General features: G+C 38.9%; 2 protein-coding genes across 2 annotated transcripts; both read left to right on the top strand.

Annotated features, from left to right (window-relative positions):
* The first annotated feature begins 45,706 nt into the window (after positions 1–45,706).
* On the top strand, positions 45,707–46,144 carry LOC141608460 (uncharacterized). The gene has a single exon (XM_074427811.1). The coding sequence runs from the start codon at positions 45,707–45,709 to the stop codon at positions 46,142–46,144; it is 438 nt and encodes a 145-aa protein (XP_074283912.1).
* A 170-nt stretch (positions 46,145–46,314) lies between these two features.
* Positions 46,315–56,736, top strand: LOC141608461 (wall-associated receptor kinase 2-like). The gene is made up of 6 exons (XM_074427813.1): positions 46,315–46,867; positions 47,377–47,700; positions 48,479–49,190; positions 54,191–54,333; positions 54,649–54,819; positions 55,550–56,736. The coding sequence occupies exons 1-6, from the start codon at positions 46,315–46,317 to the stop codon at positions 56,734–56,736; spliced, it is 3,090 nt and encodes a 1,029-aa protein (XP_074283914.1).
* The last annotated feature ends 4,212 nt before the right edge of the window (positions 56,737–60,948 follow it).

Consider the following 60,948-nt stretch of genomic DNA (forward strand, 5'->3'; position numbering starts at 1 on the left):
TCCAACACACACCCAAATATATGAGAACCTTCCCAAAAGAACACAAATTATCCTTTTTTTGTTTTTTGAGGACCTCCTCTACAAATGGTAGAGCCTCTAATTAAGAGGAAGTGTGTGCAATAATGAGGTTCCCTATTTGAAGAGAGAGAGGACATATGGGGATTGGGGAGGCACATCCTCACCTTTGCGGATGCTCTTAGTGTCGATCTGAATCAGCCGGATTACTATCCCAGGCTTGGGCTTGGGAATGGCCCAAAAATACCTATGGCTCGATCAAAATAGGCCACAATATAGATTATCTTTGGGTATGGGCCTATCTTGTTGCCAAACCAAACTTTTGGCCTGAACTGAAAAAGAAATATATAATGTGCATTGATTTTGTCACTCAACAATTACTCAATTTATGTTAGTATATATTATTAGTGTAGCTCCCGTATTTTTTTGTACGATATTTTTTAGATTTATTTTATAAAGAGACATTTTTGATTATATTATTTACTTAAATGAGCTGTAATTTTAATTAAATGTTATAATCTACTAAATATAATATTAATAAGAGCTAGAAAAAAAATTTACTACCATTAAAAGGCATGTTAAGTAAGTTAGTTTATTACTATTAAAAATAATGCTATATCATAACATGCAACTAGTTTATGACATTAGTAATACAATTAAGTCAATTGTATAATCTAATTAAAACACGTATTGACCTTACAACGAAAATCGATAAAAACAGTGTACTAATTCAAAAATGCGGGCTATTAATAGCTTTTACATTGACAGGTAGGATATTAAAAAGGTGGTCTACTTATAGGGTCCACAAGTTATAATTCATCTAATATTGTGGTGTCACTATTCAGAAAAATAGGCCCAGGCGAGTAGAAGTTATTTAAGTAGGAAAACTAAGAGAATTTTTATTTTCTTAGTAGTAGGGGGTATTAATAGAGCTGACAAGTCTGATCCGATCTGAGTGACCGACCCGTCATCGAGAAAATCCAGCCAAACAATACTCGATTATTGCAACTGATATCGACTCGAACAACCTGATGATGAGTCGTAACACGACAAAACTCGATTAAGGCCGACCTAAACCGAACCAAGCCCGGACGGTCAGAACCACGATAACCCGTAACTCGAATCAACCTGATATAGACTTTGACCTGTCAGCTGACCTGACCCAAAATATAACCTAAAATTGACACGTGATACGGCAACATCCAGTTAAATATAGGACATGAGACACGTTTTTTAAAATTAATAAAATATATGTTTTATAGTTATAAAACTACAGATTTATTTATAAAAAACATATTTATATTAAATTTAAAACAAAAAAAAATTATATACATAGTATAGGATATACTAATTAATTAAAACATAAATGTTAGATTAAAAATAATTCATATTCCATCATGAACAGAAGATACTAGGGATGGTAATTATGACCCAAACCGAACCGAATCCGAATCGAACCGAAGGAAAAAATTCAATCCAAACGCACTCTTTGAAAACTCATTCCCGATCCACTATTTAAACCCATATCCATATCCACTATTGGAAAACCCGATCCATTCATACCCAAACCCGATCCAAGTGGATATTATTGAAAATTTAGGCTTTATTAACCTTGAAATTTAAATTTTCTTATATAAGATTAAATATTTATGTAGTCAAATCAAGTTTTCGTATTGGGTTTTGGATTATGTAGTGGATCGGGTATGGATTTGGAACGGGTATGGGTTTGAAAAAAGTATAATAGATCGGGTATGAATTTTAAAATTTGGATATGGATCGTGTATGGATATGGATCTGTGATCCAATAAGTAAGTGGATCGGGTTTGGATCTTGCAAAACCCGATCCAACCCGACCCATTGCCATCCCTAGAAGATACGTCCAGTATGCAAAAGATACGCATGATTTAATCATAAATGTCTTTAAATTAGATCATATGGTATTTATATTATGTTGAATTAAAGTGTCGTCGAGTGTCTGTGTTAGGGTGCAAACCCTTGTCCCACATCGGTAAAGTAAAGATGAAAACTCATCTTTATAAGTGTCTGCAAAATATAATAGTAAGAGGCCTTTTGGGAAAATATATTAATTTCCAAAGAATTTATTTCCTAATTAGTTTAGATCTCTTATTTAGGGTGGAATAAATTTATATATAAAGACCCTTGTATTAGTCTAGGTTAATTAAGGAGAGGGAGATAGTGTTTGCGAGGGCAATCTTATGAGAGTCGATTTGTGAGGTCCCTCCGGAGAGAAAGCTTCAGTTTGTTCCGGGCTCACGTAGATTGGCGTTCTTCTGTCTTTGGAGATCGAAGGAGTTTGTTCGGATCTTGGTGGCCTCAAGATCGTTTGTCCTTCATCTCGTTTGGGTAGTCTCTATTGTTCCTTTGAGATTACTATTCTGTTGGTAGAATAAGGTATACTTTTGGCTCATATTGAGCGCGTGTATACTGGTCTACTTTTGTACTATTATCTCCACAATATTGAATTTGTTCTCCTTCAGGGTGGACGTAGCCAGTTATTTTACTGGTGAACCACGTATATCTGTGTGTCATCTTTATTTGTTATTTGCTATTATTTGTTCTTATCACCCTAATCAACTAACTATTGGGTAACGGGACGCCTCCGTTACAACAATTGAGCTTGGCCCAAAGCGGACAATATCGTACTGTTATGGACAGTGGACACTGGGGAAGCAGAGACCCAACACAAGGTATTCACGCTTCCGCACAACAAGTGGTATTAGAGCCCAAGGTTCGACTTGGGCTAGACACAAGGATGCATCAGTAGGCCCAAGACTTGAAGTTGTACACTGTAAGGCATGGAACTCCTAGCTTGGGGTGAGTCCTTGAGCAAGCCCGGTCCAGGGTTAAATGGATGAAAGGCGTCATAGGTTTTGTGGGACAAAGATCTTTTGTGTACTAGAACGGTTTATCAGGTGGACCCTTATCAGATTGGGTGCCACAGGTCTGGTGGGTCCTTTTAAGGTGGAATGCCAGAGACCGTTTGTGTTCTTGAACTTCTGAAGTGGCGGACTCGGTCCAGGGTATATTGGATGCAGAGGATATTCGATATGCATGTGTAGCAAATTCCCAAGAAGAGCACAAGGACATGCTAGTTCAGGAGCATGGCTCGTGGTAGCATGGTGTGTCGGCTAAGGGGAGGTTATCAAGACTTGTGATGTTTCGAGTGTTTAGAGTGGGGGTTGTAGAATGTGGGAGTCCTCCATAGAGGTCAAGGTCCGATTCAAGATGATGGTCCTTGGTTTGAGGGGAGGATTTTTAAGGTACAAGCCCTTGTCCCACATCGATAGAATAAAGATGAAAACTCATCTTTATAAGTGTCTACAAAATATAATAGTACGAGACCTTTTGAGAAGGAGCCCAAGAGTAAATCCGTGAGGACTTGGCCCAAAGCGGACAATATCGTACTATTATGGGTTGTGGACACAGATACAACAGAGGCCCAACACGCGATATTCATGCTTCACAACAGTCTGGGAAGTGTGTAAAATTTTAAAATATTAATAAAAAAACTTGTCACGGTTTATCGACTGTATGACACGTATTTTGTAGTGTACGTCGTGGGGGTGTTGGTGTCCAACACGGAGTTAGACACTGACAAGCTAGATAGTAGAAGTGCTCATGCTATTGAAGTGTTTACGAATGGATGATGACTTGCATCTCAACTACCGGGTTTTCCTTGCAAATTAATGGTGTTTGTTTAGACATAGGAACTGACAAATTTTCCTGTTGGAAAGAAGGCTATTGGACATAAATGGGTATATAAGGTAGGTAGTTTGTTATCAACTAACTCAACAGTAGTTATCTTGTAACTAACCTAGTTAATTACCCAATTCCTATATAATTAACTAGAGTAGGATTAGGGAGCTTATGAACCGATATGCTACTACTATAAATAGCACGATTTCTCATACTTGTAATTCACTTTTTCTATATTGCATTTATGCATTCTACAGGAATTGGAAGACATTAACAAGAAGTGATGTGAGTTTGAGAGAATTTTGATGATGTATTAAATATATTGAATGAATTGTTTTACAAGCAACGCTGAAGGGTATATAAACATGTGCAACTAAAGCAACTGGACAATACATTGAGAATAAACCACTGACACAGATAAAAGAGAGAACCTAGTACAACTAGCTGACTCTATATGTTTGATGCTTTGCTGTTGCCAGTTGCTTTTTCCTCTTCTTTAGATTATAAGATGTCCTTTGTTGTACTATAGCTTTGTTATTTGAGTAATAGCATTTATCTTTGTTGGTGACTTTTACACTTCCCCTCAAGATGAGAGTGGGGTGGAAATGAAACTCCCATCTTGGATAATAAGTACTTATGTTGAGCAATAAGACAACATTTAGTGAGTATATCTGCCACTTTCTCTTTCGTGTTGACATAGGAAGTGGTCATAAGGCCTTGTTAGATTTTTTTCTCTGATGAAGTGGCAATCCACTTCTATGTGTTTGGTCCTTTCATGATAACAAAGAGTATCCCCTGACTTGGACTGAATTTGAGATATTTCAGCACCCTTCTAGCAGCTTGCATGTGATCAAATGTGGGAGTTTGAAGAAATTGACTTAACAATTGTACAGGGAAGGCAATATCAGGTCTGGATATAGTGAGATAAATGAGTTTGCCAACCCGTTGTTTGTAAATATTTGGATGTGGTAGAGGAGTTCCCTTCCCTGGTTCAAGCTTGATAACAGGATTCATAGGGAGTTGAACAACCCTTGACTTATCCACCCCAAATGTTTTGAGGAGGTCTAGAGTGTACTTCTTTTGAGAGACAAATATACCAGCTTCACTCCTCTCAACTTCCAATCCTAAGTATGAGAGTTCACCAAGATTTTTCATAGGAACGGATGAGTTGAGATGTTGCTTGAGGGCTTGAATTTCATAGGGAGTCTCCTGCAATTACCATATCATCAACATAAATGAGGACTACAGTGGTGTGACCATCATTTTGCTTGATGAAAAGAGAATGGTCAACATGTGATTGTCTATATCCATAGTCAAGAAGTGCATTGGACAGTTTGGAAAACAATTGCCTTGGGGTCTGTTTGAGACCATATAGAGACTTCAACAGCTTGCATATTTTTCCTTCAGCAACTTGAAGTCTACACTCCCCTTGTCCTGGAACAGTGAGAGTGTCATCACAATATCCTTGTGGCATCTTCATATAAACATCTTCTGTAAGGTCCCCATGTAGGAAAACATTTGCAACATCTATTTGATAAGTATCCCAGTTGTTGATTATTATGACAACAAGAAGAGCTCTCACTGTTGACATCTTAGCCACTGGGTAAATGTTTCCTCACAATCAATACCATACATTTGCCTGAACCCTTGGACCACCAATCTAGCCTTATGCCTTTCTATGGATCCATCTGGATTGTACTTGGTTTTGTTATCCAATTGCATCCTATGGCTTTTCTATTCTTAGGCAAGTCAGTAAGTGGCCAAGTGTTATTGTCATGGAGTGCTTTCAATTCAAGATTCATGGCCTGAATCCACTTTGTATCTTGGATAGCTTCCTGATAAGTAAGGGGATCAACAGTAGTGGTGTTGAGACTAGCATGACCAACAAAAGATTTATGGATGTGCAGTTGCACAACATTGGCTACTGTTGTGGGTGCCATGACAGGATTATTAACAATGTAGTCCTTAAACAACTTTGGTGCCCTTCTGTTCTTGCTTGGTTTGGTGGGTTGTTCAGGTGATGTAGTGGTTGCTGCCTGCTCTTGGGGTTGTTCCGGTTCTGCTCAACAAGGAATTTGATGAACTTTCTCAAGGAGAGAAGATTGTCAATGAAAACTTCACTGAACTCAAGATTCTATGGCAGAATCTTGAGATCATGAGTGATTGGCCACCAATCACACAAGTCACTCCTAAAGTAAATGCTTGGTTGGATGCTCAACTGAAGGAACAAGATGAGAGAAAATTGTTCTAGTTCCTTAATGGCTTGAATCACTACAAGAAACAGGGCATTTACCGACCGGAAACATACGACCGCAACTAAAATCGGTCGGTAAAGTTACTTAACGACCGACTTCGGTTGGTAATTAACAATTGGTCGTGTTGGAGCTTGTGTCCTCCACAAATTAGTGTGATAACATTTATAAATCTCTTATAGGTTCACAAGGGTATACTTCTTATTTTATCAGTTGATTAACGATTACCTAATAACGGTTGGCTTGCTAGAAAGTTTGACGTTATTATCATACTGATGACGGTGATCAACTGGTCCCTAAAGGTCACACCTAAAGGATGTGTTTGAGAGATGTGGTTATGGAAATGTAATCACATTGATGCCTTATATGACTAAACAGTTAGTCAATGTGTTGATGAGACAATTATTTAATGCCGATTAAATAATATTAGTTGAGACGAATTCAATTCGTAAATTGAATATAATAAGTTATATTTAATTAATGTATATAATGTTAGCTTGGACGAATTAATATGTTAATTCGTAATTAAATGTAATCAGTTATATTTAATCAGCAAATGATAATTATACGATATTGTCATTATATTATTATTGACCCGTATTAATAAATCAACCGCAAGCTGTTGTGTGTAGATTTGTTAATGCGGAATAATATAAATGACAATTTATATTTAATACATTTAATACATTTTTGTATACTACCAAAATAAGAAGATTTAATCTCCTTATTTTTGGGTAGGTAGAAAAAACCGAAAAAAGAGAGAAAATTATTCTCTTAATTTCGGATTTGGGCCGAAATTTTGGAGAAAAATATCTCCCTCATTTAACTCTTATTTCGGTTAACATAAGAGTAGAGGGGAGATCATTTTTCTACCCTAATTTTTCCTAACCTAATTCTTGCCTCTCGTCTCAACACAAAAACCGAAAACCCTAATTAATTTACAGAAATTGAGGGATCGATTCTAGCAACAAGTTAAGGGCATATCTCATATCGTCTTGGGTGCAACTGATAGGCGAATATCAACTTTGATATTGTTCTTAGGCCGTTTTTGCTAGGACCGAAGATTATTTCTTAATCCTTTACGATTTTGTTTATGCAATTTATTTTATGACTAGTTTCATCATTATAAATTTCGTTATAATCCTTAAAATTAAGGGGATGCATACAGATAAATCCCGCAAGTGGTATCAGAGCCAAGGCCACGAATTTTATTTTGATGATTTTCATAAAATTGGATGAAAACAATTTTGGGGTTTCGAAAAAAAATTTAGGGCTTCGGTTTTAAAAAAAAAAATTTGTTTGCCGATTTGATTTTTTTTCTGCCGAGATTTTGCTCTTGTTTTTCGATTTTTGTTTATCTGTATGCATCAACTAAACAATATTAAAATTAAGGGGATGCATACAGATAAACAAAAGTTGATGCATTTTTTATTTAGTTGAATGAATCGTTTGAATGGTTTAATTTACGTATTTTTGCAATCGGTTGTAATTTGTAATACTTAGTGTGGCCTTAGTCAAATTATGTTTTCGTAATGATGGGAACATAATTTTTAATGTAATTTGAGATCTTGAATCTCCTTTATTTTTCTTTAGTTTTTGGGTTTTGAAATTAGAATGTAATAAATAGGTTTATTATGTAAATTTATTTATTGTAATTTTCAAAAAAGACTAAAGATGGAGATTGGAGCTCACTCCCGCTACATGGATCAAGATGGAACATCAAGACAAGCTTCTCGGGTCCATGGATGGATTCCAAAGTTGTATTTATGTTCATTTTGATAGGATAGGCCACACTAGGACTTTATTTTGTTTTACGTTTTACCGTTCTTATTGCTTTTCATTCACATGCTAGTTAATGCATCATATTCCGCCTAAAACCAAACCACCTACTAAAATGCATGAAAATTGACACATATAGGTTGTATGTTAGTTTTCATAGACATACAGATGTCACATGTTTATTAAGCCATCATCTTAGTTTATTCATTCACGCATGCTAGATATTAGTTCACTTAAAATGAATTAAAATAAAGTTGATGTGATCTTCCTCTAAAACCGGAAATTGGGACTAGTCTTTATAAGGGCAAACAACTATGAATCCCTTCTTCGTCGGTAGGCATAATATGACCCCTTCTACGTTGGGTAAGTAATTTGTGTTGACTTAATTTATCTCAACATTATAGTCCGAAGAGTTTCTCGTGATTATGATGGACTAAAGATAGAATTTACAGAAATTTATCGACCAAGAATTCTAACAGTAGAATTAGCCAAAAGGTTGGCTTATCAATTTACAGATAATTGAGTCTTGGGATCATTTATATAATTCTTGAGGAAGGTCAATTGTATAAATGCATGAGTCTTCGCGTTATAACAGTATTACATTAGACTTAAATTAAAATCGATGCACATGCTTATTATTTATTCTTCTTTTCGCAGTGTAGAACACGTTTATTTTAATGTTATAACAAATGGCTGGAAATAACGAAATCTCAATGCCTAGTGCCACACTTGGACGCGAGTCCTGGCTGAAAGTTTTTATGGACAACATGAATCAGTACACGCGACTGAAAAATGATGGGTCCAACTTTGCGGACCGGGAGGCGACTACGGAATGCTTGCCATTGCTGACGGTATGCTCAAGTACTTAACTGAGCCAATACCGGTCAAACCAGCCCCCAATGCGGGAGTTAACGAGTCACTTGCTTATAGTGATTTCGTTATGGAAGCGGGTGCGATAAAGAACGTACTCATCTTTGCAATGGAAACCAATTTGCAGAGACGTTTCATTACCCAAGGTGCAAACAAGATTTTCACCACGCTCACTAACGAGTTCTCAAAAGCACCGAGGATCGTTACTTATGAGCATACCTGTCGCTTCTTTGATGCGAAACTCCAAAAGGGCCAACCGGTTAGCCCACACATTCTTAACATGATTGAGAATGTCGAGAAGTTGGAGGCACTTGATTGCAAAATCAGTGAGAGCATTGTCATTGACCGAATGCTTCATTCTCTTCACGATGGTTTTGCCCTTTTCAGGGCGAACTACTACATGAATGACTTGAAAAAGAGTCCTCATGAGCTACACTCCCTTCTCGTACAAACCGAGAAGGATATGAAATTGAGTGGGAGCATGAAGCAGGATGTTCTCACGATTTCCAACAAGAGTAAAGGTAAGGGCAAAGCTTCAGGCGACCTAACTGTAAGTAAGCCAAAATTCAAAAAGCCAGGAAACGGTAAGAGTGGGCCCGGTGAGACTAGTGGCTCACAGAGCAAGGCAAAGAGCAAGGGCGGTGACATTGAGTGCCACCATTGTCACAAGATTGGACATTGGAGGAGGAACTGTCTCGTCTACCGTGAGGACATAACAGCAGGCCGCGTCGTTTCTGTTGGTATGTCATCTTATATTCATATGATTGAGATTAACCATGAAAGTTTCGGAACTTGGGTACTTGACACTGGTTGTGGTTCTCATCTGTATAATCATTTGCAGGGCCTAAGAAACATCACACCTCTCGAAAAGGGTGATGTGGACCTGCGAGTCGGGAATGGAGCTAGAGTTGCTGCTGTCTCGAAGGGAACATATGTAATCCAACTCCCTAGTGGTTTTGAGTTATTTTTAAATAAATGTTACTATGTACCCAGTTTGTCTAAGAACATTATTTCAGTTTCCGTACTTGATAAAGACGGATTTTCATTTTTAATAAAGGATAATAGCTGTATTTCCTCTTTCAATGAAATGATTTCTGGAAAAGCGGTTTCCATGAATGGAATTTACATCTTAGATCAAACCACGGAAGTATTACACATGAATAATAAGAAATTAAAGGTTGGTGACAAAGATCAAACCTATCTATGGCATTGTCGAATGGGACACATAAATGAGAAACGCGTAAAGAAACTCGTCGATAATGGGACTATTCTCGCATTCGAATTTTCTACATATGGCACGTGTGAATCATGTCTCATTGGCAAAATGACTCGAATTTTCTTCAAAGGTGTTGGAATGCGCGCTAGTGACCTATTAGGACTCATACATACTGATGTTTGTGGACCTATATCAATTACCGCTAGAGATGGCAATAGATATTTTATCACTTTCACGGACGATTTGAGTAGATACGGATATGTCTACTTAATGAAGTATAAAAGTGAGTCCTTTGAGAAATTCAAGGAATAACAGAACAGGGTTGAAAACCAACTGGGTAGAAAGGTTAAAGCACTCCGTTCAGAACGGGGTGGCGAATATCTTTCAAATGAGTTTGATCAACACCTTAAAGAATGTGGAATCGTTTTGCAGTTAACTCCACCCAGAACACCTCAATTAAATGGTGTGTCCGAATGGAGAAATCGAACCTTACTTGATATGGTTCGATCCATGATGAGTCACACGATAGTGCCTGATTCATTATGGTGTTTTGCTCTTTTGTCAGCTGCTCTTATACTTAACCGAAGTCCGACTAAAGCTGTCAACAAGACTCCATATGAAATATGGAAGGGAACGGTCCCTAACTTGTCCTTTATTCGGGTTTGGGGTTGCGAGGCTTATGTCAAGTGGAGACACGAAGATAAGTTCGGCCCGCGATCGGTCAAGACATATTTTATAGGTTATCCAAAAGGAACATTTGGTCATTACTTCTATTCGCCTACCGAACATCGAGTTTTTGTTGCGGCTAGTACGACGTTCTTAGAGAAAGAATTTCTCGAGAACAAGACGAGTAATAGAACCTTCGAGCTGTCGGAGATTCCAGAACCAACAACCGAGGAACGGATGGAGGAAGTTTTTCCTCCAACTGATGACACGGTTAATATTCCCGAGGAACCTAAGAGGCCGGGTAGAGTCTCTCATCCTCCGGACAGATACATTGGTATGGTCGAGGAGAATGACGTTTTACTCCTAGAGAGTAATGAACCCGCTACCTATAAAGGTGCTATGGCCTGTTCTGACTCAAAGCTATGGCTCGAAGCCATGCAATCCGAGATGGACTTTATGTATGAGAATGACGTATGAGATCTTGTTGATTTACCTAATAAGGTAAAACCTCTACAGTGCAAATGGTTTTACAAAATAAAGCGTTCTGTAGACGCGCAACCAGATACCTATAAGGCACGACTAGTGGCAAAAGGTTTCACTCAAGTGCATGGATTGCATTATGATGAGATTTTTGCACCTGTAGTCATGCTACGTTCAATTCGGATAATCTTAGCGATTGCCGCATTTCATGACTATGAAATTTGGCAAATGGATGTGAAAACCGCCTTCTTAAATGGTTATTTGGAGGAAGAGTTGTACATGGTGCAACCGGAAGGTTTCGTAGATCCTGAACATCCTAAGAAAGTATGCAAGCTTAAGCGTTCCATTTATGGACTTAAGCAAACTTCTCGGAGTTGGAATCATCGTTTCGACCAGGTGATAAAAGAGTATGGTTTCACTCGATCGGTCGAGGAACCATGCTTATATATCAAGTCGAGTGGGAGCAAGATTGTATTCTTGATATTGTATGTCGATGACATACTCTTGATTGGGAATGACATTCCTCTCCTATCTTCGGTTAAAGAATGGTTGAAGAACCATTTCCAGATGAAAGATCTGGGTGAGGCACAACGCATTTTGGGAATCCGTATCTACCGAGATAGATCACGACGGACGTTATCACTTAGTCAGGAGTCTTATTTGGATAAGATTCTTGAGAAGTTCAGCATGACCAACTCCAAGAAGGGGAACCTTCCAACGACGTCCGGGATGCGATTGAGCAAGTCTCGACCCACGACGCCTGAAGGGATTGAGCGCATGAGTCGTGTTCCTTATGCATCTGCAATAGGATCAATCATGTATGCCATGATATGCACACGTCCAGACGTGGCATATGGTAGATACCTCATTTCTGCACCTCTCGCAAACCACCCGGTGATGATTGGGCCGCATGTTTGGTACGCGGAACGATTTGTGACAGTTCGTAAGTTTATCGTCAAGTGATTGCTCAAACACTGATGTCTACCTCTTAGTTGTCATCTACGTGCCGATACGGTCGTTTTGACAGTAATTAGAGTACATTTGGAGTCCGGGCCTAAAACCGTCATCATTTTCTGATAACCGTTAAATCCCGAGTCAGAATGTTCTGGAATGTTCCGGATATTTTTATTCCATATTTTATAAATATTTCACAATCTTTAATCTTTGGTAAACAATTTCCCGTAATATTCATACAAAATATTAAGGAAAACCAAATTATCCCTTTATTCTATAATTTAAACACGGAAATCTTTCTTCCGCAGGAAGAAACCACCTGGGAACAGACGCAGCAGGTGCTGCGCCTCTTCCAAGAGACGCAGTGACTGCTGTGCCTCTTCCCAGGTCCTTTTCTGCGTATTTCTCGTATCTTTTTCATATCTTTCCGAGATGCACTTCCAAAGTTTCTCCGAAACCCTAATTCCTCACGTGATTAGTATAAATAGGAGCCTTCGCTCCTCATATTTCTCACGCGAGTGTCCGCCCTTCTCTTCTCCCTTTGCATTCTAGACCTTTGTTCTTACTTTTTGGCGTCTACGTGCTTGAACATTCGACCACGTAAGCTCGGATCCTTCTGAGTACCAGCCTCATTTGCATGACCGACCAATTTGACCAACTCCACCGTAATCAACTTTAATCAATCTTAGTCTTTTTCCTCTTACGAGGGCACTTTCGTTACATTCGAGTCGAGCATCACTAATCGTAAACTTAGTTCATCTTGTTTCGCAAACATGTAAGTCTGAGGGTGTAAATCTCTCTTTTATTTATTGTTCTTTTATTTTTGTATCATCAATTATAAGGTTTATGTCGAAAACACCTTGTTAAAACCGATTTCTAAAACCGTACTTCAAAACCCTTTTTACAGATTTCCAGAAGATAGACCGTCGGGAAAGGACGCAGTAACTGCTACGCCTTTTCGAAGGAGCGCAGTTCCTGGTGCGCCTCTTCGTGAGGCTGCCGCAGTTCCTGCTTCCTTTCTTCTTCCTTCGTCCTCTGTAATTCGTTATTTGTTTGTTTTCGTTTGTTTTCTCTAATTCTTTGTTACAATAGCACAATAATTTCATATGTATATTAATCATCATCATTAACACATGTAATTTGTCATTGAAACCCGACTTAAATCCCTTATAATCTCATATTTGCGGGTTTTCGTCATTAAATTCAATCCGGGTTGTAGAAATTCGATTCTTTCATATCGGGTTTCTGGAATTCGACCGTTGATATATTTTCATCTGTCTATTATGTTATTCGTCATTAATTTGTCATTAATTCGTCATGTTTAACCTATTTTATTCACCCATGTCACTAATCAATCATTCATCCATGTAACTAATTCATCTTAATTCCGTCTCATCCATGTTTATTGCTTTTATGACCTTAATCACATGTAAATAATCTGTTAATCACTTCCATCCGAGTCGAATATCCTAATCAATCCTTAAATTCACCAACGAACATTAACGATTTGCAGTTCCGGCTTCACAGCCAGAACTCACCCTTGGAACAGACGCAGCAACTGTTGCGCCTCTCCCAAAGGGCGCAGTCCTGCTGCGCCTGTTCCAGGATGAGTTCTGTCTCTGAACTCCGTTCTTGCTTGACCTAGTTTAATTAGCTTACGTATAATTGACTATTAACCGTATTATCGCCTGCTGATCTATTCGTTAATTCTTTCTTTTATTTCCTTTCTCAAATTATCCGTTATAAAGGTATTTTTGACATAAATCGCTAAACCCAATGTAATTATTGTAATTTTCTTTATTGTAATTTTATTTTATTGTCTTTATCAAATTTCTTGTATCATTTGTATGTCTTCGCATGTAATTGAGCATTAAATCCTACTTTGACATTAATTGTATGATTAAATTACGTGTCCACCGACTTCGTATTAATTCTCACATGTTAGGATTAATCTAATGGATGTTGCATTGCATGCATATAATCGACGATATATCGAGTATAAATGATGTCCCTAATCATTAGTAGAGGCCGCTATCGAGGCGGGCGGGATTAGGTGTTCGATCAAAAGAGCTTCCTAATACGTACCCTCACCCCTTACTCCAGATCTCTGTGAACACCCGTGTTCATTGGCATCCACGAGAGTCATTCTAGACATAGAATGCTAAGGGTAACGATTGCTTGGTGTTCATGTCTCTACTTTGTGTCTTGACATGGCACGAGGTATTCGAACGGTTCCAATTTCCCATAAAAATTGGTGGCGACTCCACAAAATGCAAACGCTTGTTCTCTCTCCCAAGCGCCCCGTGGGCCCCATTGTCCACAGTTTGGCGACTCCACTGGGGATAATACACTTACGTGTAGCCAAGGGTGGAACTTGAACAAGGTTAGGGAATAGTTTGTACACGACAATTGTCGGTTTTCATAACTCGGTCTTCCTAGATCGTTTCATTCGGCCTTCCTAGGCCCAACCCAACCCATTCGACCAATCGTCCCGTCTAAACGGTCCTAATTATTATTTGGGCCTAAGGATGGATAGCGATTGACGTCATCCATACCATGATGCTTACTCTTGTTTGTATCAAGGGCCTTCACTACTTGAGGAAATGGACTAGGAATCGGCCTTACTCTTGTTTGGTACGAGCCTCTCCACAGACTTCGGGTTTGATGGTTCGGTATGGCAACCCACCCTTTAAACCAAAACCTTTTTAATGCACTCAACATCCCATTATAATGCTTGTATAAATGTTTGTACCTTACGTGATCACCATTTCTAAACGAAACCATGACGATTTTTGTAAAAATAAAAATCCTTTTTAAAATGAAAAATTTCGAAAGAGGCCATTGATTAGCGCAAAACCCAGTCAAAACTCTGTCCGTTTGTCGAGTCAAATTTCGGACCCAAGCCCATTTCAAAACCTCACTTCGAGTCCACTCCTACAACTACACTATAGTTGATTAGGACACACATTTTCAAACCTTGTCTTTTCTTCAAAAGCTCACTCAACACAAGTGGCACACACCCACTTCACGAGTCAAAACATTTCTTCTCTTGGCAAGTGTGTTAGAATGGTCGATCGTGTTTTGATTCTTCATCGATCTCTTATTCAGTTTCCAAGATGCCTGAAAGCGACGTGAACTTCAACCAACTTCAAGATGGTAATGATCGAATCCTAGCCGCGTTAGCTCAAATCCAAGTTACCCAAGATCAAGTGTATGACCGCCTTGAGACCATCGAGAGCCGGATTTACGCCGTAGAGGGGAGGTTGCCTCCTCAAGAAAGTGAAATAGTAGGTGACTTCGCGGATGAATCCAAGGACGAAAATCCTCCCATGGGAATGACTGTAGCCGAGAAAAGACTCCAATACTTAGAGAAGCAATTGATGTATCTTAAAGGGGATGACATTTATAGGGAAAATAATCACAAGTGTGAGGCCGTCAACTCCAAATTGCCAACCAACTTCAATATGACGGATATCCCTAAATTCAAGGGGCACGAAAACCCTTTGAACCACATTCGTGCCTTCAAGGATTACATGTCTATCAAAGGCATCAAACCCGAGATGTTCTTAAGGATCTTTCCTTCATCTCTTGACACCATCCCCAAGCAATGGTTCTACTCTTTAGAACACAAGAAGATCGCTACTTGGGAAGATGCCGCGATCGAGTTTGCTAAGCAATATGCGGATAATGCCGAGATCCAAGTTAACATGCGCAATCTAGAGGTTCTTACCCAAAATGACAAAGAAGGATTCACCGACTTCCTAAGTAGGTGGAGAATGACTAGTACCCAACTAGTTGAACGCCCGGACGAGGCTACCCTTGTGGAGAAGTTCGTGGATAATCTCAAACCCATCTATGCCAATCATTTGAGATACCAAAACATCAAGACTTTCAAGGACTTAACCGTACTAGGAACAAGGATTTAAGATGACATCCGTAAAGGGCTCTTGTCCAAAATGGTAGGTCGAGGATATCAAGGCTCAACAAGTCGTTCATACGGCTCCACTAGCAAGACCGATGAAGTTAACCTTCTCGAGCCATCCAAGAAAAGTACCCTACCAAGGAAATTCACAAATCTTGGGGATACTTACTCCAACGCTCTAAAAAGGTTAATGAAACAAGGCAAACTCCAACCCATAAGACCTACTCCCGAACCCGAAAAGAAATCCAAGTTCTGGGACGAGAACTCGTACTGTGAATACCATAGGGGCAAGGGGCATGACACAGAAAAATGCTACAAATTGAAAAATGTGCTTCAAGACATGATTGAAGATGGTCGACTACCAATACCGCCGGGAGGTAAACCCAACAATACTCAGAACCCTCTTGGGATTCTAGTGATCACAAGTGAAGAATCTACCTTAGATTGTTCACACCTCATTTCTCCAATTGAAGATGAAATCCACGCAATCGAGAATGAAGGGAACTACTCTGCCTTTTCTCCAATCATCACCACGAGCCTATTGTTTGGAGGGGATCGATTTGTTAGAACCGCGCAGGATGAGATCATTACCATGATACTTCAAGACAATCGCTTCAACCCTACCGCGTTAATCACAGAAACAAACGCGAGTCAGCAGAAAGGATGGAGAAAATCAATCAAGTGGACCAACAATCAAGGAAGACTCTTCAACCTCACCACTAGAGAAGGAGAGATGTTCAAAGGTGAACCAGATGACGATGAATTCGAGTCAGAGTCGGAGTCGAAGTCAGAGTCGGAGTCTAGAGAAGTCACTAAGGAGTCTTCCCCTGTCGTCATCCCCATTCCCTTTGTTTCTCCTAGCTTAGCCTCAAGTAGTAACAGTAGTTCGGGAAATGTCCCAACCACTGTCCCTTTACCGCCACTGACCACAGATCAGATGGCTTCTTTGTTTCAACTTTTCTCAAACTTTAATGTGAATAAATCAGGTTCTGCTTACTCTTTGTGTTATCCTGAGTGCAATTCTATTTGCGATGATACTGAGGATGACCAAGACCCAGACTGAATTGAAATACCTCCCTACGTAGCCAAAGAAATACTACAGGAAAGGGAAGGGGGACCAGTAATAGAGAACACCAAACCCATCAATATAGGAACCGAACTAGAACCCCAAGAACTTAGGATAGGGACTACCCTGAGCTCTACCGAAAGGGCCGACTTCATAGATCTCCTACACGAATTCAAAGACGTTTTCGCGTGGTCCTACAAAGACATGTCAGGGATCGACAGGGATATCGCCGAACATAGAATCCCAATTAAGCCAGGTTTCAAGCCTGTAAAACAGAAGCTTCGTCGAATGAGGACGGAATAGGCTCTCAAGATCAAGGAAGAAGTCGATAAGCAATTCAAAGCCGGGTTCATCAAAGTTTCCGAGTATTCTGACTGGGTAGCCAACATAGTACCTGTACCCAAAAAGGATGGGAGAATCCGTGTTTGTGTTGATTTTAGGGACTTAAACAAAGCAAGTCCTAAAGATGACTTCCCTCTACCACACATCGACATATTGGTGGACAATACCGCTGACCACGCATTACTATCCTTCATGGATGGGTATGCGGGTTATAACCAAATTAATATGACCATAGAAGACATGCATAAGACCGCCTTTGTCACTCATTGGGGAACCTATTGCTATACGGTAATACCGTTTGGGCTGATCAACGCCGAAGCTACATATTAACGCACCGCAACTACACTCTTACATGACATGATGCACAAAGAAGTTGAGGTATACGTAGACGACATGATTGTCAAGTCCAAGGATAGAGAGGGGCATATTGCGAACCTTCGCAAATGTTTCGCGAGGCTACGAAAGTACAACATGAGGCTCAACTCTCAGAAGTGCGCATGCGGAGTAACATCTGGTAAACTCCTGGGATACGTCATTAGTCAACGAGGTATATAAATAGACCCTTCCAAGATCAAGGCTCTGATCGAAATGCCACAACCTCAAACAGAAAAAGAAGTCAGAGGATTCCTGGGAAAAGTGCAATATATAAGTCGATTCATATCGAAACTCACCGTGATTTGCGAGCCTATCTTCAAGAAGCTCAAGAAAACGGACCACACCATGTGGAATGATGATTGTCAAAAGGCATTTGACCGAATCAAGGAGATATTGGCTAAACCACCAGTGCTCATGCCACCTCAACGAGATCAACCTCTTGGTTTGTATCTCACAGTAACCGAAACCGCTATGGGTGCCATGCTAGCTCAAACCGTAGGAAGTGAAGAAAGGGCTATCTACTACCTTAGTAAGAAGTTCTTGGAGTACGAGTGCAAATACTCACAACTCGAAAAGACATGCCTCGCTCTTGTGTGGGCGACGAAGAAGCTACGCCATTACATACTTAGCTACTCCGTCAAAATATACTCCAAAATGGATCCAGTCAAATACCTCTTCGAGAAACCCGTCCTCAACGGACGCCTAGCAAGGTGGACTTTGATGCTCTCAGAGTTCGACCTCAAATACGTGCCCCTGAAAGTTATAAAAGGGCGCGCCGTTGCCGAATTCTTTGCAGAAAGTCCCATTAACGATGCACAAACGATAGACACTTGGTCATTTCCAGACGAGGATATACTCCAAACTGATATAGACTCGTGGGACCTTTACTTTGATGGAGCATCAAACTTAAGAGGATTTGGAATAGGGGTGTTGCTCATTTCTCCTGAAGGTGAGCATACACCAATCTCTGTCAAACTCGACTTCGAGGTGACAAATAACGCTGCAGAATACGAAGCTTGTCTCATTGGACTACAAGCGGCAGTGAGCTTAGCCATTAAAAACCTCCGAGTACATGGGGATTCATCACTGATCATCAATCAAGTTACGGGATCTTGGAAAATCCGATGCGAAAGCTTAGCACCTTATCAAGCTAGAATAGACCAAGTGGCCCAATTCTTTGATCACGTGACATACCTACACCTACCTCGGGAAGAAAATCAATTTGCAGATGCTCTTGCAAAACTTGTATCTTTGGTTAATATGCCAGATGACATGGTGGAAATGCCTTTATGTATCGAGCGACGGTCAGAGCCAGCTTATGTCCACCAAATCACCGACGAAGAGGAAATCGCATAGGAACCCTGGTTCCAAGCAATCCTAAACTTTAAGCTCAACGGTACCTATCCACCCGATATAGACAAAAGGGGACAACGTGCTATACGCCTACTAGCTTCCCAATACGTTCTCATGCAAGGAGAATTGTATAAAAGAACACCTCTTGGTGTAATCCTACGTTGCCTTGATCATTCACAGGCACGGAAAGTGATGGAAGAAGTCCACGATGGAGAATGCGGTCCTCACATGAGTGGGCCCATGATGGCAAAGAAGATCACACATTTGGGGTACTATTGGACCACAATGGAATCTGATTGCATCAAATACGTAAGACATTGCCACAATTTCCAAATCTTCGGGAACGTACATGTCCCACCTTCATTGCTCTATACGATGACATCTCCTTGGCCATTTTCTGCCTGAGAAATCGATATAATCCGGAAGATAACCCCAGCCGGAATAGGAGGTCACTGTTTCATCCTAGTAGCAATCGACTATTTCACCAAATGGGTAGAAGCGGCTTCCTACACTAGTCTCACGGCCAAAAACGTGGCAAAGTTCATACAAAACAACATCATCTGTCGATACGGTTGCCCACATGAGATCATTAGTGATAATGGATCACATTTCCAAGCTGAGACTGAGCAATTTCTAGCCAAGTACAAAATTAGGCATCACCACTCTTCGCCCGATAGACCTCAGACTAATGGTGCGGTAGAGGCGGCAAACAATAACGTTGTCACAATTCTCAAGAAAATGATTGACAACTATCGAGATTGGCCAAACAAGATACCCTTTGTTTTGTGGGGATATCGTACATCTGTTAGGATGCCCACTGGGGCCACTCCTTTCTATTTGACCTACGGCATGGAAGCTGTACAACCAGTCGAGCTAGAGATACCATCCTTACGTATTTTACTCGAAAGTCAAATCCCGGAAGCCGATTGGAAGAGGGATAGATATGAAGAACTCATCCTCCTGGATGAACGTAGGCTACGCGCCTTGCATAATGTCCAAACATATCAAGCACGAATCAAACGAGCCTTCAACAAAAGGGTTAGGCCAAGAAACATCAAGGAAGGAGACTTAGTACTCAAGTCGGTTAGAGCTCTTTTACCTGTCGACCCACGAGGAAAATTTAAGCCTAATTGGGCCGGACCATTTCTAGTCAAATCCATACTTCCAGGAGGTGCGGTTAGAATCACAGACCTAGATGGGAATGAATTTTCCAACCCGACAAACCTCGACCAACTAAAACGGTATTATGCCTAGAATAGGAACAAAAACGCGCCTCGTGTAACCTCACGTGTCGCTCTTGTGGCACTAAATAAACGGCCCCTGGCCAAGCTGAAATAAGCTAATGTCACTCTGCTCTTGCATTTTGACAAAGTTGTCATCCTCATATCATCGAATAAACTAAACTGCACCTTCAGATTAAGCAAAAAGCTCATGCTTATTTTCTAAGTTCATTACAAGCTCTTGCTTAGAACAATTATTCTTTTACATTTATTCGAACTACGCGCAAGGGTTTGATTTCATTTTTCTAAATGAATACGTAGGCAATCCTTCACAGGATACAACCCATTATTTTTAAAATGTAAATAGAAGGACATTTGCATTGCATTTGGAATTCGACAAGAATAATAAATAGAAAAACACGACGGTTTCATAACCATTTAACCTTTTTTATTTCATTCACTTTTTAATAGTAATAATACGCTACATAATAATAAAATAAAAATAGGCTAGGATTCTAAAAACCCCACCTTTTTATTACAATAATAATAATAATAATAAATAATAATAAAGACTTGGGCTATTCCTCCATTTTTCCTTTGCCCTTGTCATTCTTGTCATACTTCTCGTCACGACCTCGAGCCGGACGCTCTTGCGCCACTTCAGAACTAATCACCAACGGTCTTTCTCGAGGCCTAGACTTCCCATTCTTGTCAATCACTTTATCCACGACAGGAGAGGTCTTCGGTTTCTTCGAAGGATGAACAACTCGAAACCCGGCTTCTTCCTCTCCCTCAGTCAGATGCTTCTCTTTCTCTTTCTCCACCTCGCGCACCTTGTAGTCAACGGGCTCGCGCTTCCTCAACCTCTCGCGCTCTTCCGGAGTAGTAGCTTTCCTCCACCGCAGATAGGAATCCGACACCCATAAGGCATTAGCAGAAGAGTTCAAGAACCATACGTTTCTTTGGGCCCATTTAATGGCCCATTCCCTTCGGCTCTCTGTAGTAAGCGCCACGGCAGTCTGCGAGACGGTATCAAGCTTCGGGATCGTCTGCTTTAGCCCAACCTGTCTCATCAGCCTTTCCGGGAAGATGCACACCATGAATTCCAAGCCATGAATGCGCACAGATCGAGTAGGATCCAAAGAAGACACTCCAGTGACAGATTTGAGGTGCCACCATGGTATAATCCACCTAATCAAGGGGCCATCATCACTCTTCAGTTTGTTCTCCCAATAATTGCAGACTCGGGTGAAGTCCACCATGTAAAGCCTGGTCCGCATTGCAATCGAACGAGCATGATAAGAAGGAACATGAACTGGGGGCTCGATCAATCGAAGACGCTCCATAAGCCAAACCTACCAAAAGCAGGTATTAGACATCAAAAAAAAAAAAGACAAAAAAAAACAAAAAAAAAAAGAAGACGAAAAAAAAGACAAAAAAAAAACAAAAAAAAAAAAGAAGACGAAAAAAAAAAGAAAAAAAAAAGGAAAAAAAGAAGAAAAAAAGTTCTTTTACCTGCAAAATGACGGGACTTCTCAAGTACGGTAGGTCACGATTGGCTTTCCTATTATCCAAGCCCAACAGGATCTCTCCTAGACATAAACAAGCCGGGCTCCTACGCAGCTCCATTTGCTCAACAAGGCCCAAGAGACGAGGATCACCTCTCAAGTCTTCATCAACATGCCCTTGAAGGACATACACATGCAACAAGCAAAATCCGAATGCCCTTCGCCTCGCAACATAAGAAATGGTGGGGTCGGCCTTGTTAATGAATCGGTCAATGAAATCCAACATTCGCACTCCCTTCGAGGTCACTAAGCGGTCCACCTCAAGTCTTGTTAATCCAAGCAAGTCTCTAAATTTGCTCTTATACCCTTGCGAAGTAGAAGGAATGGCAGACAAGTGTTCAGGATCCCACCCACCAATCGCAGCAATTTCTTCAGGAAATGGGCAAATGTCGCCCCCAGGGAAAGCAAAAACTTGATAATTCGGGTCCCAGTAATCAAGACAAGCATCTAAGAACGGTTTGACAACCTTGATATGCTTCAAACTCAACAAAGACCCAAGGTTGTAGGCGCCCATGTCGTATTTCTCCATGTTGGAAAATTCGTTGGTCCATTCTTTTAGGCGAATCTCCAAAGTATTCATGATGAGTGCTTGTATTAAGAATTTTATGTAATAAGACGAAGAAGAGACGGGAGAATTGTGTGAATAAAAGCTCTATAGACGTCTCTATTTATACTAAATTCTGTTTCCTAAAACCTGCCAGAGCAGACACACCTGGGAACAGGCGCAACACTTGCTGCGCCTCTTCAAAGGGACGCAGCTCATGCTGCGCCTCTTCCTCAGCTAGGTTTCTGAGGTTTTCCGCGTTGGATCTTTCCTAAATTCCTTGACGAATAATTTCCTATTCCTACAGGTTATTATTTTGGTAAAAACGTGGAAATTACCATATTTCGTGTTTCCTAATTCCGCGGGCACGCGTTTCGAGACGATATCAACAATTTCGTCATTTTACCACACTTGTATAATTCATTTTAGGAAATAATTTTTATTTTAATGTAATTCATTTCATTTTTTTAGGGGGAAACAATTTTCATTATAATTTAATTCATTTCAAAATTCATATATTTATTTCATTTATGTATTTCTTTCATTTCTTTTTTCATTTCATTTCTAACTTATAGGTTTCTATTTTTTTCTTCTTTTAGGGGTAACCCTCCCTACCGTCCGGTCATTTCCGGCAAAATTTTTGCATTTTTGCATTTTCTCTTGCATTTTTTGCATTTTTTTTAGTCATTCGTTTTGCGCTAATACAGGCCATGTGTATATACAAATGTGTGTTCTACGTGATTTCTATGTAAATTTCGGCAGCATGACGGCATAAACCGTCATCTACCAAACCTGTTCAAAGCTAACCTGCAGATACAAGTAATGCAACCCAGCAGCAAAGGCACTCGGGCCATCATATATACAGCCAAAAAGGGAAATGTACAACAAACTGGGGGCTCGAGCCCCAAACAAAGTCCAAAATGTTCAAAATGAAGGTCCAAAATGTACAAATGTGCAAGATACAAACAAAAAACAAAACAAAACTACTGCCGGTCGCCCTCCAGCTCCGGAACTCTTGCCGCGAGAGCAGCAACCTCGGTGTCGCGAACCTCGAGCTCCCTCAACAAGCGAGCTGTCTCCTCCCGAGACTGAGCCAACTCTCGCTCCAGCTCACGGTCCCCCTATAAACAACAGAATTGGCTCATGTCAATCATTTCAAGCAATTACAAGAGAAGTCGGAAAATCAAAATTCAAAAAATAAAACAGGCACAAGGTTCATACCTGACGACCTCGACCGCCGACAAGTGCCTCGACGGCAGTAGCTCACAGCCCGTTGGCCACCCTCCATAACGCCACGAACCGAGACGGCGCAACCTGCATTTTCAAAAAGAAGTTCTCAATAATTGAATAAGTTCAACCAAATGTGTTCTTACACAAAAATTATGCAAATTAGAGGCTCACCCTCCGAATCAGATGCTGCCAATCGTCCAGGCCAACATCCGTCAAAAACCAAAATTCCGAGATGGTAGGAAGTTTACCCATCATCCATGTAATACTCCGTATTTATGAGTCTTGGGGTACTCTATCGAGTAGGCCTTACTCTGTCGAGTAGGCCTTACTCTGTCGAGTAAGGGAGTTTTGCGAAATAAAATAGTTTCTGACCTGTTGGGTACTCGATCGAGTAACTAGGGTACTCGATCGAGTAAGGGGGTACTCGATCGAGTAGCCTTGGGTACTCGATCGAGTAGCCGGTTCTGAGGAGTTTTTCTCGGGTTTTGTTAATTATGCGATTAAGATATATAACCTTCCGTCATTGTTTCTAAATCACTTTTGCAAAACCTAATTTACTGTTTAAGAGAGAAGGCAAGTATGTTCTTAATCCTAATCGCATTGTTGGCAAATCCCGGAGCTTGAGAGGTCGGATTCCATCGTTCTTTATACCTTTGTGATCCTTGCGTCGAGGGTAAGATCTGCATACCAATTTTATAGTATTTCGTCAAGTTTCGTTAAACCCTAATTTTGGGATTGGGGGTTTTTATGATTTGTTAAGGTTAGATTGTGATTATGTGATTATGTGATAGGAGAAGGATTTGTAAAGGAGAGGTTTTAAGACAAATTTGCTAGATCGTCGATGATTGTGTTGCTTTCCGGGTAGGATTTCTACTCGGTATTAGTCCCATAATGGGATATTGGTTGATGTATTGTAATTGGATGTTTGATATAATAATTGTATTGTGATTGTGGTTGTGATTGTTGTTGATTGGTTCTCGAGATGCGTTCTCGGTGAGTGGGGTCACTTGCGGGAGTGACTTCACGCCCTAGTTTCGCCCTTCGTGGAACCCGCCACGGAAGGGGATGTGCACATTAATGGACGGGGTTATCGCTCACTATGTGGAGCGGGGATTTGGTGGGTACGGCTGCGGTCCCCCATCGGCAGCGGGTGGTCCAAAGGACGATCGGTGATTGAGATGATTGGAGTTGGTTGGTTGTGTATGTGTGACGTTAAGTCATTCTTTTTATCTTATTGTATATATATATGGTGAATTGTGTGATTAGTACTCGACCCCGTTTAAATGTTTTAAAAACTCGTGTGGTGATCCATTCGGGGTGGTGAGCAAAGTGCTTGGCGGTATATCTTGGATACGCGTGGGATCTAGTCGGGGATGGAGTCATCACGTATCGTAGTCTTTAGTCTTCCGCTGTGTTTGTTAGGACAGTTCCTTTCAGTTGGTTTATAGTTTGAGAGCAGTTGTATTTTGCTTACAGTGGGTTTTGTTATGTAATCACTTAACTTGTTTAATAAAGTATGTTTCTTCATTGTCTTATGATTATCATGCCTCGGGTAACCGAGATGGTAGCATCCTTATACCTGAGTGGTCCTGGTAAGGCACTTGGAGTATGGGGTGTTACAAATGGTATCGAGCGACGATCCCGAAACCTCGTAACCAATGAATCTAATGAATCTAGGGAGTCAATTAAAATGAACCCGGGGTAAAGGTTGTAGGAGCTAATGCAAAGACTTGGGAGACGTCCTAAAGTCGCGAACTCGCCCTACAATTTTGAACCGGTCACCATGGGATATGTGTCGGGATCGTTATGTGCTTATTGTGTCTTTGTGTGTATCTATGTAGTAGTATGTTGTATGAATTGATGGATGAAAGATGATAATGACGTGAATTGTATGTTGGTTGATTGTAAAGCATGAAAGTATAATTATTGATACATGTAATTTGACATGTTATAATTATGTAAGGAAAAGTGTTTTGTCTATATATATATATATATATATATATATATATATATATAAAGCGATGTGTAAGTATACATGTTGTTGTTGTCGTGTTGAGTAAAAGTACAGAAGGTTGGGAGTGTGAATTGAACATGTGCTGGGTGAATATGTTGAACGAATATGGTGAATAAATATGTGGTATGATGGATGAATTAGTGGAAAAAGATGAATCATCGTGGTATGGTAACATGGTTCCGATTAAGCATGTTATATAATGAAAGTTATTTTATAATGTTGTTATGCTAGTAACATGTGAATAGGGGACTTGATGTCATGTATTTGTGATTTTGTTTACGGAAAAGTGATAGAATAAAAACATGTGGGTAAGTCATAATTGGCAAGTTAGATAAATTATGTGCATGATGAATGTTGTTGCTTGGCTTTTGAAAATAGTAACATATGATTATGAATACTGGTTTTATGAGTTTTGGACTGGTTTTATTTGCTTGATTGTTGTTTAAGCTATTTGGAAGTAAAAATCAAATAGTTATGTCGTCTGATTACAGCAAAGTTGTCTTTAAACTGTTATAACTTGAGATGCATACATGATTTTGATGTGATTCCAATTGGAGGTGATAGCTTGTCCTTTTACGATTCTAACGATAGGTCACACGCCCAAAACGACCAAGTAATGAGTGAGTTATGACTGTTTTACGAAAACTGGACAGTGTTGAGAAATGCGTAGGTACTCGATCGAGTAGCTTTGGTACTCGATCGAGTAGGGGGGTACTCGATCGAGTACGTCAGTTACTCGATCGAGTGTCCCTGGTAATTTGTTTTACGAGCTTCTGATCTTCACCTACTCGATCGAGTAAGTCCCTTACTCGATCGAGTGGCCTGTACTCGATCTAGTGACCCCTGTTTTGGGTCATATGCTTATCTTTTGACATTTGTTACATATTATGTTTAATTCAAAGGTAATATTTTGCTTCTTTATGCACCGTTTTATATGTATATTGATCCTGATGCGTAAGTTACCCAATCTTATGGTGTAGTGAGTGGCACCTGTGGTGAGTAGGAGTTCGGTGGGAGGACATGAGTTCTATGTGTTGTGATAGATAGTGGAAAAAAAGAAAAGGGAGATTGGTATGGCTTAATTGAGGCATAGAGCATGTTTTGTGAGACGGGATGAGTGATATGATTGTGTGTTGAGTACTGTAAGAATAAGTGAATGTGGGCAAAGAGTGATGCAAGTTTAAGGAACGTGAGAATGAAAAGATTGAAAGAAAGGATGTGGATAGTAGCAACCGGAGATGTATAACGAATTATGGAGGGAGATGGTTAGAAATAGAGTTGAGTAAGAATATATGTAATGAAAGGTCGTTTTAGAGGAATTGAGAAGAGTGGTATATAGCGAACTTAATGGAGGCATGTCGCGACGTAGATTTGCAGATAGTGAGTGAGTTTGGGAGATTTGGTTCATTAAGAAACGAAACTAATGTGTGACTTCCTTGAGCAAGTAAGTCATGAGAGATCAGGGTGAGTAATAGCATGAGGTGGTCCGGGTGATTTATGTTAAGTGTGAGTAAGAGCAGGATAAGAAAAGATTGATGGTAAGAAAGAGTGAGATGGTATTAATATGAAATGAGGGAAATTGAGTTTTGGAGCAACAAAAAAAAAAAAAAAAAAAAAAAAAAGGGTAAATCGGTTTACTAAAGAGTTAGGTAGAAGGAATAAGGAGTTGAACTATTAATTGGTATTATTGAGTGTAAAGAGAAAGGAAGGATAAAAGTAAGCTGAGGAAAATGTTCACCGGAGTTATGTGACATAAAAGTAAGCAATCATCGAAATGGGTGATAGTATCACGAGGATGTTAGCTAATGGTTATATAGGAGTTTCAGGACAACATGATTGATAATGAGTTTCGAGGAACTAAGGGAGTAAGAAGTTGGTGGAGTATTGGAACGATACGAGATATTTGGTGGAGAGTTGGATGACAATACAAATAAGATAGTATTGGGAATAATGTTGAGGTAATTTTGTTGATGGGTTTGATGTTCGTTGTTTGGGATGTTAACCAAAGATAGGAAAGAAATCGTGATGTTTAGAGATGAGTGAAGAGGTTTGATGTCCTGGACAAAGTGGTAGTGTTATGGTTTATGACTAGTGGTTAAGGGTGACGGTATGTTAGAGAGATGGTAATTCTAAAGAGGCTGATTTTGGTAGAGACTGCATTGATAAGTATGGTTGTGAGGAAGTATAAGACATAGTCTTGGGAGGCTGTTTCTCATAATGAGTGTTAGCTGTATGGTTATGTATGGCAGAAGGTGTTGGGTATGCGAATGGAAGAATGTGATGAGGGGCATGCGAGTTAAGCTCGGGTGACAGGTAACCTTTGTTGAGTGGTAACTTACGTGATCAGGATTGATTGGTTGGATGTGATTATGGGTCTATGTTATATATAAATGTTTGTGTGAGGTTCTGACCTCACAAGAAGTGGTATGGTGTGATAGTTATAATGTTGTTATCTGAATGTTCTGCAATATATGTTGAACACGGTAATTTAATTGAATGATATTCAAAAGGGTAATAATTTGATTGATCCGCATGACCGGTTATACTTGTATGTATTCATGATATATGTTGATTCCGTGATGCGGTAAGGGGATGATATTCATGAGGTTATTATCTGTTTAATTCATATAATATGTTGCTTTGTGATTTAGCAAAGTGGATTTGAGTAAGTTTTTCTTGTTCAAGAAGTTATGTTGAGTCAGTACTTATGGGATTGTGTATGTTGTGATGTCTATCGATGCGGTTGTGGTGCCTCGGGTGGTGATCCGGGCACGATATTTAGTGTTGTGATGCGGGTATTTTCGCACTGCGGTGTGGCTGTTGGTGGCGGTGTTGTGATGCCGTCACCGGTTGTGATGGAGTAGGCGAGATGATTATGATTCGAGTTTCGAAAGTACATACCAATTATACATAGATTGTTGTTTCGTTTGTTGTTGTTTCCTGTGAGTTTCAGTTTGGACAGATAGACAGTCGTCTTGATCATTGGTGTTTTCTTTATCAGGTTAAGTTTGAGAATGAGGGTAGAGTATGATATGGAATAGAGTTGTATATGTCTTCGTTGTTGTCATGGTATAGTGATATTATGTTAATGGAACACGGTTGTGAGAGGTTGTTACAGTAATTTTGATCTTGTTCTAAATAAGGCTTTAGTGGACATGATAATGGCAAGTGATTCGTAGAACATGTGTGGTAATGATCTGATATATGCAGGTGGTTCATAATCCTTTGTTGAGACAGTGAGTGTAGGGTGTTGAATAATAAGTGTCGTGTTAAGTTATGTATGAGTCTTGCGGTAATGAATGAAAGAACTTGAGGATCTAGTGTGAGTGTACGTAACGAGTGGGGATCGTGAGTTATGCGTTAGGGAGGTAGGTGCTTTACATAGAGAGGTATGTTGTTTTGCAGTAATAATGGAGAGTTAGTATGGTGATTTTGCTACGAGTTTATGGTATAGGTTAGGTGCTATGCCGAATGAGTTGAGGAATGAGAAATGTTTATGTATGGGAGCCTTGAATATAAGAATGGTGAGTGTTTGGTTTATAAACGGTTATCTTGCACATGTGGTGGTAAAGAGGGTAATGAGATGTATCTAGGATTTAGTATTAGTGAGTTACGAGGACGTAACATTTATCTTAAGAGGAGTAGGATGTGATAAAAGAGATTTTGATGGGTGTGCATATGGTAATATATTTGGAAGTTTGAGTCTTGATGTCGAATAAAAGGTTGATTCGTGTTGTGGTTAATTTTGTTAAAGGTCATGACCGTACTGGTAGTAGTTCGATGTTTAGGAGTGTGAGAATATTTGGATAGTGTTGACAGTTGGATGATGATGGTTATGAGTTCGATAGTCTTGGCAGTTGGATGAGGATGTTTATGAGTGTGAGTAAACTTCGAGGACGAAGTTCCTTTTAAGGGTGGTAGAATGTAACATTCCGTTTGATGTTATGAGTATTTTGGTAGGGTATGGAGTTAGTGTTGAGAGAGATATAATGGAGTTGATACGATATCGTGAGCCATGTTGTGGAGGTAGGAATAGTTAGTGGAGTTGGTGTTACGAGTTCATGTTTGGGTTGGAGTTTTGTTTTGAGTTCTTAGTCACGTTGTTGTGTCTTGATCGAGTTAGTATGTTTGTTTTTATGTATGGGTTGAACTTCGGGGACGAAGTTCTTTTTAAGGAGGGAAGACTGTAATACTCCGTATTTATGAGTCTTGGGGTACTCTATCGAGTAGGCCTAACTCTGTCGAGTAAGGGAGTTTTGCGAAATAAAATAGTTTCGACTGTTGGGTACTCGATCGAGTAACTAGGGTACTCGATCGAGTAAGGGGGTACTCGATCGAGTAGCCTTGGGTACTCGATCGAGTAGCCGGTTTACGGGGAGTTTTTCTCGGGTTTTGTTAATTATGCGATTAAGATATATAACCTTCCGTCATTGTTTCTAAATCACTTTTGCAAAACCTAATTTACTGTTTAAGAGAGAAGGCAAGTACGTTCTTAATCCTAATCGCATTGTTGACAAATCCCGGAGCTTGAGAGGTCGGATTCCATCGTTCTTTATACCTTTGTGATCCTTGCGTCGAGGGTAAGATCTGCATACCAATTTTATAGTATTTCGTCAAGTTTCGTTAAACCCTAATTTTGGGATTGGGGGTTTTTATGATTTGTTAAGGTTAGATTGTGATTATGTGATTATGTGATAGGAGAAGGATTTGTAAAGGAGAGGTTTTAAGACAGCTGCTAGATCGTCTGATGATTGTGTTGCTTTCCAGGTAGGATTTCCTACTCAGTATTAGTCCCATAATGGGATATTGGTTGATGTATTGTAATTGGATGTTTGATATAATAATTGTATTGTGATTGTGGTTGTGATTGTTGTTGATTGGTTCTCGAGATGCGTTCTCGGCTGAGTGGGGTCACTTGCGGGAGTGACTTCACGCCCTAGTTTCGCCCTTCGTGGAACCCGCCACGGAAGGGGATGTGCACATTAATGGACAGGGTTATCGCTCACTATGTGGAGCGGGGATTTGGTGGGTACGGCTGCGGTCCCCCACTGGCAGGGCTGGTCCAGTGGACAGTCAGTGATTGAGATGATTGGAGTTGGTTGGTTGTGTATGTGTGACGGTTAAGCTGTCTGTTTATCTTATTGTATATATATATGGTGAATTGTGTGATTAGTACTGACCCCGTTTAAATGTTTTAAAAACTGTGGTGATCCATTCGGGGGTGGTGAGCGATTAAGCTTGCGGTATATCTTGGATACGCGTGGGATCTAGCTGGGGATGGAGTCATCACATATCAGAGTCTTTAGTCTTCCGCTGTGTTTGTTAGGACAGTTCCTTTCAGTTGGTTTATAGTTTGAGAGCAGTTGTATTTTGCTTACAGTGGGTTTTGTTATGTAATCACTTAACTTGTTTAATAAAGTATGTTTCTTCATTGTCTTATGATTATCATGCCTCGGGTAACCGAGATGGTAGCATCCTTATACCTGAGTGGTCCTGGTAAGGCACTTGGAGTATGGGGGTGTTACAATCCAAGGATCCCAAATATCAAGTTTCATCGCAAATGGGCAATCCTAAGGCTATTTTCGAAGCAATTTACGATCTAGCTGTGAAACCGTCTCAAATTCACTCAAATGCTCAAAACTCAACGAAAATTCGAAACAAATACATGGTTATGTTCCTTATATTACCAATTATCCGTTTCTAGTACCAATTTTACAAGACAAATCCATTTGGGGGAAAAGCCCCAAATTTTCGAATTAATTGGGTTGAAAACCCTAATTTTTTCGATCCAAATTGAGCAAATATAGAAGATTAATGCAAGAATGATATACATACCTCGATTAGTCATGATGAATGCAAGCTTTTGGATCGAATCTTGGCGGAAATGGTTAAGATTTGAGAGAGAAAGGGATGATTTGTGTTTCGAATAAATGAATTGCAAACCCTCTGTTTATCGCGTTTTTACGCAGAAAAGACACACTCAGGAACAGATGCAGCAGGCGTTGCGCCTCTTCCAAGAGACGCAGCTCTTACTGCGCCTCTTCTTGGTATTCCCTCCATACGAGTTTTCAAAAATTCGTTATGAGTTCGTTATTAGTGGGCCCATCTTTGGTGCGCCTCTTCCTAACTGTCATTTTTATCTTTTTGGTCCGTTTGACGATTATCTTTCGTTCCGGCCCGCATTTCAAAGCCAACAGCAGACTATTACACGTTATTTATCGCTTCCAAGACCTTGCTTGTCACAACGAGCAGATATTTCTTCACAGGTGTTTCGACACGCCTTCATCATATTTCCCCAGCGAGAGTAAGCGGATAGACTTTCCCTCTCGAGACATGGAGATTAGTTCCCGATTATGTTCCCCAACGAGAGTTCACGACCGACAGTCACTTCCTCTCGAGACATGGAGATCAACATCAGCCCCTATTTCTTCCGAAGTTTGTTTGAAGCTGAACACGAACAGATTTCTCCCAGAGGTTCCAGACTGTGTCCTGCTGTCTTTCCTCAGAATCATCGTTTCCTTATGATCCTTCAGATACCCCTTTTCAGGATAAACCTCTTCATATCTTCAGACACCAAGTTATATTCAGACCCAAAGAGTTTCGCCGAAGCGTCTTCAGTCCCGTTTCGTCCAGAAGTCTCAGGTATGATCTCTTCTTATGGCTGGCGAGCTTCCTTACGTAGTCTAATGGACTTTAAACGACCCTTCCCGATAGTCGACAGACTCTAAAATGTTCCCGACGACAGGTCCTTGGCTCAGACTCTTTGAGCCGCCTCGCGTCGCCATAGTCGTCAGGTTGTAATCTTCGATTGACCTGATGGCTATACTTTGACTTTCGCCTTGTCCAAGCCTCAGTCAAAGTGGGGGCTCTGTAGATACCTCATTTCTGCACCTCTCGCAAACCACCCGGTGATGATTGGGCCGCATGTTTGGTACGCGGAACGATATGTGATAGTTCGTAAGTTTATCGTCAAGTGATTGCTCAAACACTGATGTCTACCTCTTAGTTGTCATCTACGTGCCGATACGGTCGTTTTGACAGTAATTAGAGTACATTTGGAGTCCGGGCCTAAAACCGTCTTCATTTTCTGATAACCGTTAAATCCCGAGTCAGAATGTTCTGGAATGTTCCGGATATTTCTATTCCATATTTTATAAATATTTCACAATCTTTAATCTTTGGTAAACAATTTCCCGTAATATTCATACAAAATATTAAGGAAAACCAAATTATCCCTTTATTCTATAATTTAAACACGGAAATCTTTCTTCCGTAGGAGGAAACCACCTGGGAACAGACGCAGCAGATGCTGCGCCTCTTCCAAGAAACGCAGTGACTGCCGCGCCTCTTCCCAGGTCCTTTTCTGCGTATTTCTCGTATCTTTTTCATATCTTTCCGAGATTCACTTCCAAAGTTTCTCTAAAACCCTAATTCCTCCACGTGATTAGTATAAATAGGAGCCTTCACTCCTCATATTTCTCACGCGAGTGTCCGCCCTTCTCTTCTCCCTTTGCATTCTAGACCTTTGTTCTTACTTTTTGGCGTCTACGTGCTTGAACATTCGACCACGTAAGCTCGGATCCTTCTGAGTACCAGCCTCGTTTGCATGACCGACCAATTTGACCAACTCCACCATAATCAACTTTAATCAATCTTAGTCTTTTTCCTCTTACGAGGGCACTTTCGTTACATTCGAGTCGAGCATCACTAATCGTAAACTTAGTTCATCTCGTTTCGTCAAACATGTAGGTCTGAGGGTGTAAATCTCTCTTTTATTTATTGTTCGTATATTTTTGTATCAATTGTATGGTTTATGTCGAAAACACCTTGTTAAAACCGATTTCTAAAACCGTACTTCAAAACCCTTTTTACGGATTTCCAGAAGATAGACCGTCGAGAAAGGACGCAGCAACTGCTGCGCCTCTTCGAAGGAGCGCAGTTCCTGCTGCGCCTCTTCATGAGGCTGCCGCAGTTCCTGCTTCCTTTCTTCTTCTTTCGTCCTCTGTAATTCGTTCTTTGTTTGTTTTCGTTTGTTTTCTCTAATTCTTTGTTACAATAGCACAATAATTTCATATGTATATTAATCATCATCATTAACCCATGTAATTTGTCATTGAAACTCGACTTAAATCCCTTATAATCTCATATTTGCGGGTTTTCGTCATTAAATTCAATCGGGTTGTAGAAATTCGATTCTTTCATATCGGGTTTCTGGAATTCGACCGTTGATATATTTTCATCTGTCTATTATGTTATTCGTCATTAATTTGTCATTAATTCGTCATATTTAACCTATTTTGTTCACCCATGTCACTAATCAATCATTCATCCATGTAACTAATTCATCTTAATTCCGTCTCATCCATGTTTATTGCTTTATGACCTTAATCACATGTAAATAATCTGTTAATCACTTCCATCCGAGTCAAATATCCTAATCAATCCTTAAATTCACCAACGAACATTAACGATTTGCAGTTCCGGCTTCACAGTCAGAACTCACCCTTGGAACAGACGCAGCAACTGCTGCGCCTCTTCCAAAGGGCGCAGTCCTGCTGCGCCTGTTCCAGGATGAGTTCTGTCTCTGAACTTCGTTCTTGCTTGACCTAGTTTAATTAGCTTACGTATAATTGACTATTAACCGTATTATCGCCTGCTGATCTATTCGTTAATTCTTTCTTTTATTTCCTTTCTCAAATTATCCGTTTTAAAGGTATTTTCGACATAAATCGCTAAACCCAATGTAATTATTGTAATTTTCTTTATTGTAATTTTATTTTATTGTCTTTATCATATTTCTTGTATTATTTGTATGCCTTCGCATGTAATTGAGCATTAAATCCTACTTTGACATTAATTGTATGATTAAATTACGTGTCCACCGACTTAGTATTAATTCTCACATGTTAGGATTAATCTAATGGATGTTGCATTGCATGCATATAATCGACGATATATCGAGTATAGATGATGTCCCTAATCATTAGTAGAGGCCGCTATCGATGCGGGCGGGATTAGGTGTTCGATCCAAAGAGCTTCCTAATACGTACCATCACCCCTTACTCCAGATCTCTGTGAACACTTGTGTTCATTGGCATCCACGAGAGTCATTCTAGACATAGAATGCTAAGGGTAACGATTGCTTGGTGTTCATGTCTCTACTTTGTGTCTTGACATGGCACGAGGTATTCGAACGGTTCCAATTTCCCATAAAAATTGGTGGCGACTCCACAAAATGCAAACGTTTGCTCTCTCTCCCAAGCGCCCCCGTGGGCCCCATTGTCCACACATATGCATTGAGTATGACGAGTCGGTACCAAAAGAATCCAGGTGAAACACACTGGATAGCTGTTAAAAATATCCTCAAGTACCTACGGAGGACTAAGGATAGGGTATTGACTTATGGAGGCGATACTAAGCTATGCGCAATCGGTTACGCAGATGCTAGCTTCCAAACGGATCGAGATGATTCAAAATCTCAGTCCGGATTCGTCTTCACTCTTAATGGTGCTGCGGTCAGCTGGAAGAGTTCCAAACAGAGTGTTGTAGCAGATTCTACCACTGAATCCGAGTACTATGCCGCTTCGAAGCAAACTAAGGAAGCGATATGGATGCGTCAATTCTTACAAGGACTTACGATAGTTCCTAGTTCGAATGACCCGATCACCATCTATTGTGACAATAGAGGTGCCATCTTCCAGGCTAAGGAGCCAAAGTCTAGCAACAAATTTAGACATGTACATCGGAAAGCTCACCTGATCCGTGATTATGTGGAGCAAGAAGAGATAGTGATTGACAAGATTGCGACGGATGATAACATCGCGGACCCTCTCACTAAACCGTTGAATTTTGATAAGCATGAAGGGCACGTTATTTCCATGGGAATTAAACGTGTTCCTGAGTTGTAGTAGTTGATTATGAATTTGATACATTATCTTTTTCATATACTATTTATAACTTCATCGTTTTATTATAATATTTTGTTTTTCATGTGGATTGTACTGACAACATTGAACACTACAAAGTGAACTGAATTACATTATATTTTGTTTGGTCCGTAATCGCCTTAATGAGCTGATAACTCTGGCTATTATATTGTGCAGTCGATTGATGGTGGGTTCAACGAGCCATAAGTCAAACTGTTGACTGATCGATCACAAATACGAGATTATAATGATACCTCGTAGGACAAATTTTTGTGACAACGTAATGGAGTCCTAAATGTTTAAAAACATTCGGTGCCAGGTCGTGGATAGGACATCCATTGTGTTCCTAGAGTCGATTCTTTTGACTATCGACTGTCTCTTGAGATTAAGATAGTTTTTGGGTTATTTTGGTTTCTTTCTCACGGTCTGCCGTAACTGGAGGCTAAGTAGATTTTATCTGAGTCATTTCATACTGTGCTTACATCTGCAGGTTTCGAGTTGAGGAAAATATCCAACCTTTATCAGGTATAGTTATTTCTCAGGGCCACTCGAGGAGTTGTAACTGAAATGCATGGCCATGCTCGAATGATGATTCGTTTATCAGTTAAGTTACTCTCTAGTCGGGAAAACCACTCTTGATAATGATCGCTTGTAAAATACGACCTTTGTGAATACGGATTTGCAAATTGTTTTACATTGAGTGGGAGAAATTTTAGGATATGAGAATCGGTTATCGCACATACACTTGTGAGGACAAGTGGGAGTTTGTTGGAGCTTGTGTCCTCCACAAATTAGTGTGATAACATTTATAAATCTCTTATAGGTTCACAAAGGTATACTTCGTATTTTATCAGTTGATTAACGATTACCTAATAACGGTTGACTTGCTAGAAAGTTTGACGTTATTATCATACTGATGGCGGTGATCAACTGGTCCTTAAAGGTCACACCTAAAGGATGTGTTTGAGAGATGTGGTTATGGGAATGTAATCACATTGATGCCTTATATGACTAAACAGTTAGTCAATGTGTTGATGAGACAATTATTTAATGCCGATTAAATAATATTAGTTGAGACGAATTAACTGTCAATTCGTAAATTGAATATAATAAGTTATATTTAATTAATGTATATAATGTTAGCTTGGACGAATTAATATGTTAATTCGTAATTAAATGTAATCAGTTATATTTAATCAGCAAATGATAATTATACGATATTGTCATTATATTATTATTGACCCGTATTAATAAATCAACCGCAAGCTGTTGTGTGTAGATTTGTTAATGCGGAATAATATAAATGACAATTTATATTTAATACATTTATACATTTTTGTATACTACCAAAATAAGAAGATTTAATCTCCTTATTTTTGGGTAGGTAGAAAAAACCGAAAAAAGAGAGAAAATTATTCTCTTAATTTCGGATTTGGGCCGAAATTTTGGAGAAAAATATCTCCCTCATTTAACTCTTATTTCGGTTAACATAAGAGTAGAGGGGAGACCATTTTTCTACCCTAATTTTTCCTAACCTAATTCTTGCCTCTCTTCTCAACACAAAAACCGAAAACCCTAATTAATTTACAGAAATTGAGGGATCGATTCTAGCAACAAGTTAAGGGCATATCTCATATCGTCTTGGGTGCAACTGATAGGCGAATATCAACTTTGATATTGTTCTTAGGCCGTTTTTGCTAGGACCGAAGGTTATTTCTTAATCCTTTACGATTTTGTTTATGCAATTTATTTTATGACTAGTTTCATCATTATAAATTTCGTTATAATCCTTAAAATTAAGGGGATGCATACAGATAAATCCCACAGGTCGGTAATTTTACCAACCGACCGTAAATCGGTCGCAAATGTAAAAAATGCGGTTGGTATAATAAAAATTTACCAACCGATTTGTACTATCGGTCGCCAAATTCAAGATTCGGTGGGTAATGGTCAATTTATCTAAATTAAACCCGACCATTTTTCCTTCCTTATTCATTTAGAAAATTAAAAACTTAACACACACTCCCTCACCACACTCTCTCCCTTTGGCGGCTTAACCTTCACCACGATCATCTCCCCTCGCCGCCACCACGCTGCCACAACGCTAATGAGCCGCCCACCACGCTGATGATCCGCACACCACGCTGACCCGCCGCTGCAATTTCACTTTCTCTCCAGTACTTCTATTTCCTAAGTTGATTTAGGTAAGTTTTTTCCCTAATTAATTCATCTTATGCCACCATGAGAAGCCATGTGCTTATGATGTCTCCACTGCCAATTGTGGAAGAAGCAGCTGCAATCTTTCAACATGAAGAAGGTAAGAGAAAGAACTATAAAGGTAGTGAATAATGTGAAGTTGAAACCGCAACATTCTATGCTGGCCAGAGTCAGAAGGAACCCGATGCTCCTTCTGATCAGTTACCCCCTGTACCAACCTGTCCTCTGTGCAAGAGGAAGGGTCACACTATGAACAAATGTTGGAAGGTGATAGGATATCCATCTAATCACCCTGTTTCCAAGAGATTTCCAGAGAAATCTCAGGCATACAAGCAGAGAGGTGGTCATCAAAGCTTAGGATCCAGAGGATTCAGGTCTGGAATGCACAAGGAACAGTACAACTCTGATGTTCAACATGGGAAGAGGTCAGCTAATGCTGATATGAGAGCTGATCAGGGAAATGCTAGTGGTGACATAATTACTCTAACAACACAGCCATTTGAACAACTCATGAACAAAGGAAAGGGCACTGGTTACCCTGACTCAGATGATTAAATGGAGGTGAACTTTGCAAGTATGGTTTCACTAAACTGTAATTATGCTTCCCACTCTTCACATGAATGGATCATAGACTTTGGAGCTTCAGATCACATGGTGTCTGATCTGAGAATATTGGACAAAGTGGTTGAATTAAAACACAAACCAAAAATCAACCTACCTAATGGGAAAACAACTACTGTTTCTCATATTGGTACATATAAATTCACTAATGGTATCACTTTGAAGTCAGTATTATTTGTTCCTGACTTTAAACATAATCTTATGTCTGTTTAAAAACTAACAAGAGAAGAACAATGCTTTGTTGTGTTTTATGCAAACCTATGTGCCATACAGGAATCTCATTCCAGGAGGATTAAGGCACTTGGAAGAGAAAGGAAGGGTGTTTACTATCTACTATCTACTATCTATTAAATAATGAAAGCACATCATACCCAAACCTAGCTAATGTGTCCATCAGGTTGAAAGAACCTGAATTATGTAATGATAAATTAAGTAGTATTTCTTCTAATCAAGGGAATAGTCAGGGGGAATAATTTTCAGTTCTTGTAATGCACCTGACAAACTATGTACTGAATTGTCAACTATGAATGAAAATGATATTTGGCACTTAAGATTGTGTCATGCTTCAAATAATAAGATTAAATCCATATCAACTGTCCCAAAATCTTCATTAATTTGTCACAGAATTTGTATCACCTGTTCTATGGCCAAGCAAACAAAATTATCTTTCCCTCTTAGAAATGAGAAAGTTGCTGGCATCTTTGATCTGGTGCACACTGATGTGTGAGGACCCTACAGAAAAGAAACGAGGGGCAAACATAAATATTTTTTTACTTTTGTGGATGATCATGCTAGAGCCACTTAGGTATATCTCATGAGACACAAGTCTGAATCAGCTCAAATTCTGGTACAGTTCTACAATTTTATTAAAAGACAATTTGGGAAATCCATTAAAATCCTGAGATCTGATAATGCCTTGGAACTGGTAGAATGGGACAGTAAGAAATTTCTCCTCTGCAAGGGCATATTCAAACAAGCCAGCTGCATTGATAGGCCTCAGCAAAATGGTGTTGTTGAGAGGAAGCACAGACACCTACTTGAAATCAGTAGGGCAATAAGATTCAGTTCAGGCTTACCCTTATCTTTTGGGGGATATTGTGTACTCACAGCCACTTATATTATCAATAGATTGCCCACACCCTAACTGAACAATAAAACTCCACATGAAGTTTTGATCAATAAGATCCCTGATTATTCCAGGGTAGGGGTCTTTGGTTGTTTGATTATGGTGTATAATCCAAGTAGAGACAAGGATAAGTTTCAACCAAGGGGCATCTCTTGCATTTTCATAGGATATCCCTTATCTTAGAAAGGTTACAACGTCTATGACATTTTCAACAAAACTACATTTGTCGTTAGAGATGTGAAATTCCATGAGGGAGTGTTCCCTTGTAGGAGTAAATGGAGCAGTGAAGGAGCTGGAAGAGTTTTCAAAAACAATGTTGTTGGAAATTTCATTGTTGTGAGGAGGATTTTCAGAGATTATTGTGTTTGTTGTGTTCACCATTTTGTTGAAAATGTGTTGTTGAGGTTATACAGTGAAGTTGTTTATGAGTTTGAAGAGCAGAAACCATTAAATAAATAGGCAAATACTCGTACAGGTGGTTGAGGATGAGTAAATGCTCTTGAAATGGATAAATGCACTTCTTGTATGGTTATCAGTCTCCTCATTCCTGAGGCTCTGATACCATATTGCATTTATGCATTCTACAGGAATTGGAATACATTAACAAGAAGTGATGTGAGTTTGAGAGAATTTTGATGATGTATTAAATACTCTGTCAATACCAGATAAATGGTAACATGGTAAAAAAAATGGGGTTTTTAAGAAAAGAGGGTAAAAGTAGGGGTAAAGAGGGAAAAAAGTAGGTGGAGTATGTAATTGTGGGTTTAATTGTGGGTTGATAGCCTGATAGGTGGGGGTATGTAGTTGCATTTTGTGTAAATATAAAAAAGGTATAAGGATAACTTGGTAATGTTGTTGGCCAAATAAGGAATGTTACCATTGGTGTGGTACGACCGTATTAGATAAATGTTACCATATTGAATGAATTGTTTTATAAGTAATGCTGAAGGGTATATAAACATGTACAGCTAAAGCAACTGGACAATACACTGAGAATAAACCACTGACACGGATAAAAGAGAGAACCTAGTACAACTAGCTGACTCTATATGATGCTTTGCTGTTCCCAGTTGCTTTTTCCTCTTCTTTAGATTATAAGATGTCCTTTGTTGTACTATAGCTTTGTTATTTGAGTCATAGCATTTATCTTTGTTGCTGACTTTTCTACATGCTATATACAAAATATACATCAAATATTATACATCAATATTAACAGTCCGTCTTGCTTGTGACGGAGATACCCGTCGCAAGCTTGCGACGGGTTGGATAGTACCGTTTAAGCGCTAAATGGGTAGACAACCCGTACTGTGCATACACAGTAAATGCTGACCGATACTGTGCATACACAGTAAATATTAAAACTTGTACCACACCTTTGACATTTCAGGAGAGAGGGAGTGGAAAAAAAATTTAGAAATTTAAGCTAATCCAAGCATCACTTTTATCGTCACAATCTCATTTTCATCTTTCTCTTTCTCTCTTTACAAATTCCAAATTTCCAAAAACCTTCTACATCTAATTTCATCTCCCTACAAATCAACCACAAACTCCAACATAAACACAATAATTGCTAACATAGCAAAAAAAAAAAAAAAAAAACAGCAACAAGTGTACCACCTAAGAAGAATACCTGAGAGACACATGCAAGTGATGATGTCGGAAAAAAGTATACTCATTTTATTCGTTTTTTTTACAGGTTTCCATTTTTTTGAATAATAGAGACACATATACAAGTGGTAATTTGAATGGTTCTATTTTTGTTCAGTTTATGTGTTTGTTTTGAAAAGGTATACTCATTTTTTTTGAATACTAGAGTTTTTTGTTAATTTGTTGTGGTTTTTGTTAAAAAAAATTGCATGTTTTACATCTATTTTATGTTTGCTTTTTAAAAGTTTAAAATTCGGGTTTGTTCTATATGGTTTTTTTATTTTTTTTATATTTATCTTCATCTTCATTATCTCGTCTTGTTTAGTATTTACGAAGCACTTATAAGTTCATAGTTCATTATATTGTTTGGGTCTAATTTTACAAAGCATTTGAATTCTATGGTTATTTTTGGGTTGTTCATGGTTTCAATATTTGCAACTTACTATACGAAATGGTGATATGTGTATAAAATGGTAACATAGCAGGATACAAATGGTGACATATTTGCAACTTACTATACGAAAATATCATATAATTATAATGATGAAATGTGAGTTTGATGTTACCATATTAGTTAAAATTTGTAACTCTTTTAAATATATAAACATATTAGTGAGAATATAACCATATTAAGCAAAGTAATGTAATAATTTTACGATATGTTTTGACTAGATTTGATTAAATTATTAACATGTAAGCATACAAAAGGTAATTCAGTCAGGATCTGTATAAAATGTTACCAAATCAGTCAGAATATGTAGTCATTTTACAATATGAGTGTATGTGTAAAACATGTAACTCCAACGGTGACATACTAATATGAAATGACTACATATTAAGCTGGAATATTGACATATTGATTTTGGGTGTTTTTTTTTTTGCAGTCGATGGTTGTTGAAGAAGAGGCGGCAACTTTAAATGACAAGTTTACCTAGCGTTACACTTACACTAGAGCTGCGATGAGTAAAGGTGTCAGAGATGATGGTGGTGTTGGATCCGCAAAGGGAGATGGTGAAGCCAAAAAGCGCTGAAGAAGTGTGGGCGGGGAAATGGGATGGTAGTCAGAGTATAACCATCTTAGTCAGAATATAACCAAATTTTAGAGATATTACCGACCTTGGGAGATGATACCATATTGATCAATTAAATAAACATGTAACAGACTGATAAAAGTTTATATTTCCTAAATATTTGTGACTATATTTAACTAGGTTATTTGAATGATAACTTGTAACATTTGATTTTTTTCAAAAAGAATTTAGAATGATAACATATCTCAATCAAAATGGTGACATAGGATATTTGAATGAAATGTTATCATCTTAGTAGAAAATGTAACCATTTTACATTCTATTTGATTTGATTTAAATGAATCTTATCATCATAACATATATAAATAAAAATGGTGACATATTAGACAAAAATAATTTGTCTTAAATGTGACCACTTTAGTTAGAAAACACTACAAAAGTTGTTCATTAATTTCGAATAGTGATGAAGTTATAATTGATATCATTCCAAATGACTATCAAGATTTGATAGTCTCTATTACAAGATAAAACTAAATACAACTTACAGTTCGTATTACAAGATTGTCTTCTGTTCTTTAATCAAAATTTCATAACAAGTGAACTCGATAGGGTGACATTGTCTTCTGTTCTTTAATCAAATTTTTATAACAACTAAAAATGGGAACAATTTTTGAACTTGATAAAAAAAATCGATACAAAGTTTAACAAAAAATAACAACAATAGGAAAGTAAAATGAAACAAAAATTGTAACAATCAAAGTAATATTGGTAACAATTACCAAAAAAAAGTTCAACAGTACCCATAAAAAGTGAATTTATCGAAATTAAAAATGAAAAAATGAACTAAAATTGGTAATATCAAACTAAAAATGTAAAAAAATCATTAACAATCACCAAAAAAGTATCTCTCGACTTCGGGTGTGCCAGGTCCGTTTACTCTGCGAGAAGTTGTTTTCCTAATGCTGAAACCAACATCCTGTGAGTGTTTCCGATACATCTCGTCGATCTCATTTTTCCGCTGTCGTTCTCAATAGTAACTTCGAATAATCAGTACCTGCAAAAGTTAACAGAGTCACATTAGAACAAAAAGTATGGACATTAATAAGATAAAAAAAACAACATGTGCATTTTACATTATCTTACTTGCTCTAGTTGACAGGGTGACATTTATCCTAAAAGTATAGACCTTTGTGAGAAATACAACAACATGTACATATACAACTGAAATAATCTAGTTGACAAGGTGACATTAGAACGGAAAGTGTAAACACTATGTAGATATACAAGAAAATCCAATAATAAGTTGACAAGGTGACATTTGTCCTAAAAGTATAGACATTTGTGAGAAATACAACAACATGTGCATTTACATGAACCGAAATAATTTAGTTGACATGGTGACATTAGAACGGAAAGTGTAAACACTAAGTGGATATACAAGTGCCTTGAGATAATATGTTGTACAACATTTAACAGGTCACATAAGCACTAACAGTAGAGATATTAATTGATATACAACAACATATGCTTTTTAATGATATGTTGTACTGCAGTGTTGAGAAGCTGACATTACCAGTAAAAGTGTAGACATTCCTTACTTTATACAAGAACATGCATGTGCCTTTAATTACTTCATATAAATATATGCTATACTACAATATCTGCCTTTTGATAATTTATGACTCAAATAGTTGACAAGGTCACATTCACACAAAATATATACACATTTACACACGAAAACTTATATTCATACATGTATGCTACAACTTCAACATAACAGTGTTTAATAATTGTAAATTTTATTATTGGATTTGCCCTAATAATAATGATGATAATAAGCTATAAGTTCCTGTCCTCCATTACTCTTAACAAATAATAATGATAATTATACATACCTTTACTCTTATCCGTCTTCGTCCTCCATTGTACCGTCAAGTATGCATCCGTCAACCATTTTTTTTTCCGCACATTTTTTTAGAAATTAATACTGCAAATTGAGAACAATTTGTAAGATGAAAATATATATGATTGTGGAAAATAGAGAAGAAATGAATGGATTTTGTGTTTCTAGCTTATGCAAGGATGAATGGAAAGGCAGAGGAGCAATGAAAGAGAAGCAAGAAGGGCATTAAATGCTTGCTTCTTTATTGCAAATAATTGGCATTAAACAAATGAGCAAAGTACAATTAAAGATTAAAAAATAGCAATTGTACAAACCTATTATAAATGCATGTCGCCTCTTGTCGGTAACTTGTTTAGCAGATCCGGTTTTAATATGAGATGTATTTGACCCGTCGCAAGCTTGCGACGGGTACTTCCGTCACAAGGGAGAATTTGTGCAATATTAATCATCTATTGTATTTGATCATGTTAATTACATCAATCACAGGTCATAAACCACACGCAGGGAACCGAGACAAGAGAAGGGGGAAGGCACTAAGTCGGGTACAAACTTGAACACAAGTGTCCATTTGCCCATGGTCACTCCCTTCACAAAGGACATTGTGGGCTGCTCCATGGGCAAATTAAAGAACCCGAGCATCACGTTCAACGGATCCTAGAGTCTAACGGCTGCCCTGACATAATCTACATACTCTATAGAAACTATTTGAACCGGAGTTGATTAAGATCTATACAAAGATTATTACAGAAAAATATAACATCGTTCACGTTCACACTTATGAATAATTGTTTTCAATTTAGAAGTATCAACCACTAGCTCATGAATTGACCGTTGTTGGCTTTGTGTGTTCATATAATTAACATCACCCCTTCTCGTTTAAGAACGTCTTATTTTAAGACATTCCTCACGCCCAATTAAAATAAGAGTAAATTAAAAATTACTCCCTTTAAAAATTCAGTTTTTTAAAATTACTCTCTTATATAATTTTTTTCTAAAATAACTCCATTAAAATGCACTTTTATCAAAAATTGCTTCAAAATACCAATTTAAGTTACTTATTCCTTCATTTTATGAACTTATTTCGTTTGTGTCTTAACCAATTTATACTTTGAAACGTATACCAATGGAGAATAAGTTCAAAAACAGATGTAATAAGTCACCTAAATTGGAGTTTTGAAACAATTTTTGATAAAATGCATATTAAGGGAGTAATTTTAGGAAAAAATTATATAAGGAAGTAATTTTAAAAAACAGAATTTTAAAAGGAGTAATTTTTAATTTACTCTTAAAATAAGGATAAAAACAAAAAAAAATGTATAAGTGATTTTAAATTAAAACGGTCTTAAACAAGACTAACCGAATTAACATTAATGAAATCGGCAATTTACCTTAGTAAAGTGTCGCACTCTCTGCTGCAGTGCATCACAACAAACTCATCCATGTTAATAATGTTTGAAATAAACTAAATTGGCAGCCAATTATGACATTATTTTCCATAAGAACATGTCAATTAGGATTTAAAATAATTCAAGTGTGTCATTTTTCTACGCCATGTTTGCACTTGATTAATTAATTTTTGCTATCACACGTTGCAGACTAATTTGTCGGTCTGCCTTACACAAGAATATATCGTATGACTTTTCGTCTTGTGTATGGAGGCTCTTTCCTGTAATCTGTTGCAAGCTCAAGGTAATGGCTCTCTAAAAGGCATTACCTTATACCGTGGGGAGGATGCATTGTCTCATTTGTTCTTTACGGATGATGCGATCTTCTTTTTACATGATCGAAATAACTCAGTAAGGACTTTACGTGTCATTTTGAAGAAATATTGCAAGGTTTCGGGTCAAGTGATGAATGTGGACAAGTATGGCATTCTATTTAGTCCAAGTACCACTCTTGCAAAGGCTCGTGGTGGAATGCGTACCCTTAAAATAAAAGGTACTAAAGGTTTGGGGAAATATCTCGGATTACCAACAGAAGTACAAGGTTCCAAACGAGAGCTTTTTAAAGGGATCATTGATATTGTCATGAAGCGAATCTCATCGTGGAATGGGGTTTTTTTTTATCACAAGCGGGAAGGCTCACACTAATTTCCTCCGTCTTATCCAACATTTCGAATTTCTTTCTATCGGTATTCAAAATACCGGTAAGTGTGATTAATAAGGTGAATTCCTTGTTGTCACATTTTGGTGGGCGGGAGGTAAATTAGGGCGACCTATCCACTGGTGTAGCAAAAAATTCCTGAGTTTACCAAAAAGTGATGGAGGACTTGGTATACGGAATATTGAGTGTCTCAACCAAGCTATGTTGGGAAAGCAAGCGTGGAGGATTGTCTCTGGGGGAACGCTCCTACTTTGCACGAGTTTTTCGTAAAAAACTTTTGCCTAATGATGAATTGGTTGATGCTATGGTGTTACAGCAAGGAGGCAACCTTTCATGGGGGGCACGAAGTGTGCTACACGGTTTACAATTTGTTCGTGACCATATTGGGCGGAAGCCCGGGTGGGAGTCTGAGTTAAACATATGGACTCATAAATGGGTTAATGGGAGGTGTCCGGAGCCTAGTGAGAGGTTGCTAGGTATTGACCATGTCGATCTTAGAAATCTGAAGGTCAAGGATCTACGATTAGTAGGCCGCCAAGATACTGATTTGAGGTGGGATGAAGATTTCATCAATTACGTTCTCGAGGAGGAAAGTGCTAATGCTGTCTTAGCACAACCAATATGTCGGTCACAGGTGAATGATGAGGTCTATTGGTTACATAGTAGTGATGGTATTTATAGTGTGAAGAGCGCTTATGGGACTCACTTAGGTAAGTTTATGGACCGTCAAGGGTCACGTAAAGATATGGAAAGGATAAATGATGTAGGACGATGGTTTTGTAAACGCACTCTATGGAGGTTGCCGGGGCCGCAATCATGGAAAATTCTCATTTGGCGGATCATTACTGATTCTCTCTCCGTGGGAAGTAGCTTTGCACGACGAAATATTGGGGTGGATACACAATGTAAATTTTGTAGGGGGGGACGACGGCCATGGAAACAATGGAACATTTATTTCGTGACTGTCCTGTGTCACGAAAATTGTGGGCTTCAAGTGATCTTGGAATTCGAACTGAAAATGATTCTTTTATTAACATTGGAGCATGGGTCATTAATTGGGTGTCTTATTTCGAAAGCTTGGATAACACGAAGGAACGTCAGATACGGTTTTTAACTACGGTTTGGTGTATTTGGGGTGTTCATAACCGGATCCTGTTTCAACGACTTGAGTTTCATCCTAGCATGTTCTTCAATCTATTGACACAAGTTGTGAGTATAGCGATAGGCGCGTTAGAGGTGCAAAAAGAAGGAGGGAGACCTTGTATCACACCAGGGAATACAGACAGGTCTGAGTGTGAGCAAAGCGAATGGGTTCGTGACAGTAACCCGGTGTGTGTTGTAGGAATGATCAGATTTTGTGAGGTTGTACGAGTGATGGTTGATGCGGGATGGAAGGGGGTTAATAATGCGGGGATTGGTTGGACTGCTATGTCTGGAAGTGGGGTGAGGCTGTTTTGGATGAGCAAAAGGATAAGAGCTGAGTCGGCTTTACAAGCGGAGGGCCTTGGGGTGTTATTGGTGATTCAATGGGCTAGGGAAATGGGTATTCGGCATTTGGAAGTTTCATCGGATTGCCTTTCGTTGGTTCGCCAAGTGACAAGGATGGAGACACCAAATCAACTACTCAAGGCTATTTTGGACGACATTAATGCTTCTTTTTCTTTTTTCCATTGTCTAGCTTTCAGTTTTATACCACGAACTTTTAATGTTGTCGCCCATAGTCTTGCTTGTAAGGCCATGGTTAGGTAGGTTTTACTCTTTTTTACAGCTGCCAAAAAAAAAAAAAAAAGTTGAAATACATGAATTTAAACTTTCGTTCCTTGAAAACAAGGTAGGTAACATATGAGTTTGAAATATCGTAAAAAAAACCGAAGTAAATCTATTTTAGATTAAACAAGGCTTCAATCGAAGCAATAGTTGATGAACAAGGCTTCAATCAAGCACACAACCTGTCGCGCATCCTTGTTATCCGTCTTGACCCTTGCTTATACCCGCTGAATTCAAGCATATTAAAAAATGGAGTTGTTCACTTCAGAGAATCGGTCTCTTCAAAATTACGAGTAAAATTTAGCAGCCCCCTCGCACTGCTAACATCATAGACCAAGTTGCTCAATTGTTTTTGCTAATTGACCAACTATCCAAATTATTGAGACTAAGACTTTTGAACATACCTTCACCTTGCTTAAATATCGAAATTTTCTTCGAAATAAGATAAGTAATCCGACCAAAACATTTTAATCATCACAAAAATTTAATCATGAGATATCGAAATCATTCTCTAATAATAATCACCGTAATTGTGTTAATAACACAATTAATAGATGGACGTGAACAAGGACCGGCCTCGGCCTCGGCCCTTGTGATCGCGCCACAATGTACCTCAAAGCGCGGAAAAATTAACATTCCATACCCATTTGGTATAGAAAAGGGTTGTTATTATGTTGACAAGGATAACCCCGACTCGTACCCGATAATGCAAATCACATGTAACGAAACTAATAATCCTCCACAACTAATTCTTGGTTCGAACCTCCAAATATTGAACATTTCTCTACGAGACGCCGAAATACGAATCAACGGGTACCAGTCAGTCGATTGTTACGACCGAGGCGTGTCGACATTAAATTTCAATTCATGGTTAGATTTAACCACATTTACATTTTCTAGTACCAAAAACTATTTAATTGCCACGGGTTGCGATACCTACGCGTGGTTCACTGGGATTCGCCATGGCGAGTCATACTGTATCGGTTGCATGACGAACTGTAACAATTTACGACAAGTCGTTGATGGTCAATGTAATGGCATTGGTTGTTGCGAATCGTCGTTACCTAATGGTATTACAAACATTACGGTCACAGTTTCGAGTTTTCTTAACCATACTACGGTTGATTTTAACCCGTGTAGTGTAGCGTATGCTGTGGCGAAAGACGAGTTTAAATTTAAGAAAAGTAATTTGACTCAGAATACGGATTTTTATTCTGAACATTCTACGTATCCGGTAGTGTTTAATTGGGGAATCGGAACTAATAGAATTTGGAGGATATGTAAACATTAATATTTTATTGAATAATCAATTGTGTGTCTTACAAAAGAATGGTTAGTAGCTATTTATACATAAGATGTGTTAAACTAATTACAGTAATGAATCAAACTTAACAGCTATAAAATATGAAGCTTATGGAAAGGAAAATATTTGCTATGAATAGAGGATATGGTGCGTGAATGTTGCTGATATGCAACGGCTCTTTGGAGCCAGCTGTAGCTTAGTCTATTAGCCCCCCTCAAGTTGGTGCGTGGAGGTTCGTAACGCCCAACTTGGATAGTAAATCATAAAACGGAGCACGGGCTAGAGCCTTAGTGAATATGTCCGCGAGTTGGTGTTTTGTATTGATGTACCCGGTTGTGATCACACCTTTCTGGACTTCGTCGCGGATAAAATGACAATCAATTTCAATATGTTTTGTCCGTTCATGGAAGACCGGATTCTTTGCAATGTGAAGGGCGGATTGATTGTCGCATAGTAATTTGACTGGTTGTGGATGAGGAATACCGAGAAAAGAGAGGAGACCTTTAAGCCATTTGATTTCACATGTGGTGTATGCCATTGCACGGTATTCGGACTCGGCGGAAGAACGAGAGACCGTGTGTTGTTTCTTTGTCTTCCACGATATAGGGGAGGATCCAAGGAGAATTAAGTAAGCGGAGAGGGAGTGGCGGGTGGAGGGACACGTCCCATAGTTAGCGTCGCAGTAGGCAAGGAGGGACAAATCAGAGTCGGCTCGTAGAAGTATACCTTGACCCGGGGCATTTTTAATGTATCGGATAACTTGTAGAGCGGCTTGCCAATGATCGGTATTGGGATTTTGCATAAATTGAGCCAAGGTGTGCACGGAATAAATGAGTTCGGGTCTTGTGATTGTGAGGTAGACTAGTCGACCCACAATTCGACGATAGGGTTGAGGGTCTTTGAGAGGTGGCGCGGAGGATGTGGCCAAAGTATGATTGGGTTCCATAGGGATGGGTTTTGGTTTTGAATTGAGAAGCCCAGTCTCTTTAAGAATGTCTATTGCATATTTGCGTTGTGAGACAAATAACCCCGCCTTGCTTCGAGCGATTTCTAGACCAAGGAAATATTTGAGAGACCCTAGGTCCTTCATGTGGAAGCAATCGCATAAGTAGGATTTGAACTTTTTGATCGTAATGGAATCATTCCCACAAATGACTAGATCGTCAACATAAATAAGCACATGAATCTCTTTGCCAGGTGTCGTGATAGAAAATAATGAATGATCATACGGGCATTGCTTGAACCCGAATTTAATAAGAGCAGAAGCTAGTTTGTCATACCAGCACCGAGGAGCTTGCTTTAGGCCATAGAGAGATTTTCGGAGCCGGCAAACGCGTCCGTCTGTTTTGGAAAGGAACCCGGGAGGAGGCTTCATGTAAACTTCTTCTTGAAGGTCGCCATGGAGAAATGCATTGTGGACGTCCATTTGATGTGTTTCCCATTTCTTAGCGGCAGCTATAGCAAGTAGAGTACGGACGGTGACCAATTTGATAGTTGGGGCAAACGTTTCATTATAGTCCACACCTTCAATTTGTCGATTGCCCATAACAACCAGACGAGCTTTGTATCGTTCAATGGAGCCATCGGCGTTATATTTGATTTTGTAAACCCACTTGGAACCAATTGCCTTTTTGTTGGGAGGCAAGTGTTCAAGTGTCCATGTCTTATTCTTCTCGAGAGCATCGACCTCTCGTTGCATAGCTTCTTTCCACTTTGTGTCCTGCATAGCTTCGTAAAAGGTGCTAGGCTCGTGATTTGTAGTCACGGCCGTCAAGAAAATTTGATGGTTAGGGGAAAATATTTTATTACTAAGAAAATTGTTTAAAGGAAACCGTGTACCTGAAGATTGTGATGAGGCGTGGAGAGCATGAGACGAGGGAGGTGCCTTATTCACAACAAAATCTTTGAGATTCGAGTTTGGAAACTTTTGTCGATGTCCGCGTCCGAGATTGGAGGGTTCGGTTGTGTTGGAGGGTTCGGCTGTGTTGTTTTGGGTCGTGGTAGAGGGCGGTGCTTGGTCGGTGTGACTCGGGGTCGATGGAGTTGTGTCGTTTTGGTTTGTGTGGTTCGAAGTGGAGGGGTCGGGTGGAATGGTAGATGTCGTTGGGGCAGGGTCATGTCGAAGTAGAATATGGTCTTGGGAAGACTCGTTAAGAGTATCCATGGGAGGGTCATCGTGGAGGTGGATATGTTGGTATGGGAATTTGTTTTCAAGGAAAACAACGTCACGTGACTCAAAATAGGAACCGGTGTCGAGGTCGTAAAGGCGCCATCCCTTTTTCCCAATAGGATATCCAATGAAGAGACACTTACGACTTTTAGGTGCAAATTTATCATGAGATCGATTGATAGTTTTTGCATAAGCTAAGCAACCAAAAGTGCGTAGGTGTCCCATCGGTGGAGAATTGTTAAATAGAAGTTCATATGGGCTTTTGCCATTCAAAAGTTTTGAAGGAGTGCGATTTATTAAATAGACAGCAGCTAAAATGCATTCACCCCAAAATAAAATAGGTAGGAAGGCTTGAAAAAGAAGAGCGCGGGCAACGTTTAAAATATGACGGTGCTTCCTCTCAACGCGACCATTTTGTTGAGGGGTGTCAATGTTGGAGGTTTGAAATAAAATACCTTGTGTGTCAAAAAAAGATTTTAAGCATGAAAATTCGGTACCATTATCGGTACGTAAGCATTTTATTTTCTTGTTAAATTGTCTTTCGATCATAGCAAAGAAATTTAAAAGTTTTTGACGTGCATCACTTTTATTACGAAGGAGATACACCCAAGTAGAGCGTGAAAAGTCATCGACTATAGTCAAAAAATACTTAGAACCACAAGAACCATTTTCGGAGTATGGACCCCAAAGATCGCAGTGAATTAAATCAAAAATAGCAACAGCCTTATTAGAACTTAAAGAAAAGGGTTCCCGAGTTTGTTTTGCACGAAGGCAAATATCACAAAACTTACTATGAAAATGAGAATGCGTTTGAGTATTATTCAAAACAGAAATAAAACGATTAATATCGGTAGAGGGGTGCCCCAACCTTCGGTGCCAAAGTTCATTGTTGTCAATTGTTCCCACGGTAAAGGCTTTAGGCTCGAAATTGCGGACATCCTTTAAAAAATAAAGTCCCTCGCGCTGCTCACCCGCTCCAATCACTATCTTCGAGGAATGGTCCTGGATTAAGCATAAATTACGAGAAAATTGAATAGTTAAGGAATCGTCAAGCAAGAGACTAGAGACCGAAATAAGGTGACATTGAAGGTTTGGGCCATATAACACATCACGTAAAATTAATCTATTTGAAATAACTATGTCCCCACTTTTTGTCACGGTAGTGCGGTCTCCATTCGGAAGTCCGACGGATAAAGGAGCAACATTACGAATATTAGAAAAATGCGATAAACAACCCGACATATGGTGGGATGCACCGGTATCAATAATCCAAGAAGAAAGAGGAATATTACCACTTAGTCGATCGTTATTAGCCTTGTGAGCCTGCCACGTCTGAACTAGTTCGGCGCGATCGGCGGGATTTAAACTATTCAAATCAATACCGTCAAAAGCAGCAGCCCCGGATGATGAAGCAGTCTGACCATTTACTTGACCCATATTGACCCGAGGTGCAGGAGAGAAAACGGGCTGACCAGAAGCGGTTCCGGACTGAGCAGGGGTGCGTTTTTGTCGCCCTCTGTTATCCGGTATGACAATATACTGACTTGGGTCATTCGGGTCAGGTCCCACATATATCCTATCCCGAGGTCGATCTCCCCACCAATCCGGGAATTTCCCGGTGACTCTAAAACAGGTGGTAAAGACATGGCCGGATCGTTTGCAAGCAATACATTTTTTCGGGGGTTCAACAGGTGGATTTTGTGTGTTTTGATTATTGTTCGAGGTCGAATGAACACGAGCAACAAAGCTCATAGGATCAGAATTAGATTCTGGAGTGGAGGCAAGCAAAGAACTACGCATACCTTCCTCTTGTAACAGACGGCTATAAATCTGATTAAGATTCGGAAGGGGTTCGGTTCCTAAAATATGGGAACGGAGTGTAGCAAAACGAGAGTCGAGACCTATAAGAAAGGAACGTACCCGTTTCTTCTCGCGTTGGCGTCCTAAGAGAGTAAGCATATTGCAGGCGCATGGTTTGCAGGCACAAGTTGGAAATCCTTCATTTGCAATAAGATCGTCCCACAATTTTTTGATGCGCCCGTAATAAGACATGACACTCTCTGTTGGCCCCTGTTTGCAAGAATTAATATCATTTTCTAATTGAAAAATGTAAGCATCGTTTACCACAGTGAAGCGCTGCTTGATGTCGGTCCAAAGGAGAGTCGCGTCATCCTGTAAAGTAATGGATGTACGAAGATCGGCTTCAATGGTATTGAAAATCCATGCCGAGACAAGGGCATTGGCGGATCTCCAAGCTTTGAAATCAGGGTCGTTGTCTGCGGGTTTCGAAATTGTTCCGTCGATGTAATCTAGCTTTCCTTTGGCAAGAAGAGCGAGACGGAAACAACGAGACCAATCGTCATAATTTTTTCCATTAAATTCGACATGAGTGATTTTCGTTCCTGGATTTTCGACGGGAACGATCGAGTATGAATGAGTATTTTTGTTTTCGGTGGCCGTGTTCGTCATTGTGAAGAACAGGGAGGTTGTCGAGATTTGGAGTATGAGATTATTGCTAAAACACTGATACCATAATAGAATTTGGAGGATATGTAAACATTAATATTTTATTGAATAATCAATTGTGTGTCTTACAAAAGAATGGTTAGTAGCTATTTATACATAAGATGTGTTAAACTAATTACAGTAATGAATCAAACTTAACAGCTATAAAATATGAAGCTTATGGAAAGGAAAATATTTGCTATGAATAGAGGATATGGTGCGTGAATGTTGCTGATATGCAACGGCTCTTTGGAGCCAGCTGTAGCTTAGTCTATTAGGAACGAAGAATTGTTCGGTTGTTAAAGCAGAGGGAAGTTGTTTGTGTAAGAATAATACGATTTGCTCGGATTTAAAGCCTGATCAAGATGGCTATCGTTGCGATTGTAAACCTGGCTTTACTGGGAACCCGTACCTTCCTCGCGGCTGCAAAGGTAAGATTAATCGCACCCCGCCTATTTCACTTAATTAGCGATATCTTTTATCCACTCCATTTAAGAAATACCTTCTGCTTTTGTATTATTATTTTTTGAAAGAAAAGAACAATTCATTAATAGATCATCATACGACATTCACAAAAATAGGTATAATAGAAAACGAAGAAAAATATTTTTCTTATAAACTAAGGATCTCAAAATAGTATATAACAATTCGGCTCATCCTATTATCGCTATCTTCATGTAGCTTTTATGAGAGAAAATTTATTGGTTTTGTATTTAACAATTTGTTTTGCTGTGATAACTGATCAGATATTAATGAGTGTGATCAAGCGAACGACTGTGAGAAACCGGAATACTGTACAAACATCAAGGGAAGCTACATTTGCAAATGTCCGAAAGGCTACCATGGAAATGGCACAAAAACTCATGGATGTATCTCTAGTCGAAACACTTGGCTCATCCCTGTTATCATCACCGCAGGTAATAACAGTACTGTATAATGTAATATATTTAATCACGTGTCAACGCGTTCACAAAGATAACCAAAGGTGTCATTGGTTACGCGATTGAGTTATCAAGGTTTTTTCCGTTAGACACTTAGACCATATAGATCTTGATATGACTTCTAGGTAGGGCTGGTTATTAGTGCGGGTCGGCCATGCTAACCCAGACCCGGTCCGCCTGTGCCGTGGATGAAACCGGCCCGGATCCGGCCCAACCCGTCCTATATCCGGGCCGGTTTCGGGCCCCCAAATGCCAAACCGGGACCAGCCCTAGACCCGCCTCACGGGTCACTTTTGACTTGGCCCGACCCGGCCCTACCTAACCCGGGTCGATTCCGGTCTCCCAACCTTGACCCGCCCCGCCCCTGACCCAACCGACCCGCACTGATGACCACCCGACTTCTCGGAGAATAAATAGTAATAGTCCATCCGTTTCACAAAGACCTTCCTATTTGACTTTTCAGGGTCAAAGTTGTAAAACTTTGACCATGATTAAGTAGAAAAATAAAAAAAACTATATTCTCAAATCTCAAATTAATGTGTTTATATTTATCATCAAAATATATTTCAAGAAAATATATTTACAGCAAAAAACATAATTAATGCATACACATACAAAATATAGTCAAAGTGTTGTCTCGGAAACCGTGTAAAGTCAAATGGAGGTACTATACTTACTTAATCCGAGTACTTGATTAATCTTGTAGGTGTTGGTGGCGGAATCATAATTTCGCTTGTGGTTGGGTTTCTATTGTATTGGAGACGCGGAGTAATACAACTTAAAGAACTACGGCAAAGTTTCTTTCGACAAAATGGAGGTCTAATTTTAAGCGAAAAGCACGCTAGGATGGATGCTCTAAAGATTTTTACTGCAGAGGATTTAGAAGATGCAACTCAAAACTACGACGACATGAACATAATTGGAAGGGGTGGATACGGCGTTGTTTACAGGGGATTGTTACCAAATAATCAGCATGTCGCAATCAAAAGATCTCTTAAGGTCGATCCTAACCAAGTTGAGCAGTTCATCAATGAAGTTCTCGTGTTGTCGCAAATCAACAATAGGAATGTTGTTAAGTTGATAGGATGTTGTCTCGAGACTGAAGTACCGCTACTAGTATATGAATTTATCAACAATGGTACATTATATGACTACTTAAACGATGATTCAAAAGCGTACCATGTTACATGGCAAATGCGTCTTAGGATAGCCTCGGAAATTGCTGAAGTTTTGGCGTATCTACATACTACCATTTCAACCCCTATTATTCATCGAGATATGAAGACGATGAATATACTGTTAGATGAATATTACACGGCTAAGGTGGCCGATTTTGGGGCGTCAAGATTATGTCCGGTTGACCAAGATCAACTCGCTACAATGGTTTTAGGAACCATTGGGTACTTAGACCCTGAATATATGCAGACGAGTGAACTGACTGAAAAAAGTGATGTCTACAGCTTTGGAGTCGTGCTGGTCGAGCTTTTAACTAGGAAAAAAGCAGTATCTTATCAAAGACCGGAAGTTGAGAGATGTCTTGCTATGCATTTTCTTCTTAAGATGAAAGAGGATCGTTTGTTCGACATTGTTGATCAAAACATAGGAAACAATGAGCTAGAAATGGAGCAAATTAAAGATGTGGCCGAGCTAGGAAGATGGTGCCTGAGGCTGAAAGGTGAGGAAAGACCTACCATGAAAGAAGCCGCGATGGAACTAGATCGAATCAAAAGAAAAGGAAGGCACCCTTGGGAAAATAATGTTAGACAAACACATGAAGAAGAACGTGAATACCTTCTAAGAATTGATGAAGATGAAGATGAAAATACCGGTGGCACTGATTCCGATTTATACAATCCACCTAGCTTCGTTTCACCCCTAGGTGGTGGTAGATAAGGTTTATTTACTAAAAACCGCGTAAATAAGATTTAAAGGGAGAATGTCTAATATGAAAACTCCGGTTGTATTGAATTCTTTGATGTATAAATACATAAATCACTTGATTATATTGTAATATCATAAAAATGTTTCTTAAGGATCCCTAGCATTCTTTTCTAATTAAAGTAATGGTATTTCTAATTGTTTTTACCTTAATACTCGCTCAAACTCATGGTAATTTCGAAAAAAAACAAATAAGAGAACCTTGGAAAAAAAATTCAACAATTTTAACCAAAACTTTTGAATTTTTCATTGTCCAAACGAGGTGAATTAGACCGTAGAAACCTTAAACCGTTGCTCAGCCATAGGTTAAGTGGACTTTTTAAAAGGAGACGAATTCCGTATAAGACTCCATCAAACTTTGTACCTAGTTCCTACTGAATTAGTAATCAGTTTGATCAAGATAATAATTCAACTGTACTGTTAACATCATAGCCAAGTTGCTTCATTGTTGATTGTTTTGCAGTTTCGCTAATGACCAGCTCTTCTCCATGCAACTAGACCTGACAAAACTGAACCGACTCGAATAATTAAACTCGTACCTGAACTGAAGACTCAATCATTATCCGGAATTCAAATTAACCCGACCAGAATGTTTATTGTTGTACACGTACTGACCATTAATACTTGAAAAACTTGATAATTACCTGAAATGACCCACCCGAACTGACCTGACACACCCCGACCTGGTTGCCCGTTTGCCAAGTCGGATTTTGTGACACCCTCATTTATTGCGAAAAAGTAAACACATAATTCTAGATAAAAACTGCATGGATATGTTTGTAATAGGTTCATTTGGGTAAAAACTTGTAATTTTTAAAAACCTGAACCTGTTATAAAAATATCCATATGGGAAGGTGTCAAACATGCAAGGTTTAAAATAAATCTCATAAATAAAACATTGCTAAAGTCGCGAAACAAAGTTATACAACCCAAATATGAAAAAGGGAGACATATGTCCCTTAAAAAGTATACTCCCTCTCATCCAGACCAAAGGTTACAGTTGCTTTATCATACTTGTCGAGGCACGTTTTGTAACGTGCATATCTTTAGTTACTCATTATTAAAAATTATAAAAATTTGATATTCTGATAGCATTTATGACGATAAATCATTCAAGATCTTACATGACTATATTTTGTCTTATAGATTAAGAATAATATCAAAAATTCCCTACGACCATGAATAGTGCCAAAAAGCAACTGTAACCTTTGGTCTGGATGGGAGGGAGTATAACATAAAAAGTGTTTAAGGGTCACAATAAAATAAAGCCAATCTAGGTCTCAAGGTTACTTTGCTCGCTAGCTCGTCCATGTACCTCATATATGCATCACCTACCTATCAATCGCATTTTATACAAATACGAAAGCCACAGTCAGTGGGGAGTAACTCCGAGTTCTCCCAGCCACGAAATATCATAATTAATATAATATGTAAACATAAAAATATGAATATGAATAACACATAGCCTTAACATATAGATGCTAGACAATCGTACTCATCATGTGAACAACAATATAACAACACATAGTCCTAGCATATGAATACTAGACCGACTCATACTACACTATCATGTGAATCACATAACATCCAGGAATCCAAACTCTATCAACCATAGCCGGCTTGCATCTCACCTTCTATGATTCATAGAATCCTCAAACAAGAAAGGACAATATATCTAGAGACAGACATAAGTTCTTAGGACAATCAATAGTCACTCTGTAACTCGAGTCTATACCACGAGGTAAGGTAAACACCCTAATCCTAAACCTGAGCAGACCTAGCGACATGAGGAAAATACCGCATCCAAGACTCATGATCACACACATGAGTACCCCTAAGGAGTCCACCAAAGGGTTGACTAGTACTTAAGCTGACCACATACTTCTAAGAGTACGTCAGGAGGTCATGCCCTAACTTGGATATAAGCCCACCAAGCTAAGACACAAAGACTATTAAGCGGTGAACATACACTCGTCAAAGACTATAAGGGCCTATCTATGACGAAGGCCGAAATACTCACCTAGGACCTAGTCCCAGCTTGAATACTTTAGCCCACTCCACACAAGACAAGTAGGACACCCAATTAACCATAAGAGGGGCAAAGAGTCCAAACTTGCACACACACAAATGATCATACACACCCTAACATATGAAAGACTACGCAAGAGCATATTCAGCTGACAATCCAACAATATCTCCAATATCAATAATAATCCAAATTCCAGCTAACCAACAGTACCATAATCCATGAGAACAAGCTAAAATGGTAGAGAGGCAACAAGACTCAAGCATAAGGCATCCAAAGCATCCAACAACCAACATGTGAAATGATAATCACAAATATCAAGGCATCAACCTAAAACATCCAATAACAACCAATCTCACCTCAAAGACAAACCCTCGACCCTAGTCCCGCGACGGGTCATTGGTCAAATCGAGGCTGACCGGTTTAAACCTAGTTTGACCAAACTCATTCGGTCAAACTGACCCAGCTCAGAGTCTTGGCCTACTTTGGCCCAAATCACAAAATTCATCACAATATCATTCCCATGCTATTTCCAATTTCTATCATGTGAACACTATCAACATAAAGAAAACATTCCAACTTACAAAATAACTAATTCCACAAAATTCTCGCATAATAAAACAGCATAAATAACCGTCTCACACAAGGGTAAACTTTTCTATAAATTGTAATCGATAAAACGACGCCATTTACTGATACGGACTCCGAATTGATTGATTCAAGTGGCTAAACCACCTAATTTTTCGATGCCGTTCAATCTGTCATATTTTTGGAAACATTGGAAACCGTCTCGGTCCGGTATTGACGCGTTCCAACCAAAACACGGACTTGTCACAACACATAATTCTTCACCCAAATTTGTTCCAAACCATAATATACAAATGGGTAACATAAATTAAACATAAGCATACTCATCTTACTCCATTCATTCATTTATCAACAAGATCGTGTCAAACAACAACAAACAACAACAAACGACAACAAACAACAACAAACAACAAATACAACTACTAATGTGACATTAATTCGTCGAGTAACTCGGAATAGTTACCTTAAGCTAGCAAAGAGACAAGTAATAACTTGAGAAAGCTTCTAAAACCCAAAATTACTCTTCATCTTCAACAACATATGAGTCACCTAAGTCATCTTCAAATTCTTCACCTATAAGAACAACAAAAACACAATTATTAAGCTTAAATTCGAAACGCTAAAAAAAAGTGTCTTAAACAAAAATTGGGGGAAATGAAAATAAAGCTTACTAGTAGATGAGGATTGAAGAGAGGATTCCAAATATATAATTTTTATGAGATTTGGTGGAGAAATGAAGGATTTATGGTGGATTTAGGGATTGTAAGGAGAATTTTTAGTGAGTTTTTGGTGTTTGAGAGAAGGAGGAGATAGATTGAGTTATGGAGGAAATGAAAATTGGAAGAGGGGACAAATGGAGGGTAGGTGGCCAGCCAAAAGGCATGGGGAGATGGGTCATTTGTTTACGTTTTGGTTCGTTTCGACGGAAATTAGAAATATTCGTCGAACGCGATTTTCGAGAAAATTAAAGTTCTTAAACACGATTTTACTAAAAGATTAAGTACTCATATGTCCAATATCCAAACTTGTTTACCCAACGACCGTAAGAAATGGGAAAATCCCAATTTTACGAGTTTTATCCGAAATCTATTTTATCAAAAGAAAAAGTTTAAATATATTTTAAATCACTTTTAAACATTTCTAAACTATCAAAAATAATTACATTTCTTCAAAATAAAATAAGATTATATTTTATCAAATAAATTTTATTTCAAATAAATTAATATAAAATTAAAATAGAATAAAATATTACTTTTAAAATATAATAAAGGTCTTCAAATTTACGGGGTGTTACAATCATCTCTCCTTTTAAGAAGTTTCGTCCCCGAAACTTAGAAGAAGGAACATTGTATATATGTAGGTCTATCTCTTTAAAATCAAGTAAACAAAATCTTCAAAATATGAACGTATGAAATATAAGTGTCTTTTCAATGGAACGGAATATCCTCGTCGGCCGTCCAAGAACATCAACATTCCAAATCAAAGACATAAAAATATATATTTTTACACCAACAAATGAGAAAACCAATTATCGGACGTCTCTAATAACGAGC

This window comes from Silene latifolia, chromosome 10, assembly GCF_048544455.1.
Source record: "Silene latifolia isolate original U9 population chromosome 10, ASM4854445v1, whole genome shotgun sequence".
Lineage (NCBI taxonomy): Eukaryota > Viridiplantae > Streptophyta > Magnoliopsida > Caryophyllales > Caryophyllaceae > Silene > Silene latifolia.

Coding starts and splice junctions, on each gene's coding strand:
- LOC141608461 (XM_074427813.1), top strand. CDS start 46,315: ATGGAGGACTTGGTATACGGAATATTGAGTGTCTCAACCAAGCTATGT. Junction 46,868..47,376: donor CGCTTATGGGACTCACTTAG/GTAAGTTTATGG, acceptor TTGTGAGTATAG/CGATAGGCGCGTTAGAGGTG. Junction 47,701..48,478: donor TCAATGGGCTAGGGAAATGG/GTATTCGGCATT, acceptor CACAATTAATAG/ATGGACGTGAACAAGGACCG.
- LOC141608460 (XM_074427811.1), top strand. CDS start 45,707: ATGGAGGCTCTTTCCTGTAATCTGTTGCAAGCTCAAGGTAATGGCTCT.